The sequence below is a fragment of the Pinus tabuliformis genome, chromosome 5_1, assembly GCF_031772625.1.
Source record: "Pinus tabuliformis cultivar Carrire ecotype Pingquan chromosome 5_1, CPIR1, whole genome shotgun sequence".
NCBI classification, from domain to species: Eukaryota; Viridiplantae; Streptophyta; class Pinopsida; order Pinales; family Pinaceae; genus Pinus; species Pinus tabuliformis.
The window spans coordinates 29,021,970-29,094,058 of record NC_142305.1 but is presented as its reverse complement, the minus strand read 5'-3'; the positions used below and the strand labels follow the sequence as shown (position 1 = coordinate 29,094,058).

Here is a 72,089-nt window from a genome sequence, read left to right as displayed (position 1 = left end):
GGGTGTGAGAAGATCAATTTGACAAAGAAGGAAACTAGAAAGGTATATTCCATCTGCTTTCTGTCCAAATTTTGCTTTATCTATTACTAATGATGATCCCAAAACTGTGAAGGAAGTAGTAGATTCAGAGGATGGCAAACACTGGAAAGAGGCCATGGTTGATGAAATGGAATCTTTGCACAAAAATGAGGCTTGGGATCTCGTGGAGTTACTGGCTGGAAGGAAACCCATTGTCAGCAAATGGGTGTTCAAGAAGAAGACAAATGCTGAAGGAAAGGTGGAGAAATACAATGCTCAATTGGTAGCAAAAGGTTATTCCTAGGTGCTGGGAATTTTGGTGATATTTTTTCTCCTGTTGCCAAGGTAACTTCTATTAGATTACTTTTATCTATTGTTACTTTTGATTTTGAGGTAGAACAGATGGATGTGAAGTCAGCATTTCTTCACGGAGATCTGGAAGAGGAAATATAGATGAAGAAACCTTAAGGCTTTGCGGTGAAGGGTAAGAAAGAACTGGTATGCAAGTTAAAGAAGTCTATGTATGGGTTAAAATAGTCACCAAGGATGTGGTATCAGAAATTTGATACATTTATACGGGGACTTGGCTTCACCAGAAGAAAAGCAGATCACTGTGTATTTTAAATTAATTGGTGACCGTGTTATTTATCTGGTCTTGTATGTGGATGATATGTTGCTGGTTGGAAATGACAAAAAAATTATCCAAGATTTGAAGACCCAATTGTCCTCCAAATTCGACATGAAAGATCTTGGTGCTGCAAACTACATTTTGGGCATGGAAATTAAGAGAGATCAGGCAAAGAGGAAGATCTGGTTAAACTAGAGGAAGTATGTGGAGACAATATTGTAGAGGTTTAATATACAGGATAGTAAACCGGTGAAGGTTCCTATTCCTGTAGGTGTGAGGTTATCTTCTGAACAATGTCCCAAGACACAAGAAGAGGAAGAGGACATGTCCTGTGTTCCATATGCAAGTGTAGTCAGTATCCTAATGTATGCAATGGTCTGTACTAGACCAGACATTGCACATGTAGTGGGATTATTGAGCAGGTTTATGTCAAAACCAAGGAAGGAGCACTGGACAAAAGTGAAGCGGGTTTTCAGGTATTTGCATGGCACTAGTGATTATGGTTTGTGTTACCAAGGAAGATCAGGATTGGACAAAATGTCTGATATTCAAGGCTTGGTTGATGCAGACCGGGCTAGAGATCTGGATCAGAGAAGACCTACAAGTGGGTATGTGTTTAACCTATTTGGAAGTGAAATCAGTTCGATGAGTAAGAAAGAATATGTAGTGGCACTATCAACTATGGAGGCAGAATACTTGGCAGCCACTCATGTAAGCAAGGAAGCAGTTTGGTTGCAAAGGTCGTGCTCAAGTATGGGGTTATGTTGTGGCCAGAAACAACCCCCCTTCTTATTTAGTTTTATCACTAATACTAAATAAGTGGGGACCCTTATTCAAAAATTTAAAAAATCGATTAATGCTTGTATTTCCTTTTTTCAATAAAACTTACGATCATAAACTTAGGAGAATACCCTGAAAAAATCTAAAAAGACATAAGTTTTATTATAATTTAATCACTCCTTAAAACGCGTCACATCGCAAAAAGGGTAATGGATGCCTTCCTACAAGAAGAATTCTAAAAGTGAGAAATCGCGCATCAAGAGACCCTCATCGCATCGCATGCCTCAAACATCACTTACGCTGAAATGCCTTAAACCACCGATATGCGATGGCGCATCTCGTAAATTGCATTTCGCAGAAAACACATTGACGGATGATTACCACATGCAATAGATTTGCGATGTTGTGATCTGCAATACTGCGATCTGCGATATTGCGAACCAAATCACAAAATCACCTTATCTCAGATCTGCAGGGCTCGTTGTTCAAGAAAGTTTTTTTTCATAAACCTAGGCCCAGTTATGCGTGTTAATTTTAATTAATGAGTTAGTTGGCAATCATTAATAAAATATGGTTTTGATCTTATCAAGGAGCCATTTCACGTAAGGTGGTATATTTTATATGTTTTCAGCATTTAAAGCTTTCCTGTCACCTTTTTCTTACCATTATTCTCACCTCATTTGTAAATAGCAGGAACGAAGAGCATAGAAGTATACATAGCAGTGTTCAGGATATTATGGGAAATAAGGGTAAATCTCTGAGTTCTGAAGATAAATACATGACGCCCTTATACACAGACACCACCTGTAACAAAGATGTCGGTATTACTACTTGGGAAGGCATGTATAGTTTACTTGAGGAAGAAGATCCCAAGGCAATGGAGGTTACGGCTACTGTAGGCTCAGACAGGTCTTCTAGGGCATCTATTACAGACCTAGCATGTTCGTTCTTGCACAGGATAGCGGCGAGGCCCAAAATTCTTCCATACACAGACATGGTTAAATGGGTACTAGATAATGTTGATATCACGTATAGAGAATTTAAAGCTCAGAACCAAGAACGTATAAGTCGTTCTTTCCACAAAACTTAAGCTTTATATCCTCTAAAAAAAAGCACGCAAGAGGCGAAAATTGTACCAGGGAAGCCCAGATTGTGAAACAGAGGCAGTTTCTGATGCACGCGCTAATCGCGCATCGCCAGGAAAAACCCCTCGAGATGGAAAGCCTCTAATTGCTCAGTTGCCTGTAAGCTCAGAAATTTGTAGGAAAAAAGTGCTAAAAATGGAAGGTAAAACTGGAACTCAAAACTAGTGGTATTTATCTTCAAATACTATGTAGATATCTACCAAATGTACAACATCTACAAATAAACTGGAGACAGAAGGCTCAAGAAAGGGTAGAGTCAATCAAAATGCTAACCAAGTTGAATTGGGATTCTTACTGGACGTACTTGGTAAAACCACACAGCTAGTGCATGACTCTCAAATGTATCATCAATTCTACCGAGAAGATGGCGCCAGCTCTTATCGATTTTGTTTTCGCAGAACAGCTAGAGTTGGAAGTCAGCCAGCCAACTCTCCTCAAGCAAATTCTAAACGCTTGCGACTACAAGGATCAGATACATAGATAGTTAGTTATTAGTTTTAGTTTTAGATTCAGTTTTAGTTTTAATTTTTCTTTATTTTTGCTTGAAATGAGGACGGTCATTTAAACCGCATCCTACGTTTTTGTAAGAAATTATTTTTAGAATTAGTTAGTAGTATTTAAACCCTTCTCATGCATTTAGAGAAGGGTCCAGAAATTTATCAAAAACTTGTCCTCATAACATGCACTTTTGCACCCTCTGAGGGGGTTTTGATGATTGAATGGAATAGGATTTATTGATATCTGCATTTAATATCTACTACTGATGTTGCACTTTTGTACTCTTAGTGGATGTTGAATTAAGAAGAGATAGATCATTATTGTTGGAGCTCATGAGTAGAACTAGTTATAAATTGTACTTTTATCTCTTAATTGTTTTTGCTTATGTGTTATGGTGATATTCATGTTCATTTATTTATATATGAATGCTTAAATGCTTGAGTTATCATTTGGCACTTTTGTACGGTGATAACTATTTATGTTTAATATATGAGTAGCTTATTATGCGATATGTTTTTCACAACTGATTCGTCTAACTTTTTATACGAAATGGTTCATCTTTATTGAATTCTTTTCTCATATCAGTTGAATTATCTTTATTACCAACTATTATTTGAAATCATTTTAGATCGCATAACAGAAAGATTACATCCCGGGTTAGTTTAGAATTAGATGTTTCTATTTATAGAATGCAATTGCATGTTGTTAAATTAGATTTAGAATAAAAAGTATTTTACTTAGGAATCATTAGGAAAGAAATATCAATTCTCAACACACACACACATATATTGAGAAACTGGTCCCATATCCCCAGTTGGACCCACTATACCAAACGGAAAGGAGTTGCTAACCAAGGTTCGGACCGGGTGGTTATCCCCCTTGTTGTAGACCTGATTTTCGGGGCTTTAACATATTTGGTGCTAGAATGAGGGCCCCAAACCATGAATGGAAAGTAAGTATAAATCTAAATGTCATTCTGAGAGTAAATCGCCCTCACCATCTCCCCCGACTTCTCCATCACATTTAGAATCTTTAAATCTTGAACAAGAAGTCGAAAGAACAGCAACCACTGCCACAAACCCTGACATTTCAGAGAAATCTACTATTGAACCTCCTGAAGTTGAATCTTTGATTCATAAAATTTACCAATTTTCTATATCACCTCAAAAATCTGATAAATCTCAAGGCAGTGTGACTTCGCAATATAACCCTACTCATCCTCTCACCAGATTAAAGATCGAAAAGTTTGGTATTGAGCCAACTGAGTTACCTCTACCCACAAGGAGAGAGCAAGGAAATCACCTAAAGGGTATGATAGTGAGACTCTTTCATCATCATCATCCATCTCAACCTCTCCACCGCGAAGTCAACCATCCACTCCTCCACTTCAAATCATCTCCGACCAGACGGGGTCCGCGGCGCATTTGAATAATTTATTAAATGGCGGGGGGGTTTAAACATTAGAAAAGTGGGTTTACCGGGTTATAAGCGAACAGGGTAGATATTTACATGTAAAACTTTAGGATAAGGGAAGAATATGGGTGTTTTAGGGTTGGGGTTAAGTGGAAATGGTTGTTAGCATGACCAGGTGTCAGACTAACTCCAGTTAAGACACGGATGGGTTAGCAGGAGCCCCAGATGGACTACTGCCTCCCGGACTTAGAAGAATATGGCTATAGTGGCAAGGGGAGGATTATTTAATATTTTTTGGGATTTTATATATTTTTGCATAGTAGGGGATAGGGAAATGATTTAAGGAACTAAATAATAGAGTTAGTAGTTAATATGGAAATGACAAGAAAGCGCTAAGTGTGTGAATCTTAGGCTATTTTGGGGGGATAGAACTTGTAGAAGAGATATCAACACTCCTAAGTAAAGCAGATCTCTACTTAGGCAAATGTTTTATGAAATACGATGAAACTAAGAGGCTCAAACAGATCTTGACCTCTTCAGGGAAGTTAGTGAGTGATTTGGGAAATTAGAAGAAGGGGGAGTTTAGACATGCCTCACTTGAGTTTCTCCAAATGAAAACTGCCTTGTACTTGTGATCTGAAGTACAATATCACTTTGAAATGAAAAATTGACCACAAATCAACATTCTGCAACCTCAAAACTACCTACCCAGCCTACTTACCTAACATTTTTTCTTCTTTTTGGTTTGGGTGCACTTAGACTTGCAGACCCTGCTTTACAATTTTTCTTTTGAGTGCCCTCCTATCTAAATCTACATTTATTTCTGCCAAGGGCCCAGATTAAGCAGTTGGGCTCCTTTGATTCTCTACCTATCTACAAATCTGCCAAGATTGAGCTGTTTGTACAGATATTCATTCTCTATATTCTAAAACAGGAAATTGAAACCTAGGGAAGCCAAGATTAAACTGTTTGGACTTCCCTTAACAGAACATTAATAAAAAATGGTTAAGTCATCAAAATTGGAATACAACAATGGCATTTAGACTGGCACACTTTCATGGCCTCTTTTTTGACCTCTTTATGGAAATATGGAACATTGCAGCATGCAAAGTATGACATATTTGGCATGTAAAAATGTCAATCATGAAAGATGAACACCTGTTGCAACAGGAGGCTTACAAATTCATTACAAACATAGCATGTACAAGCAGGTGACTTTGACACTTATAATCCAAGAAAGGAGCTCAAAGACTTGATAGAACATTAACTAACTAAGAACTGACTAGAGAATTAACTGAATAAGAAGTGACTATGGAATGAATGATCACAAGATCCACAATAAGCTCCAATATTCAATTATAAGTGAATTTTTGAAAGTGTTCGTCGCAGCGACAACACATCCCACACTTTCTTTTTATTTCATATTACAAATAATTTCCTTTCTATTGCATTTTTAAGCGTGTCTTAATATTCTATTTTATTATAAAATTACCTAATATTTTTTACCAAATTAAATATGATAAAAAAAATTAAAATAAAAGATAAAAAATAAAAAATAAATAAATATATATATATATATATATATTAATTTCTTATTAATAATCTATTTATAATCCTAATAAATTAACTTATTTTAAATTTTTTATTTTTACACTACATCTCAATTTAGAAATTTTAATGATATAAATATATTTGAAAATTACTTTTTCCTCGATCCTTAAAACACCCTATGAAAAAAATTCATATATTAATCTACTCTCAACCTCTCACATAATCCTACTCTTTCACCTCACTTTTTATACTATTTGAAAAGCTAGTTTAGAAGTTTGCATTTTAAGTTACTATGGTTGAATATTTTATAAACTTGTAGAGGCCTTGCCATAATGGATTCTTAGTCATCAACTTTATATTCTTCCAACAATCACACGAAACATTGAATTGATATAGTGGAAACATCTCTCATATTCCTACTCTTTCACTTCACTTTCTATGCTATTTGAAAAACTAGTTGAAAAGTCTGCATTTTAAGTTACTAGTGTTGAATCGTTTTCGAATCTTTTTTAAACTTGTAAAGGCCTTGGCATAGTGGATTCATAGTCATAGGCTTATCCATCACGAGACATTTTGAGATTTCCTTGCAAGTTTACAGTTATCTTTTAAATTAGAATATTAATTAAATTAATATGTTACATATTTTATAAAATTATATAAAACCAAAATTTCTAATCTGAAAACTAGTTTAAAAGTCTGCATTTTAAGTTACTATTGGTGAATCCTTTTTTCAACTTGTAAACACATTGCCATAGTGGATTCTTAGTCATAGGCTTTATATTCTTCCAACAATTACACGAGACATTTTGAGATTTCTTTGCAAGTTTTTAGTTATCTTTTAAATTGGAATATTAATTAAATTTTTATTATATATTTTATAAAATTATATAAAACCAAACTTTCTAATCTAACTTTTATATAATAAGGGTCGCAAGCAACTACTAAATAATTTTAAATATAAAAATGTTTAACTATATGTTAATGATTTGAATTCATCAATAAACTTTTATATATATATATATATATATATATATATATATATTATAGTATAACATATTTAATTATTATTTAATAAAAAGATTAGTATATATTAAATAATAACAATGGTTTTAAGAAATTAGTAAACTTACTTTTATATATATAGCACTATTTATAAATATTAACTTAACAATATTTTATTATTATTTAATAGAAAAATTAGTATATATTAAATAATAATAATTAATAATATTAATGAATAGAAAAACAGTATATCACAATACATTTCAATTTGCAATATTAATGATTAATATTAGTTAATATTAATCATTAATATTGATTATTAATTAACAACAAAATATATAAAAATTATCAATAAAATTTAAAACAAATTGTACCCAAAATCATAATAATATATTGAAATAGAAAATTTATAAATACTATTTAATTCACATTATTAATAAAGATTAATAACAACTAACCAATTCCATTGATAATATTTTAAATCTAAAATTATTTATATAACAACCATAATATTAATGGTCAACAATAGGATTGGTTCGTCCTAGAGCATCATGGCATAGATTAGAAGGTAGATTAGAGAGACTGTAGGAACCCTCATAAAAAACCCTTCTGAGAACCCACCTCAAGATCAGGAGGTGCATATACTTCTTTAGCTGGGGCTAACGGGGCTTTTCCTCAGGGTATAAACAAGTCTATAAGTTGTATAATAGTTAATAATGATTTCTGGCAACCTCCCCCTAATGGTTTTATGAAATGCAACATAGATGGAGCCTCAAAACGAAACCCTGGTATGGCTAGTTATGGAGGAGTCATAAGGGATGAAAAGGGCTTCATAAAATCCATCTTTTAATATCATTTGGGAAAGGCCACTAATAACATGGTAGAGCTCATGGCCCTTGAGCAATGCCTAGAAATCTTGAGGGACTCAAATTTAAAGAATACCATTATTGAAGTTGATTCCGAGTTGATAATTAATTCGGTAAAGAAAATTTGCAATGGCTTAGCACCAGACAAAGTGTCCAGACATTGGCGGTTACTACCAGTTTATCAACGCATACAATCCCACCTGTAAACCATGAGAACATTGAGCTTCTTTCATGTGCGTCGAACAACCAATAGAGTAGCAGACATATTGGCAAATGAAGGAGTACTCTGCTCTAAGAGCTACATGAAATATGAATGGAAAAGGACTCCCCATGGATGGTTGAGGGAAGAGTGTGACAGACAAGCGCACTTAGACACAGAGTTTTATCAAAGTAGAGGAAATCAACTGGATGAAGAATGATGGAAACAGAGGAATTTTGGTCTACAGGAGGAAGCAACTCTTGTTTAAATGCAAGCGAGATATACCTGGAACTCCTAGTGTCTACACTACTAATGTAAGCCTTTGGTTTTTTTGGGCAAGAAAATGCACACAAAACTACATAAACCTAGCGTTCTCAGGCTAAAAACCTTATGCAGGACAAGTCTTCACACTGGCCCAAATCACATACAGGACAAGTTTTCACAGGTTAAAGTGTGGGCGGGTCGGAAAATTCAAAGTAATCTTATGCATTTCGCAGAGCAAATAGCGGGCCGGTTAACATCCCATACGGACCCGAAAGTTTAGGCTCTGTCTTGATAAGGCTTCGGGTCTGCAACAAGAGTTAATTTCCGTGCTAGTGGCTTGTTCCTTTTGGAACTGCTTGCATCTTGTGGATTTTGAGCAGTTAAAATGCCCATGATTTATCTCCCGAGGCGGACTCGAAATGGCTTTAGAGTCAGTTCTGGAATCTTTTCGGGTCTGATTAGAATGTTAAAGGGTGAGCTAGAAGAGTTCCTGAAATAGCCCCTCGACCATTAGATCTTCAGAGACAAATCGCATAGTTGAAAATGGTTTGGAAAGTTTTGTGGGCCCTTGGCCCGGTTTGCGAGACTTTGGCTTGCTAACTAAGGTATTGTGGGACCTAACTATTGATCTGATAATCACCCTATGAGTGACCTCAATTAAACATTTATTACATGAAGGTATTACAAACTCATGTGTTGGTGTGTGTCTATGTTATTTAGGCAACGAATCGATCAAATTGCAAATACACAGACACTTGAAATGGAAAAACAATAGAGAAATATAGTAAGCAATATAATAACACAAGAATTTAATAAGGAGTCACTCTATCCTCCAAGGCTACATCTTTGGTCTAGCTCTCAGTGGTGTCCTTATTTTATTGTGTCTTAAAGCGGAGAATTACAATGAAGGAGCTCAATGTGAGTCTCCTGAAATGGAATTTTCTTGGCAGGTGTTACCGGGAAAAGTGTCTATTTAGAACTGCTCTATCCCACTAAGGTGTGACAGTTGCCTTCGAAACAAACATAGAAAAACTACTTTTGTATTTCCTTTATGAATTAAAGATAGAGGGGGATAGAAAGAACCGACCTGTGTCTTGCGCTAATCCTTTGATCCAATCCCTCTCTTCTTTGACAGCTTCCAGCTACTTACTCCCTTACTTGCCCGGCTTCACCAAGTACCTGTAAGATCACAGAAGAAGAAACTATACAAAGACATGGATCTATATTCATAAACAGCTTAGGATCAGATTTAAGCTAACCATACAACTGTAACAAGCATCAATGATACAAAAGCATGGAGGAAAAACTCAAATAATTTTTATTGATATACAAGAAGATCCAGGAGGAGTTACAACCGATGATTCCTGACCCAACATCAACCTCCCAGCAAAGACGCCCCTCTTCACCTCCAAAAAAGCATAAATCACCCAATACTCTGATATCTATCTCAAAACCAACAACAATTCCTTACAATGTGAAAAATTCTAGCCTCTGGATCTCTGGGATGAGGGATCCATATATAGATGTATGCAAGGAGGATGAGTCAGCTTGTGATTTGATTAGTGTCTTCTCTCTGTTAGTTCTTGCTTCCACTTGGAGACTGAAAGCCTCTTACTCATCCTTGGTCGAATTCAGTGAGGCAAGTGTCACAGGAGAAGATTCTGGAAGCTTCCATTGTCTTTCCACCTCGCGGAATGACACTGCCATTTGTCATTTCCCGCTCAACACACCCTCATAGTGCATTTAGGTGCGTTGCAACGCACCTAGCTAGTGTGTTTAGGTGCTATGCAACGCAGCTAGCCAGTGGAGCAGCTGAAATGATCCTGTTTTGACTTATTCTGAGCAGTTTCTAGTGGAGAACTTCTGGGAGAAGCTGTAATTTGTTGACCTTGTTCCTTTAGGGGTTGGAACAACACTTTTAGGGACTTAGGAGCCCTTGGTTTATGGACATTTCATGCTTGGAGTTGCAAGGCACAAAAATGTCTATAACAGTTGCCCCCTAAAGTATGAGGCCGTTAATCAGGTGAAATGCTTTATTATGAGGATCTGAAGTTCTTTCAATGCTGGGAGGAGACCTGTAATAAGATACAATACAATACATTATCTTCATACTGTTTTTCATGATCTAGCTGAGGCGGGCATTCCGATGCTCAGCTTTATAAATTCATTTTCATGTACATAAGACACACAATTGTCTGATGTACACTGATGATTCTGATAGAGCCACCATCCTTTTGGTAGGATGATTATCTGTGCTGCAATGTTGTATATTTTAATGTCTTTATTTTCCTAAATATATATCGCAGCCCGGATGGATGAAACTAGATCCGGGGTCTTCAATCTCGTCCGATCTTCACTCGAAGTACAAGTCGATCCATGTGAGAAATATCCTGAAGTCGAACATGGAAAGACATCGCTTGATTACCAGTCAATGATGTAAACTGTTAACAAGCGTGAGAGGAATCACCGATAATGATAATGACCCTCAAGGTACTACAGTACAATTCACGTGGTGTGAATAAGGGACTCGGCGTCGAACACCACGCAAAATCTTTCGGTCGAAGGCCATTGATGTAAACCTGTCGTCGGAAGTGAAAAACTTGCCATTAAGGCATGCAAGCTTCAAAGTACTGAATGGGGTGTTCCTAGACCAACTTCTTGGATAATGAGTTGATGTCGACAAGAAGTGATCCGTCACAGGAGGGCCTTAATGAATCCCACATCAATGACACGGAATGGAGCAAATGATTTCGATGGAGGTGAAAACAATCTGATGATATACGGTTCAGGGAGGCGGTCATGAAAGAATGGAGTATAATGTATGGTAGTGGGTGGGACACAGGTGACTTCTCTGGATGACTTCTCTTGAACATGTCGGCGCCACTGATGTGATGGATTGGTAGCATTAACCCCAAATGTGGATGGTATGGTGTGACCATGGTGATGTGACCGGTGAATGAAACAACCCAACCCGACTCGGACATGGAGTGGAAGTGTCATGTTCAAGAGTGACTTACTACCAATAAAGATTCTTTGACCAATTTTTCCCCAGTCATTGCTGACCAGTACCTCTTTATTTTTGTCAAGCTTGAGGAGGATAACATATGCTTGTTCTATAATTTTCCCTTCGGGCAAACCCATCGCTTTGTTTTAACGAGCCTAGCGATAGTGAAACTCGTTCTCGTCTAAAGACAAGTTTGTCGCTATTAATCTTTTTAACGAGTTTAACGACAAAGATAACTCGGTCCTTTTCACTTTTAGAGAGTCTGAAAAGGTACGTAAAGGTAACTCCAAAATTCCCTTTTTCGTCATCTAATCCCTTAAGTCCGAAAAAGTATAAAACAATACAGAAGGGATGAATTTTCGATAGTTTTAACGAGCCGAACAAAACAAGCGCTCGATCTTTTTGTGTAATAATCCCTCAGGTCCAAAAAGATTAAAATCTAGAGGAGGGATAGCACTTCCTGTCCCTTTAACGAGCTGGAGAGGCCAATGGCTCGGCAATCTTTTCATATTTTACGAGTCAGTTGAAAAGAGCTTAAAGGAGACTCGTCTTTTGAGGAATGAGTGATAAAATGGGTAGCAGCTGATTCCAGGTAAGGTTTGGAATTTTCCAATCACGATAGTGTCACAAGGATGGCTAGTGAGATCACTCTTCGCAGTTGTTCCTCAAAATGGGTAGACAATCAAATGGAGGTGAATGATCGGCCAATGTAAAAGTGGAGGTGACGGTGCAAACATGACCAAGGCTTTAATGGCTGAAGTACTACATTCACGGTGGTTATTTACCGGGGGAATAGTTCATTTTTTAACGATCTTAAACGCGGGTGGAAACATTTGCTCGGTGCGGGTTTATTTTTTAACGAGCTTGAACCTTGCGGTAACACTGCTCGATTAATCCAGTCGTGTGATAAGAATGTCTCATATAAAACGACAATTTTTAGAGTTTTGCCCCACATCCTTTCTTTATGCAAGTTAGGAAATGACCAATCCAAAAAACAGATAAATGATCGCTCTTTGCTTGCATTCCAAAAGGTTTGCATGCCCCCAGGTATAAAACAGAGTTTCAAGGTTACCTCTTCTTTAGTCCGTTAAAACATTTGTTTTACCGAGGGAGGCCTACCTCTTATAGGTTACCCAAAGATTGTTCTATTCGCGACGCAAACAAAACACTTCTTCGGCGATGTCTACCGAGATAAACAAAGGTGAGTGGTGGCGCTCACCAACTCACATAATTTTGACAAGAGAATCCTATACTAGAATAACCCCCTCTTCCACTCACGGACGGGGGTACAGACTAGGCATATTCTCCCGCGGAAACCTACTCTATACCCGAAGTTTTCCTGCCGAAGCAGACCAGGATGCATGCCCCCTGGGTTTCAGTCATGTCCTCCCGAATTACTCGCGCTCATCGGGTGCACGGACTGGAGATTGAGACATTTCTTGCATGAAAAGACCATTTAGGGATGGTACATGATTATTTTCTCTGTATGCTCCAGGAAATGAAAGCTGGTCGACGGGCTTGACCACTCTTCCTTCGTGCGGAAAACACATTACTCTAAAGAGTGAGGAGACAATTGCTCCCATGCAATAAATATAGTCTCGTCCAAGGAGTAGATTGTAATCTAGGGGTCCTTGAACTACCACTACGTTCAGGTGAACGATTTTCCCTCTCAATGTTATGGGCACATCGTGAAGGATCCCTAAAGGTCGACTGGTTCCCTTAGCAAAGCCTGTCAGATTTCTCATCTCAAGCAAAAGCGATGGTGAACCAAGCGCTTTCCAAGCAGTTGAGGAAAGGATACTCACAGAAGCCCCCTCATCTATGATGGTACCAGCCATAACCATTCTATATATTTGGACGATAATTCAGAATGGTATGCTTGCTGGTAAACGGGGTCTGCCTAGTTGATTCCAGTCGAAGGAGACAACTAGGTTGCTTGGAGGTGGGACCGAATAGACGGCCGGGTATGACTCTGACGAACTTCCTTCCTGCGGCAAAGGAACAGGTAAATTGCCCCCATGTTCGTTGGAGTTTGTGCTTATGAAGAGAATTTGGACGGTGTCATCCTTGTTCTCCTCGGTGAGTGTATCATCTGAAGATAAAACCTCTGAAGGCAAGACCGGGTCAACTGCCGCCTCGACCTTTTGACTTTCGTCTGGTATGGATCCAGATGGTTTATCTTCAATGATAGGTGCTTCAGCCGACCACCTGAGCGGGCCAGCCGGATTTTCAACTAGTGACGGACTTGGCAAGAGTTTTTTATATCCAGGAGGAAGTCGTAACGGTGAAATCGGACGATCATCCAAAACTCTTTTAGCTTCGTCTAAGAAGGGACAATGGTGGACAACATGATCACCTTCACACAGTTTACAAGGAAATATATATTTTCCTTTTTGTCCTGGGACTTCACTTTCACTAGTCGACGGTGTGCTTTCAACATGATCATCAGAGGTTGACGACACCAGGTTGTGCAATCTAGGAGACCAGTCCCTTAATATCCGAGGGATGCAAGGACAATTTCTGTGAAAGTGGTCTCCTTTGCAAATGACACATGGCGATTTAGGCCTGGTCGGTGCAGTGTGTGGATTTTCGTTAGACGACACTCGTTTTCCCCCATTCGCCTTTGGCTCCTTCTTCTTCTTCTCTTTCTTCTTCTTTTCCTTCTTCTCCTTAGGAACTTGACTTTTGGCTTTACCAGCCCCATCAAGCGAAGAGGAAGGAGGAGAGGAAGAATTAGAGGAAGTAGAAGGCTGGTGGGCAACTCTGGACTCGTCTAATTGCTGATTCGATTGTTCAGGAATAGTGGTGTTCTGAACGACAAAGGTTGAGAAGAGCCATATAGGCAAACCAATTGTCAGCCCTGGAAGCGACAATGTGGCCATATGGGGTGCACCAACATCTCCCCAAGAGGAGAAGGGACTAGGATTTCCTCCAAGGGGAATTCCTTGGTTGGTAGACTCCATTTTCTCAACCCAAGATCAACGTAGGAAAGGGGTAATGAATATTCCATTTAAAATAAATTTTAACACGCTTTGACACAACTTGTCTTTTCAATTTTTAAGAGTCGAGAAAAAACAAAAGATGACTCTAGTCTCCTTCGATTTTTAATGAGCCTGAAGTGACAAGTGCTCAGATGGACCTTTTCCGTTAAGGAGTCTGAAAAGGAACAAAAGGGACTACTCTGGAGATCTAGGTAGAGGGAGTACCAAACCAATCGCAAAACTGCAGAATAATTTTTACGGTACGGTAGTCAATCTTCCCGAATGTTGTGTTCAGTGCATTGCGATCGATAGGGCGGCAAACACGGCTTCCTATGGATAAAGGATTTAAGCCTATAGGGGTCTCCCAAAATATACTTGACGGTACGTGGGAGCATAAGTCCGTACTGGCACTTATCGTCTCAAAGTGGAGGAATCACCCAACCATCAATGAGGAAAACAGTTACCAGGCTTTACGATGCCGGAATACGTCTCTAGCCTAGACCTCTAAATGTTGTGCGTTAAGTTCCAATGCGTTGTTAGATTCATTGAATTTATTTTAAGTTGATCTTTCTTATGAAGTTTGCCTTTTGGGTTCACCACGAGATGTAGATGTAATTCCTAAAATGCAATCTAAAGATGATAAACAAACTTTTATCTCTTTTCTGCAATGAAAATCCTAGCTACTAGGGGAAAAGAAAGACACAATCTTTTCACAAAGAGCAAAGAGCACACTATAAATGCACTTTCCTAAATCAAGCCAAAGAGGCTGTCAATATGCAAATGCACATGCATGTATTTGTTTTCGACTTTCTTAGTATTGATGCTAAAAAGAAAGTTGATGTACAAATCTGAATTTGCTTTCAAGCGACAAACACAAACAAGCTTCTTTTCGAAATCAAAAGATAAAGACGATTACGACACTTTAAGATTTTGAAATGAACACTCGTTTTTGACACTAGAAAAATACAAATTCAGACCAAAGGCAAAAGTAAAAGTATAATCGGATATCAACAGTAATCAAACTTTCTCCTATGATCGAAATCGACACTTGCGACAGATCTAAATCAAAGGACGACAGTACGACTATTCTACTTTTGCAATGGAAAACTGTAAACGACTCCACAAACACACAAAAACATCTACAGTTCTTTTGTACAAAGGAGGTAGAATTACAGCAAGGAAAAGGGGTTTTAAAACAGTCATATACTGATCACAGGCTGCAAAATTCAGAGACAAAACTGGAAAGAATGAAGCACAAGAACCTCGGCTGCACAGGGCTAGTCTGATCAGCGCACCTGTAACACAAAGAAACTGTATTGCAGCGCAGGTTGCCCTTTCGGGAAGTGCGCTGAAATGCAGGAACTCTTAACAGTACCTGCGCTGGGCCAGAAACGAGAATCTGTCCGGGTTCTGGGTCACGATTTGCAGTTCAGTCTTTGGTTTTTGGCCGAATAAAAGAAATCAGTAATGCACAATCAGGGGGTAGATCTAAGGAGGGTCTAAGAGCTATCACAACAGCAATTAGATCATTTGCGAATCAGCTGTTCAAATCATAAACAGATCCAGTGAATGGATTGAAGCAGCAGATGTCTACTTTGCATTTGTTATGGCAAATGCAGTTTGAATGCTACTTATAAGTTTATGAAACAAACAACAAAAGATACACAAACAAACTAATTAGACAATCGTCCCCAGCGGAGTCGCCATTTTGTTACCGGGAAAAGTGTCTATTTAGAACTGCTCTATCCCACTAAGGTGTGACAGCTGCCTTCGAAACAAACAGAGAAAAACTACTTTTGTATTTCCTTTATGAATTAAAGATAGAGGGGGATAGAAAGAACTGACCTGTGTCTTGCGCTAATCCTTTGATCCAATCCCTCTCTTCTTTGACAGCTTCCAGCTACTTGCTCCCTTACTTGCCCAGCTTCACCAAGTACCTGTAAGATCACAGAAGAAGAAACTATACAAAGACATGGATCTATATTCATAAACAGCTTAGGATCAGATTTAAGCTAACCATACAAATGTAACAAGCATCAATGATACAAAAGCATGGAGGAAAAACTCAAATAGTTTTTATTGATATACAAGAAGATCCAGGAGGAGTTACAACCGATGATTCCCGACCCAGCATCAACCTCCCAGCAAAGAAGCCCCTCTCCACCTCCAACAAAGCATAAATCACCCAATACTCTGATATCTATCTCAAAACCAACAGCAATTCCTTACAATGTGCAAAATTCCAGCCTCTGGATCTCTGGGATGAGGGATCCATATATAGATGTATGCAAGGAGGATGAGTCAGCTTGTGATTTGATTAGTGTCTTCTCTCTATCAGTTCTTACTTCCACTTGGATACTGAAAGCCTCTTACTCATCCTTGGTCGAATTCAGTGAGGCAAGTGTCACAGGAGAAGATTCTGGAAGCTTCCATTGTCTTCCCACCTCGCGGAATGACACTGCCATTTGTCATTTCCCGCTCAACGCACCCTCATAGTGCATTTAGGTGAGTTGCAACGCACCTAGCTAGTGTGTTTAGGTGCTATGCAACGCAGCTAGCCAGTGGAGCAGCTGAAATGATCATGTTTTGACTTATTCTGAGCAGTTTCTGGTGGAGAACTTCTGGGAGAAGCTGTAATTTGTTGACCTTGTTCCTTTAGGGGTTGGAACAACACTTTTATGGACTTAGGAGCCCTTGGTTTATGGACATTTCATGCTTGGAGTTGCAAGGCACAAAAATGTCTATAACAGCAGGGTGGTTCTTGGATGCCCCAAGCCACTAGAGTACATAAACTCTTTTCCTTACCAGCTCTGCGACCTTCTGGTCTATAATGGAGAGAGCCCAATGTGGTGCTCAGTCTAGACAGATCCTCTCTGGGATGGCTTGAATCCCTCAAGCTCTCTGGTGCTCGATGCTACCTTCGGTCAGCTCGGCCCTCTGTCTTCCGTTGTGCTTTTGCTTCACTGTCTTTCTTTCGTTTTTCTCTGTCTTCTTCCTTTTTCTATTTGTATCCACCTCTCGGGTTCTCCTATCCTTCTGCTTTACTTGTGCATGGCTTTAAGGCCATTCGTTCTCATGGTTGTTCAATTCCTCTTCCACTTCCCGTCGGATCGCCTGCTACAGCTTCACTTGGAGTTCCCTGTTCGACATCACCATCAGGCTCATAGGGAGTGGCCACTTGTCCTCCTGCAATTGCGCCAACTCACTTCATCGGTTCGGTTCTTCTGTTATGTCATGGAATGAGTCCTCTGCCACCTTGGCAGTCAATTTGGACGTCAAATCTTTACAAACTGTGGCTTAACCCCCTCTCGATTTCGCTTTTCCATCGGGCACGATCTCAGCCGTTAGATCCAGGGCCTCCAGATCTGACGCCATTCACATGTTTCGTGCAGTTGACCTGCTCAACTGTTAGCGCGTGATCAGCGACGGTTTTCTCTCTCCTCAGCCTGCCACGTGTCGGCTGTTGAGTGGAATCACTCCGTTTTTGCTAATTCCGCTTACCGCTCGAGGGTGCCCCCGATCAATACCGCTGGTTTTCGGAGTGCGGGTCCTACCTTGACCTTTAGCCTTTTCCCCATGGTTTTCTCAGCTCTTCATGCGACCGAGCGCTCGGGGCTTTCCCATTTCGTGGGGTTTTTCCTAGTGAATCGCGCATCAAAAACTGCCTCTATTTGTCAATCTGGGCCTCCTAGGGGCTAGTTTCGCCTCCTGCACAGTATCCATGGGCCTTGATCAGTGCACTTTGACCGAGGTCCTCATCGCTCCACACTGGATGTTAACTGCCACTATTCAGAGTTGTTTTTGACCGTTGTTTCTTAATTCTTTGATGTCTGTCCCGATCTGATATAGTCATGGTCCTTCTGACTATTCTTCATGGATCTAATTCGGATCACGACCTTCCTACTGAAAATCTTTTGGACCACAAAAAGTTGGTTTTTAAGCATCGACTAAGTGAGGGAATCGGTTTCTCTGCTCGGCTTTGAACCTTTGAGCCCAATCCTGAGGTACTCCGCATTTCCCCTGCTCGTTGTCCTCACCTTCCTGTCCAGTACCGTGTCTTCCTGTAACTCAGTAAGATATTCAGGTAGCAGGTCATCAATAGAAGGCAATTGACTCTGCTCTTCAGGGTCCTCAATCATTGAAGGTTGAAACAATCTCAAGCAATTTGCATTTACGACTAAGTAGATGTGCATGTAAGCTGGTAGATCAAGGCGAAAATCATTTTCACCAATCTTCACAAGTATCTTGAAGGGTCCATACCTAATGGGATTTAGGTTCTTACCTTCACCTTGCATCCTGTCCTTAGTGATATACAGCCAGACTTGGTCACCAACTTGAAAACTATGCTCCATCCGATGCTTGTCATGCCTAGCCTTATACTTAGCTTGGCTCTTTTCCAGTTGTTCCTGTACTACCTGGTGGATCTCCTGGATCTGTTCAATGAACCTAGTTGCCCTATCCACATCACTGTGTCCATCAACCATGGTATCTTTACCAAAGACAAAATCCAAAGGAGACCTTGGTGTGAAACCAAAACAGGTCTCAAAAGGAGATCTCTTTGTAAAAGAATGTGTTGCTCTATTGTAAGAATGATGCACATAACACAAATGTTCATCCCAAAGCTTAGGATGTTTGTTGCAACACCCTATCACTAATTGGATCACTATCCTATTAACTACTTCTGTCTGGCCATCAGTTTGTGGATGAAAAGCTATGCTTTTCTTTAGTTTGGTGTCCATCAGTTCCCACATACTTGACCAAAACTTCCCCACAAATCGGGTGTCTCGATCATATACAATGGAAGTGGGTAATCCAAAATGAACCCATACATGTTCAAAGAACAATTTTGCAGTCTATTCAACTATAATCTGTTTATTACAAGGTATCAAAATACACATTGTGCTGAACCTATCCACAACAACATATAGATAATCATGACCTTTCCTAGATTTAGGTAGTCCTCTAACAAAATCCATGGAAACACCTTCCCAAGGGTGAGAAGTAACTGGCAATGGAGTGTACAAGCTTAGTTTTCTATTACTGGGCTTTCTTTAAGCACACAAAGCATAGTTTTCTATTACTGGGCTTTCTTTAAGCAAATTGTCTCATTCATTTTCTGCCAATAAAAAAACCTTTGCAGCTATGCAACTGTTTTACTTACCCCAAAGTGAGTTGATATTAGAGAAGTGTGTGCTTCTCTAATTATCTTTACTCTCTCAGTTTGTGGAATGCAAAGTTTCCCACAATGGTATAAGAGTTGGTCCTTTACATGATAATCCATTCTTCTACTCTTTTGCCTTGACTCAAAGTTGCATATACATCTTTGAAGTCTATATCTTGAGCATATTGTTCAATGTAGCTTTCATGTAGCATAGAATTATGCTTAAGTATAGTAGATGCATTTATAATGGGTCTAGATAACATGTACGCAACTTTGTTAGAAATTGTCTCATTCATTTTCTACCAATAAAAAAACCTTTGCAGCTATGCAACTGTTTTACTTACCCCAAAGTGAGTTGATATTAGAGAAGTGTGTGCTTCTCTAATTATCTTTACTCTCTCAGTTTGTGGAATGCAAAGTTTCCCACAATGGTATAAGAGTTGGTCCTTTACATGATAATCCATTCTTCTACTCTTTTGCCTTGACTCAAAGTTGCATATACATCTTTGAAGTCTATATCTTGAGCATATTGTTCAATGTAGCTTTCATGTAGCATAGAATTATGCTTAAGTATAGTAGATGCATTTATAATGGGTCTAGGTAACATGTACGCAACTTTGTTATGTATGCCCTTTTTATATTTGATGACTATATGAAATTGTTGTAGAAACCAAATCCATCTGTAGTGTCTTGATTGCTGCAACTTAGTTTGGGAGTGTAGATATTGAAGTGGTTGATGATCAGTATGTATTACTGTCTGTTTTCCCATTAAGTAATGTTTCCACTTTTTCACACTTTGAACTAATGCATACAATTATTTATCATATGTAGGATAGTTAACTACTGCAGGATTAAAAGTCTCAGAATGATAACATATGGGTTTACCGTGTTGTGTTAGCACTGCTCCCATGGCATAGTCATTGGCATCAGTTTGGATCTCAAATGGTCTTTGTATATTAGGCAGTGCTAGTACAGGTGTTGTACTAATCTTTTATTTCAAGGTGTCAAAGGCTTTTTGATGTTTGCCTCCCCACTGAAACACCTTGTTCAATCCTGTTAAAGCATGTAAGGGAGTTGCAATTAAGGAAAAGTTAGAAATGAACTTCCTCCAATATTGTGCTGCTCCTAAGAAGCTTCTCACTTCTATAGCAGTCTTGGGTTTAGGCCAATTTACAATGACTGCCACTTTAGAGGGATCTATCTTCAATTCACCACCCCCTACTATATGACCCAAGTAGTTTAGAGATGTTTTGCCAAATTCACATTTTGAGAGTTTAACATAAATTTTTACTCTTTTCAAAACATCTAGTGTTTGCTTAACATGCTTTAAGTGTTCTTCCCACATTTTGCTAAAAATCAGACTGTCATCCAGATACACAATAACAAAATCATCAAGAAAAGGTATGAGTACATCATTCATTAATCTCATGAAAGTAGCAGGAGCATTAGTTAAGCCAAAAGGCATAACCAGCCACTCATACAATCCCTGCTTTGTTTTGAAAGAAGTCTTCCATGCATCTTGTTCTGCAACTCTGACCTTATGGTATCCACTGTGCAAGTCTAGCTTGGTGAAATAAACAGCTTCCTTCAATTGATCTAAAAGATCATCTATGCGAGGAAGGGGATAACGATTTTTTATTATTGTCTTATTTAGTGCTTGGTAATCAATGCACATTCTCCACGAGCCATCTTTCTTTCTCACCAAAATGATTGGTGACCCACATGGTGATGTGCTAGGCCTAATGAACCCCTTCTCGAGCAACTCCTGTACCTGCTTCTTGATTTCAGCATTCTCTAAAGCTGACAACTAGTACATCCCAATGTTAGGCAATGGAACATCTTGCTGCAAAATAATATCATGTACTATTTCCTTTTTGAGTGGCAGACCTTTAGGTTCCTGAAACAAGATATCATATTCTGAAACAACCTTTTCTATATCAGCTTGCTGTTCAACATTACAACCCTCAAATACATTCATTTTATCAGGTTTCTTTTCCTTTACAACCATGAGTAAGAATGGTTTGCATGAATTGATCATTCTTTTCATCTGCCTTGAGTTTATGAGAGTATAATTATTCTTTAGCTTATGAGCTCTTACAAAGTATTCGATTCCATCTTTAACAAGTAGATACTTGTTCTCAACTCTATAGAAAATAGTCTTTCTATCATACAAGTAAGGACTCCCTAAAACAATTCCACATATATCCAAAGGAATTATGTCTAACTCCACCTCATCTACAAATGTTGACCCAAAAGAAAATTTGAGTTTGCACTGTCTAGTCACTTGTAGTTGTGCTTTATCATTCAACCATCCTAATGGATATGGTTGCTTGTGGGGTGTGGTTGCTAATCCCAATTTCTTTACAATTGCTTCAGAAATTAATTTTACTTGTGAGCCACTATCAAACAAAATATCAATCTTTTGATGTTTGAAAATGACTCAAATATGGAAAAGCTCATGCCTTTTTCTCTCATTTTCTTCATCAATAACAGATTGAGCAGAATTACTAGAAGATGCTTTAGAATTCTTACCTTTTATACCTATGGCTGCAATAGTTGTTTCATCTCCCGAATCTGACCCCAAATCTTTCTGAATAGTTGTAGCAGTCTTCTTTTTCTTGCCCTCAAACTTCTTAGGTCTCAGCTCTGGATGTAGAATCCAACAATGCTCATCATCATGCCCATCCCTTTTACAATGAGTGCATGAAGCTTTGCTCTTTTGTGCAGTGTTATCCTTCCTTGCTTTCCACTTCTACTTTCTTTTCTCCTTGCTCTTGCTTGTAGTAGGTTGGGATGGTCCCCCAACTTCTAGATTTCCATTCTTTCCTCTAGCTTCTAGATGACTAGCTTGTACAAATACCTCATCTATACTAGTGGGATTAAACATGAGTATGGTATGCCTCATGTAGCTATGTAGACCACCAATGTACTTCAAAAGAGTCTTTGGTGAGTCTAGTGAGATTCCTAGAATCAATTCTCTCTTTCTAAATTCTTGAGTGTACCCTTGCACACTTTGCCCTTTCAACTGCCGAAGAGTTTGCCAACTCATCATGGCTTGTTGCATGTAGGCCAATGGATAGAACTACTTTTTGATTGTAGAAACAAATTCACTCCAGACAGAGATAGTCTTACCATATCTTTTCATATCAGCTTGAGCTCTTCCTTCCCACCAAACTAGGGCAGTGCCTCCTAGGCGTAGGCTTGCCAAGTGAATCTTGCTCTTGTCTAAGTCTATGTTCTGTACCTTGCAATAAACATCAATTTGTCTAATCGAATTGTCCAACTTTTCAGCATTTAGCTCTCCATCATATATAGGCAAATCAAATTTAACATCTAGCTTGATCAAAGATGCCTTCTTGTTGTGCAGATGGCTATTAGGAGGTCTAAGAAAGCTTTCCTCCTTCCCTTTTCCCTTAGAGTGGTCATGTAAGTGAGACTCATCTTCTTCTTTGTCTTGTTTAGAACCTGATGAATCTTCAGCCTTATGTTTTCTAAAGTCCCTATACATTTCTTCCACCATGGAATTTATAGCTAGGAATATTTTTATGAATTGAGGGTCTGGCCCTATAGAACCTTCTTCTGACATTGTCTTCCGAGGATAGGCTCTCCCAATTTCAGGATTAGTTTCCACCAATTCTCTTTCTTCTAATTTGAGCTTTGATCTAGTGAGCATTCAACAACTATACCAACACAAGCTTGTCTAACCTTTACAGCCTAGAGCTCTGATACCGCTTGATCTGATAATCACCCTATGAGTGACCTCAATTAAAGATTTATTACATGAAGGTATTACAGACTCATGTGCTGGTGCATGTCTATGTTATTTAGGCAATGGATCGATCAAATTGCAAATACACACACACTTGAAATGGAAAAACAACAAAGAAATATAGTAAGCAAAATAAGAACACAAGAATTTAATAAGGAGTTCACCCTATCCTCCATGGCTACGTCTTTGATCCAACTCTCTGTGGTGGCCTTCCTTTATTGTGTCTTAAAGTAGAGAATTACAATGAATGAGCTCAATGTGAGTCTCCTGAAATGGAATTTGCTTGGCAGGGTGGTTCTTGGATGCCCCAAGCAACTAGAGTACACAGACTCTTTTCCTTACCAGCTCTGTGACCTTCTGGTCTATAATGGAGAGAGCTCAATGTGGTGCTCAGTCTGGACAGATCCTCTCTGAGATGGCTTGAATCCCTCAATCTCTCTGGTGCTCAATGCTGCCTTCGATCAGTTCGGTCGTTTGTCTTCCGTTTTGCTTTTGCTTCACTGTCTTTCTTTGGTTTTTCTCTATCTTCTGCCTTTTCCTCTTTTTGTCCACCTCTCGGGGTTCTCCTGTCCTTCTGATTTACCTGTGCATGGATTTAAGGCCATTCGTTCTCATGGTTGTTCGATTCCTCTTCCACTTCCTGTCGGATCGCCTGCTATAGCTTCGCTTGGAGTTCCCTGTTCGGCATCATCATCAGGCTCATAGGGAGTGGCCACTTGTCCTCCTGCAGCTGCGCCAACTCGTTTCATTGGTTCGGTTCTTCAGTTACGTCATGGAATGAGTCTTTAGCCACCTTGGCAGTCAAATCAGAAGTAAAATCTTTACAAACTACGACGTACCCCCCTATCAATTCCGCTTTCCCATCGGGCGCGATCTCACCCATTAGATATGGGGCCTCCAGATCCGATGCCATTTGCACGTTTCATGCAGTCGACTTGCTCGACCGTTAGCGCGCGATCAACGGTGGTTTTCTCTCTCCTCCTCCTGCCACGCGTCGGCCGTTGAGTGGAATCGCTCCGTTTTTGCCAATTCCACTTACCGCTCGAGGGTGCCCCCGATCAATACCATCGTTTTTCGAAGCGCGGGTCCCACCTTGTCCTTTAGCCTTTTCCCCAAGGTTTTCCCGGCTCTTCATGCGACTGAGCACTCGGGGCTTTCCCATTTCAAGGGGTTTTTCCCAGTGAATCGCGCATCAAAAACTGCCTCTGTTTCGCGATCCGAGCCTCCCAGGGGCTAGTTTCACCTCCTGTACAGTCTCCATTGGCCTCGGTCAGCGCGCTTTGACCGAGGTCCTCGTCGCTCCATGCTGGCTACTAACTGCCACTGTTCAGAGGTGTTTTTGACTGTTGTTTCTTAATTCTTTGATGTCTATCCCGATCTGATACAGTCATGGTCCTTCTGACAATTCTTCATGGATCCAATTCGGATCAACTATCATGTGGGCCAGAGAGCCTTGGGTTGTAAAATATTTTTGTAACTTTTTTATATAGTGGAATAGAAGGACCTACTCTTGCTTAAGCAAAAAAAAAAAACTATAATATTAATGAGAGGAAAAGAAATATAATATTAATTAATTAAAATAAATAAATAAATGAAATTAGTTCGTAAAATTTTAATGGTAAATGAAATTAAGTAAGTTACTAAATCTCAAATTATGAATGACAGTGAGTTGCACTAATAACATTAATGGCATCAACACGAAAATCATTAATAATCTCTGGAATGTCTTCAATTTTAAGATCTCAAGGAGTAGGATAATTTGCAAAATCCATGTCGTTGCTCAACAAAATCTTTCCCAATATTTTTTGTTATGATGATGAATTGGAAGAATTCCTATTGGGTTGATAATTTGCATTCGATAAACCCATTTACCATCTCTATTCAAAGAAACTGAATGCAAAAGTTTCCTACTCGGAAAAAAATAAAATGATTTCTATACTAACAAAGAAAATATGTGTATCAAGAATGTGAATGTAAACTATATATTTGTAGTTCTTCATATATTCTTGGAAAAATAAATCTAATGTTCTGCTCTCTATATGTGATCTACTCTTGCACAATATTTGATATTTGAGCAACTTCTGCAATGAGAAAAAAATTTATTCAACAATCACAAAACTTCAAAGCAATACTCAACATGTATGTTCTTAGCCTAATAGATAAGAGGAACCATACTCTAAGCTCTAGTTATTCCCATGTAGTTAGGTCAATTATGGGATAGCCAAATTAGTTTCCCTTTTCACCGAGGGAAATGCATCAAATGGTTAGGGAAGCTTAAGCTTTCCCACTTAAGTGGAAATTATGCTTTGATAAAAATTGGAAATTGACATATGAAATAGAAAAATTAATTTCCAACTAAGGGGACAAGGAGTTGCATAACTCTTGGTAAGTATAGTTATTTACATCTTGTTCCAATCCATTTCTTATGTAAATACTTGCTTAAATTTTCAAATATTTTAATTTTGGTTGTGGAATTGATAGCATAACTATCACAACCGTATCCAAAAATTATTGCAGAAATATCTGAGACAATTATCCACATGGCACAAAGTCTAGAATAAGACCTTCAAGTTTATGGTCCAATCAAATGTTTGAAAAATAAACTTTGCAATAATAATGAAAAATAAAATTTTCTTTTTCAAAGTTAAACATTATTAGTTGTATTGGTGAATGCTAAAGTAATACTTGCCAAACTAATATTCATTGCTAGAGTCTTGCCTGGGGAAAGACTAATAAGAATAATAAAAATAATGAAAGTCTTCAGCTCAATTAGTGATCAAAATATATGACTTATGAAAAAACTGAAAAATCCAAATAATTACTAGTAATCATGTATTACAAAAACTAATAAACATCATTAAAATATCAAAAAACATAAAATAAAAATAAATACATTTCATAACAAGATCCTTCCCTCTATATTTCCCATAAATAAATTTCATAACAAAATCTTTCACTCTATTTTTCCCATGCCCATGCTTCATTGATAGGAAGAACATTATTACTTTTTTCCCATGCTTCAATAATAGGAAGAACATTATATCTTTCAACAGTGTGCCGGTACATATTCCCTAACATCCTTATCTCATTGCTATATTCCATCCCATGCTTTATTGCATTTTCTTCCAAATTGTGATTGGCTATACCGGTACATAGTCCCTAACATCCTTATCTCATTGCTATATTCCATCCGAGGCTTTATTATATTTTCTTCCAAACTGCAGTTGGTTATAGCTCCACACAAAATTCTAATTAATCATGTTATTTATGATTATCTCATGCTTGTACAATAGATATCCCATCAAAACCTTACCTCATGATAACCTTACTTCGGGCTTACTTTGAACAAGTGCAAATCAACTTTTAGTAACAAAAATTATTCTATATTTTATATTCAAAGCTATTTGTCTCCATTGATAAGAAAGCTTTTTATAGTAAATACTAAAACATTGGTCTGTACTCAAATAATATTTAACACACATAATTATCATGCCTTCAAAGCAATTTGTCTCTTTATATGGGAGTATATTATTATCATGTATTAAAAGAAATTTGTCTCTTTATATGGGAGTGCAATTATAATACAATTAAGGTCATTTTCTTATTCTTAGATTGTGACAAGGGTGGATCTCTTATCCCTGGAACTATATTGGACCACCAAATTTTATATTTTTCGCTAGCTATGTCATATGGACTCTTCTAACAAGATGGCCCGTGCTGTTTAGGACCACAATATTATTGTGGTGATGGGCCGACTATCTCTTTAAAAACAACCATATCAGAAACATTAAATGTGTTTTAAAGTATATATCAGTCTTTATTCTTTATGGCCTCTGGTTATCGTTTGATGTTTATCATTTTTAAACACGAATATGCGAATATGTATAAAGGATATACCATGGTAGAGTTACTTTCATTGAGCCTACAGGCTCACTGGTTTACTAAACAAAAAGAAAGCTTGTCGTTTACGAGTAGAAGCCATGTTACATAAAAACTAATTTTTGTAAAAGAAATACAGAGCTACACGACGTTTATCACAACTCACAATTCATAATGGCTGGATACCGTTGACTCCATGTGCACGCACCAAAACAACTTTCCACCCTGATCGTAACTGTACGCACTGAACTCGTTGAGGACTGGGCAACTCTCCTAGCAAGATAAACCATTCAACAATTCTTTTAATCATTCTTCGATACCCACCAGATATATGGTGAATCTGCTGCAGGGTCCTTCGACTGATCTATTTAATCACTCGAAGCTGCCCGGCGCATGGCAGGCAACCCTGTAATAAATATTAGATAAATCTGATCCTCTGCAGCGGAGTAGTCCCACAGTTTCAAAACTGAATGCAATACATACGTGTTTGGAAACCGAAAGATGTACATACGTGTTGCAAAACTGAATGACTTACATACGTGTACTATTGGTACTTGGATTCCTTCCAAGAATAAGAAAATTTTGTTAGGATCACAGAGTATCTAGAGAAACCCTGGTGTTTAAAGACAGTTTAAAGACATTGTTGCTTGTGAGAAATTGTTGTTTGATCTTACTTACATGTAAGACAAAACAATTATGAAGACTATTATCATTTTAAGTAGGCTATATTAAATATGAATACCATGGATACCCATAAAACCCAAAACTATCAAAACCAAGAATTCAAGTTTACTAAAAATAACAAATTTATGAAAAGGAAATATATTCTCTGCATTTCTGGTTTACAGCTACGAGAATATCTAGGGCTATGAGAAGCAGAGTAATTGAGTCATTGCCCGTCTTGATTTTTCCGTTAACAGTTAGACTATAGGAAATCTGCTTTTTTTGGGCGTACTTGGCAAGGAAAGCATCGGAAAATGAGCTGTATTCAACAATAAATACGACAATAGACAGGCAGGCAACACAGTCATTTGATCTGACATTGTAAGGTATCAACATTGCCTTCATAACAAAAGTTGCTCTGTTGTAATTATAGCCTGTACCAAGACAAACACCCGTTCATAATGCCCCTTTTCCCCTTCTTTTCGAGCACTCAAATAGCTGCTCCTCCACCTGCTCCTGCTGCTGAAGCCTACAACTTGGAATATCCCACCGCCTCTATGATTCATGCAGCAGCAAGGAACGCTCAAGATCAACCTTCAACCAGAAGTATATTTTCGCCTTTATGTTGGCTGCAGTATGATCAGCGGCAATCTGAATCTGTTAATACCGTCCAGGGATACAATAGTCAGTTTGGAATGCAGGATGATAATTATCAATATCCAAATCAGGTTCTACCAATGGACACAGATCAAGTCCACCAGCTTAATGATGAAGATTCAGTGCCTAACTCAGTTGCTCACACCAGAAGGAATGTTCATAATGCCATGGAACGCCGTAGGCGAAATAAAATGAAATTCCTCTACTCCGAGCTACGTTCGTTACTGCCAAATCAAGACACACAGGTAATTTATTGTAAGTTCATTAGCTAGAGAGAGATTATTTCTTGTTAGGTTGGTCGGTATTCTTCTGATTATGGCATTAATTATGTGAGGATTATGAAACATTGAGAAAGTAGTGAAGTGGTGGTGGTGTATTAATGTGAGGATGAAGAACATAGAGAGAAGTAATGGTGCGTAAATATATAGTTGTTCTACTCATCCTAACTAAATAATAGGGAGTCTTTAGGGTTGTAGATAAATTACATTAGAGATTAGATTATGAGAGTCTGATTTAATTTGAGTTCAGTCTATATTTAGAAAAATCAAGTAGTGTGACTGTTAATCCCCGTGAACGTTTAAATCGTTAGTTAAGAAGGATAAAGACATCTTTAAATCGCTAGTTAAGAAGGATAAATACATCACATTGTGTTCAATTGTAATCAACAATAAGTGGCTAGTTAGAAAAGCAGAGACACTTATTTTTTGGTGTAAATTTGTGGTTTATGCCTTTCCAACCCCATACCATAACTTGACGAGTCAAGTTTACCCAAATCACCCTGAAAAATCAGAATCAGCTTTTACATCCATTCCTTGTTTTCTATCTTCTCTAATCTGAATTGAATTAATCAGCTTTTACATCCGTTCCTTGTTTTTCATCTTCTCTGCTTTGAATTGAATTATTTGCAGAGGAGACTGAGCATTCCGGGTTTAGTTGGTCAAGTTCTAAGATATATTCCTGAGCTACGTAAAGAAATTGAAGAACTACGCAGGCAACGCGATGAACTATTAGCTGCCAGCAGGCGAATTTCTGGGAGCTCGGCGGTGATCTCAAAATCATGTACTGGAGTTGCTGATCTTCATGAATTAGTGAATGATTTTACGCACTGTTCTCGTGCGGACTTAGGCTCTCCTAATCCTATTAATGTTTCAGTAAATTCATCATTGGGGAGTTCGGAACTGATTATTACAATTTACGCACGCAGAGCCGGGTTTATGTTCTCTACGCTTTTGCGGGTACTGGAAAAGGAGGGATTGGACGTGCTCAGTGCTTCGGCTTTCCACTCCCAACATCAAGTCTGCCACAACCTTCACCTCAAGGTGAGACCTGCTGAATTGAAATTCTATAGAATGTCATTTATATCTGCAATGAGTGTGTGTAACGGAGGCATAACTAAGTATTATGATACTTTGGTTCAGATTATTGGAATGAATGAGGTGGATACAGATCTGCTGCGTAAGAAGCTTGTCATCATATTACGTAAACAGAGCCCTGGGATGTAACGAAGTCAAATACCAGAGCAACCAGTTGTCCTGGAACAAGACAATGTGCAGAAGCCCTTGAGGCTACAACATAAAATTAAGCTACACTTAACAATCTTCCTTTTCAAAGGAAAGACTCCCACGAAAATTTGCAATCATGATCGCTCCACCCTACCTATGGCATTGACATAACCATAGAGCAGAGTATCTTCACCAACTGAACTACAAGGATGTAGGCTGAGTAGTGGGACAGATTGTTATTATCCTATCTTCTCATAACATGACATGTCCGTTCCTTCTCATAACATGACATGTCTGTTTCTTAGAAGCCTCTTATAATATTGGTTTTTTGTAATGTTATCTATGAAACAAGATTACCTCCTGAATTTTTCAGGAGCAAGAATAAGAAAGTGTTTTTATTTTAAATAAAAAATCTAGGTACTTATCTTATGCCTTCTTATGCCTTTTGACATTTCGTAGATGTATTAACAAAGTATTTGTGCACTTTTGTATGTTTGCTTGGACAAAGGTTGTCATTTGTAGAAAGCTTAATCTTGTTTTGTCATCTGTAGAAAGCTTAATCTTGTTTAGGCTGTACTACTAAGGTATTTGTGCATTTTTGTATGTTTGTTTGGCCAAAAGTTGTGCTAGGCAGAAGGCTTAATCTTGTTTAACTCTTTAAAGTTGTGTTTTGAGAAAGGTTATCATATGTAAAAAGCTTAAACTTGTTTAGATCTGTAAAGTTGCTATATGAAGTTATCTAAATATTCTAACTTGCATCAAGTTATATGCCGTTATCTAAATATTCTAACTTGCATCAATAAGTCATGAACTTTAAAATAATCATAAACTTACATTAGTTGGAATTTTATTTTCAGATTATCTTATTTTTCATTTATTAATAAGTAATTTGAAAATAATTTTAGATTTTTGAAATATTTAAAAAAATGCGTTAATAAAATTTGTAAACTATTTAAAACGTTCAGAAAAACAAAATTTTCATAATTATTTTTAAGAAATTTTATATTTAAAACATAAATTATGAAAATATTATAAATGAGTTTGTGTATCAATATCCCTATCTTATTCCCATTTAAGAAAAACATAACTATTCTGTTTATTCAGAACAGGTGAATAGTATGAAAACCCAACTAGTAAATCAACTTTCATATTGCCACATTTCCTTTCGATATTCCAACCTGCACTGATATCAACCTAAGTTAAAAAAAATAAAAAAAATTATTGATATTCAAGTAGTAACGAGAGATTTAAAACATAAATTATGAAAATATTATAGATGAGTTTGTGAATCAATCTCCCTATCTTATTCACTTACAATAAATATAAAAGAACGTAACTATTCTGTTTATTCAGAACAGTTAATAATAGGACAACCTTACTAGTAAATAAACTTTCATATTGCTCCATTCGATATACCAACCTGCACTCGATATTAACATAAGTTAAAAAAAAAAAATATTGATATTCAAGTAGTGACGAGAGATTCAAAATTGGTATTTGAAAAATAAATTGAAAATATCATAATCTTATTTTGAATTTTGTTTTCGATCAATTCAAATCACTGAAATTCTCTCTCAGTGATCAGATATATTCATATCTATGAAGATGACCTTGGCTATTTTAACCCGTTTCTTTGAAATATTTGTATAAACATGAAAGTAGATTTGCTATTAAAAAAAATATTAAAATTACTTACCAAAAAAATATTAAAATTACTTACCACAAAATATATAAGAAATTAAATTATCACAAAATATATCGAAAATTAATGAAAAAAAACTTGAGTTATTTGACCAGTTTTCTTGAAATCCTTGTGTATTGTTCTTCTATTGTTTTGCTCTATTTTCAGTTTGACTCAGACAGCTGCCGTTTGATTTTGTTTAGCCCTGCAAATCACTTACCAAAACCATTTTGGTTTTGATAAAAGTCGCTCGAGGCCCATTGTTTTTGGTATGGTTGTTAGATTAAAGAAGAGTGTATATAAAGGTTGTGTGATGCCCACGAGCTTTTCTAAAGTTAATAATCTACAATTCAGTATCACTTATGTTTATGTTAATTGCAGCACCAATTAAAATAGCAAATCGAGACTAGATTTTTCATGGCAAAGCAAAGTAGATTTTGTTTTTCTGGATAAGTACATCAAACATTTAAGAATAGAGTTGGTAAAAATAGTTGGGACATGGAGAATGTACCGCAACATCCAGAAATTTCACGAATTAAACTTATGTTTCTGCTCCTCCATATCTTGTTTTAATTTTAGTCTTGTTATACAAATTTTAAGAAGCATAAACAGATTGTTGATTTTTAGCAGAAGTTTTTTTTTGTAATACACAGTAGTGCAAAGACAGTATGTTAATTTTTTAGCAGAAACAGAGTATTTTGTAATGCACAACAGTGTAGACACAACAATATTAATTTTCAACATAGACAGAGTGAAATGTTTAGAACAGCATATGTAGCGTTCCTACTGTGATCCCTCTTTGAGAGGAAGAATTTTGTAACAGCAGTCTTGTTAATTAATACAAGTTTTTTTTTTGTTGACGAAACTGTGTTGTTGAAACAGTGCATTCACCAAACGTTTTTTAGTTTCCTGTGTTAAAAACAATGTGTTAAAACAGAGCATTGTTATGTTCTGTTCGTTTGTTTGGAATTATCAGAAATTCCCAACATGGTACCAGAGCTTGTCGAGGCTCTTTGAAGGTGTCAAAGATGCAGCAGCTTCTCCAGCAGAGTGAAGACTCAGTAAAAAAATCCAAGGTATTTCTCAAGTTATTTTTTTGTGTTACTGTTGAGTACAGTAAGTTATTTTAAATACACAATCAAGTATTTGAAGCATAGTTAAGAGTATAAGAATGGCCGGAGCGAGCACTAGCATGGGTATTTTTAATACTCAGCGCCCACAATTTAATGGAAAAAACTATGACTATTGGGCAATAACTATGAAAGCTTTGATTGCTTCACAAAACTTATGGAAATTTGTTGAGGATGGATTTGAAAAACCAGCACATGAAGATGAGTTTAATAGGTTAACTCAGGCAGAGAAAGATCTGTTAAAGAGCTATAAGAAGAAGGATTCTAAAGCCCTCTGCTTTTTGTATCAAGGAGTGCATGAGAGTGTGTTTCCAAGGATAGCAGCAGCCAAGACATCCAAAGAAGCATGGAAAACTCTCAAGATAACCTATTAGGGAATGGAGAAAGTGAAGACAGCAAAACTACAGTTGTTGAGGAGACATTTTGAGAATCTTTGCATGAAGGAGTAAGATAATATTGATTTATTCTTCACACATGTGATTGGTTTGGTCACAGAGATAAGGTCTCATGGAGAGATTCTTGAAGAAAGGAAGATTGTGGAGAAACTGTTGAGGATCCTACCCTCAAAGTTCGATGTGATTGTCACCACCATAGAAGAGACAAAGGATCTCACAAACTTCTCAGTTGATGAACTACATGCATCACTGATAACACATGAGCAGAGATTGAGTAGAAATGAAAACTCATCTCTAGAACATGCCTTTAAGACTCAGATGTTCTTTGGAAGAGGAAAGGGTCAAGGCAGAGGAAATAAGAGAGGAAGAGGAAGAAGCCAAAACAGAGGTGGAAGAAACAGTCCAGCAAATGCTCAATGAAGAGGCAGTAATCCAAATTAGAACTAAGGCCAAGGCAGCAGCCAACAAAGTGGACAACATCATGCTCAAGGACAAAGGTATGATAAATCCAATGTCTAATGTTACTATTGTAAAAAATATGGGCATTATGCAAATGAATGTAGGAAGACGCAGCGTGATATGAATAATAGAACTAGTGCAAATTTTACTAGAGAAAATATCAGCCAATATAATTTGTTTTTAGCGTGTAATATAGCTGAAGAAAAGAGTGAAGATGTATGGTTTCTAGACTCCAGTTGCAGTAACCATATGACAGGAAACATAGCCCTTTTTTCTATCTTAGATCAGAATGTGAAGTCACAAGTCACACTAGGGACTGATAGTAAAGTTTTTGTTATGGGAAAAGGAGAAGTAAATGTCTTAACAAAGAAAGGTGAAAAGAAAACCATAGCAGATGTTTATTATGTTCCTGGAATGAAATGTAATCTCTTAAGTATTGGACAGCTTGTTCAAAAGGGTTACAATGTTTTCTTTGTGGATGATGTATGCACCATCATGGATAAAAAACCCAGAAAACAATGTATTGTTGAAGTGAAGATGACAAGGAACAAGATGTTCCCTCTCAGAATGACAGCAGATTTAAAAAATGGAGAAGAAATAGCCGTTGTGACACAAGAGCCTTTCCAAAGTGAACCAAAAGATGAAAATTGGTTGTGGCACTTGAGATTTGGACATCTCAACTTTGGAGGTCTTAACTTGTTGAGTAGAAAAGGAATGGTAAGAGGATTACCATTGATAGAGAAACCAGACAGCCTTTGTGAAGGTTGTATCTTGGGGAAACAACACAGAGAAAGTTTTCCATATGGGAAAAGCATAAGGGCAAAAGCACCCTTAAAGATTGTCCACTCAGATTTATGTGGACTGATACAAACTCCATCACTTGAGGGCAGCCACTATATTCAAACATTTATTGATGACTTTACAAGAAAAAATTTGGTTTATTTTCTGAAGAAAAAAAGTGAAGTGTTTGAAAGATTTTTCAATTTCAAAGCACTTGTAGAAAACCAAAGTGGGCAGCATATTAAAGTTCTAAGAACTGATAGAGGAGGTGAGTATATCTCCAAGGAATTTCTACGTTTTTGTAGAGAAAATGGAATTCATAAGCAGTTTACCACTAAGTACACTCCGCAGCAAAATGGAGTTGCCAAAAGGAAGAATAGGACAATCATGGATATGGCAAGGAGCATGTTAAAGGCAAAGCATTTGCCAAATGATTATTGGGCTGAAGCTATACATTGTGCAGCATACATTTTGAATAGATGCCCTACAAAAGCAGTCATGAACAAAGTGCTGGAAGAAGCATGGAGTGGGAGAAAACAAGGAGTCACCCACATGAAAGTTTTTGGATGTGTGGCTTATGCACACATTCCAAATCAGCTAAGGAAGAAGTTGGACAGCAAAGGGGAGAAATGTATTTTCATTGGATACAGTGAGGAATCCAAAGCTTACATGTTGTATAACCCATCCACCAAGAAGCTTATTGTGAGTAGAGATGTTCAGTTCATTGAGGAGGAAGCTTGGGATGGAAGCATAGAAAAGACAGTGAATGTTAAAAGCTCTGTGTCACATGATGAAGATAATGAGGAGATGGTTGAAACAAATCCCCAAACAACAGCACCAACACAAGGACAACAAGGGACACCCTTGAGGAGAAATGAAAGTGCTTCTCCAAGCTCACCACAAGGAGGAAATTCAAGTGCTTCTTCAAGCACTTTCACACCAAATGAAAGAGGTAAGAAGTTTAGAAATTTAAGTGACATTTATGAACAAGAGACATCAAATGAAGGTATGAACTCTTTGTTTTCTTTATATTGTCATGTTGATGACCCTGTTTATTTCGAAGAAGCAATTAAAGATAGGAAATGGATAGAAGTTATGAATGAGGAGATCAATGCCCTAGAAAGAAACAAGACATGGGATTTAGTTGAACTACTAAAAAGAAAGGAAGTCATTGGAGTTAAATGGGTCTACAAGACTAAGAGTAATGCTAAAGGAAAAATAGAAAGACACAAGGCAAGGCTCGTTGTCAAAGGATATAAGAAGCAGTATGGGAGAGACTATGAGGAAACTTTTGCACTGGTTGCTAGAATGGAAACCGTGAGAGCAGTGTTGTCCATAGCAGCACAAAACAAGTGGAAAGTTTACCAAATGGACTTGAAGTCAGCATTCCTAAATGGAGTATTAATGGAAGAGGTTTACATTGAACAACCTTTAGGCTATTGAAAGAAAGGCCAAGAGCACAAAGTGTGCATATTGAAGAAAGCTCTTTATAGGCTGAAGCAAGCACCAAGAGCGTGGTACAGTAGGATAGATTCCTATCTACTAGAAAATGGATTTGAAAAGTGTGAAGGAGAACCCACCCTCTACATCAAAGAAAAGGATGGTAAAATACTAATTGTTGTGTTATATGTTGATGATGTTATTTTCACAGGTAATGATGATTACCTTATTAAAAATTTCAAAACAGTCATGAAAGAAGAATTTGAAATGACCAACATGGGTTTGCTGAGATACTTCTTAGGAATAGAAGTAGAACAAAATGGAAATGGGATTTTTATTTCACAAGAAAAATATGTTAATGAAGTGTTGGAAAGATTTAATATGCAGGAGAGCAAAGCAACAATCACTCCCACAGTGATGGGATTAAAACTCAGCAAAGAGGACAGCAGCAAGGATTTTGATCCTAGTTTGTACAAGAGCATAGTTGGCAGCCTCATGTATTTGACTGCAACTAGGCCAGACATAATGTATGTTGTTAGTTTAATTTCCAGATTCATGGAAAGGCCAAAAGAAGCACATTGGCAGGCAGCAAAAAGGATTCAGAGGTATGTCAAAGGTACTAAAAGGTTTGGCATTTTATATACTACTTCAGAATGTTCAGATTTGATTGGATACACTGATAGTGATTGGGCTGGAAGTGTAGATGATCAGAAAATCACATCCGGTTATGTTTTTCACATGGGTTCATGAGCCATTTCATGGGTTTCTAAAAAACAACCTATTGTAGCATTTCTACCGCAGAGGCAGAATATGTGGCAGCTACAGCAGCAGCATGTCAAGCAGTTTGGATGACAAGGATGTTAAGGAGTTTATACCAAGAGCAAACAAAAGGAACAATGATTTTTTGTGATAATAGCTCAGCTATTGCATTATCCAAGAATTCTGTGTTTCATAAGAGAACGAAACACATTGACACAAAGTTTCATTAGATCAGAGAATTGATAAACAATGGAGAAATTATTTTACAACACTACAGGACTCAGGAGCAAGTTGTTGATATTCTGACCAAACCATTGGGACATAAAAGTTTTGAGTTTTTGAGGAAATGTCTAGGTATGACTGATAACCCAGCATTTGAAATTAAAGGGGAGTGTTGAAATACTACTTTCAACTGCAACACCAATTAAAACAACAAATCGAGACTAGATTTTTCCTTACACAGTGCAGATTTTGTTTTTCGGGATCAAGGACATCAAACATTTAAGAACACAAAAATCATGGCAGAGTTGTTAAAAATAGTAAACACCAGGTTTTATTGCGGACATGGAGAATGTACCGCAACATCCAGGAATTTTAAGAATTAAACTTATTTGTCTACTCCTCCATACCTTGTTTTAATTTCTAGTCTTGTCATACAAATTTTAAGTAGTTTTTTTTTTTTTATAGTACACGCAATGTTTTTTTTTGTTGACTATGTAATGTAAGATGCAACACGTAGCACTGTATGCAAGAAGTTTTTTTTTACACAACAGTGTAAATTTTCTCATGCTGAAAAACAGAGATGCTAAAAAACAGAGAAGCAGAAACAGAGTGTTGATTTTCAGCAGAAGTTTTTTTTTGTAATGCACAGCAGTGCAGAGAGAGTGTGTTAATTTTTTTAGCAGAAACAGAGTATTTTGTAATGCACAGCAGTGCAAGCACAACAATATTGATTTTCAGCATAGATAGAGTGAAATCTTTGGAACAACATATGTAGCGTTCCTATTGTGATCCCTCTGTGAGAGGAAGAATTTTGTAACAGCAGTCTTGTTAATTAATACAAGTTTTTTTTTTTGTGCGTTGCTGAAACACCGTATTCAGAGAATAGTTTCTCGGCGTCAAAACAGAGTGTTGCTGAAACTCCAGTTTCAGCATTGCTGAAAGACCATTGCTAAAACTCAGTTGACAAAACTGCGTTGCTGAAACACTGCATTCAGCAAACGATTTTTAGTTTCCTGTGTTAAAAACAGTGTGTTAAAATAGAGCATTGTTCTGTTCTATTCGTTTGTTTGGAATTATTAGAAATTCCCAACAACTTAGTGTTTTGGCCGTAGATGAATATCCTAGAGCTAATCATTGTTTTAGATTTAACGTTTTCCAAACTTAAATACACATCTAGAATTATTTTAAAATTATAAGGAAACATAAACTTACAGGAGTAAAAATAAATTAAAAACTGATGTAAATATCATACAAATGGTATAAATGTTACCCAACTCATTTCGTAGCTCCTAGCATAGAACATGAGAAACGTATACGATGTACAATGTTTGATTTTATTAGAACCATAAATGGTTTTTTTAAGAAAAATACCTTGAAATTTTATTAACAAAAAAATTACCGTTGCATATGGGTTGATGGTTTAAAATATGGATATAAGTCATTGATATATATTGTACTCAAATATAAGCAATATTGATTATATTGTACTCAAATATAAGCAATATTGATCAATCATCGGCAATAAGATTAATCACAAGTATCAAAAATAAGAAAGCAAAAAAAGGAAAAAATCAAAATCATGATGAGCTGAGATGTACAAAAAGTGATAGCATAGGATAAAAAGACATTTTATGCAAAATAGGAAATCAACAGAGTGCAAGCTCTCCCTCCTCGCTCCTCCCACCGTCACATATTAGCTGAAGGAATGTCTATTGGAATATCTAATTCCTACTTGTCTTAGTTGTGATTATTACTAAGTAAAGAAGTGTGTTCCTAATAATTAGGATCTATTCCCTACATTGGTGTGTGGTTGAGATATTCCCTCAACCAACAGCTTGTGTGCGCATGTATATATGTAATTACATTTGATTAATGGAGAAATTAGAGCCCCTCAAGGCACGACACCTCGTGGGCTTGGCCCCTCCTAAGCGTAGGGAAACAAAATAGTATATATTTTTTTAGTTGGTTGTTTGTCCATCGATACGCTTGATGGAAAAGGCCTATGGGGGAAATCCAATTATGTCTCCAATGTGGTGATCGGTGTCTTGGACTTCGGCATCTGGCCGGTGGCAGAGCTTCAACATTCAGGGCATAGGCCTCATTCCCAAGCATTGGAGAGGCGAATGCGACAGTGGGGAGAGGTTCCCCAGGACCCTCTGTAATCAGAAGCTAGTGGGAGCGAGTTTCTTCTACGAAGGATACAAAGTGGTGAACAATCCCTTGAACGAGACCTTGGAGATCCGTTCAACATAGGGTTTTACCATCACCAAAGACAAATCCAAAATATGATACTAGTATATTTGGTCGGACTGGCTCCAGCTCCTGGTTCACCAGGAGAGGTTTCTCTGCGGCCACCCTAACCATCGATCATCCAGACAGTGTGGTGGATCCCGCTAAAATTCGAAACATTGTTGTCATAGCTCATGTCGACCATGGTAAAACTACTCTCATGGACATATTACTGTGGCAATGCGGTAGATGTCCCACCTGAGCGTGTGCTCGACTCCATCAATTTGGAACGCAAGAGGGGTATAACCATTGCCTCCAAGGTTACTTCAATTCCATGGAATGGAAATGAGCTAAACATGGTTGATGCACCTGGTCATGCAGATTTTGGAGGTGAGGTAGAGAGGATTACTGGCATGGTGGAAGGAGCAGTTTTAGTGGTAGATGTTGGTGAAGGCCCCCTTGCACAAACAAAATTTGTTGTCGCAAAAGCTCTAAAATATGGGATTCGTCCAGTTCTCATGTTAAACAAAGTAGACCGACCTTTAGTCTCTGAAGATCGATGTGGAGAGGTGGAGAGTACAATTTTTGATTTGTTTGCAAATCTTGGTGTATCAGAGGAACAATTGGAATTTCCAATTTTGTATGCATCCACCAAAGAAGGATGGGCATCAACAACTTTCACTAAGGATCCAACTATAGAGCATAGAAACATGTTTGCCTTGCTCGATTCAATTGTATTGTTCGAACTTATCCAGGACTTATTTGATTGATCCAGAGCCTGTTCAGGGGAAGGCATATCAAGTGTTGTTGAAGGCCTAGGAAGCGGCGATTAATGCACTCAAGCTAGGAAATTCTACTGCATATATGCCTTGGAAGGCCGCGGTGGAATTTGTTCAGAGAGATGGACTAGATTTTCTTCCACATTTGACAAAATTTGCAGGAACAGGGATCAGAATCAAGTTCCGGGAATCCGGATTGAGCTTGAATGCGAGGAATGACAAAGTCCTTAGAGCTGGAATGGTGTTCAATGTTGCACTTAGGCATCAGAATTTATCAGATTGCGGAGATAGAGAAATTTGATGTTTGGTTAATATGAAAGTTATTTTTTTATTTTTTGGAATTATGGATAAAATTATTGTGCCTTATTGAGTCTAGCTAACTCAATTTAGGTAAAGTTATTTTGTTAGAATTCGCAACTCTAACAAATGATGACAGGTTAAGCATAGAGTTCCAAGATTTAATTGACAAAGACAAAGATGCCCAAGATTTGATCAAAAGATGAGGTGCAAGAGAAGGAAGCGATTAAAGGATGATGGACATTGAAATTTGCTTGAGTAGTTTGTTTGAGTTTGTAGAATAGACTCATGATTGTGATAATGTGCGAGTCACACATTATGATCATAGCAAATCTACATTTCATAATTTGTTTTTTGGTGAGTTGTGGTCCCTAAAATGCTTTATGTACCTAGTATATTCTTAAGTTTGGAGTATATTAAAATGGCATATGACTGTAAGACTTAGAAAGGCATGCATACCCCTTTGTTCCCTAGTGACATCAAGTTGTGGAATCAACCACTGGGTAGGTACGAGGGTGGAAAGTGTACTCATATCTAAACTTGATATGTAATCGGAGAATTGAGTCTTTGATTAATGGGGGAATTGAGAGATGGAACAAATCTCATAGTGTAATGGACCAAGTCAAAGAAAGTTCATTAAGAGGTTGGATGAACCATGTATCTGAAGGACTTCCTAGTAGACTGGCAGTTGTAGCGGTTGGAACCCATGCATTCCGGTAGATGGTTGTTCCTTTATATGGACACATACAATTGCATGAACAAGGTACAAGGTGTGATTACTAGATTGGACCAGATGTAGACTTTGCAAATTGATATCGAGACAAGTACTCATTAAGGGGGAGTGTCAGGCGGAAAGAGTCGATTGTGCGGACACAACCAACCTCCCTAGGAGCCTAAGACTCTCTAGTGACAAACAAGACAAACAAGAGCAATCCTTCTCTAAACATGCATTTACTATATGGGAAATCAAGTGTTTAGATCCTACCTGTAATCCAACGCTGTTGTAGCAGTCCAGCTCCGCTGATCCGGATGAGCTCCTCCTTCACTTTGAAACCTGCATACACTAACAATCAAACGATTAAATAGCACTTGATAATCTCATAAAATAAAACATATTTAACACATAGACCAAGCAGTACATGAAACAACTCATAAATAACAAGTTATTGAGAAGAATGGACTCATTTGCATTAATAGGTAACAAAAGGAACAAATACAACCTGAGCCTTGGTGTTGTGCAAGTCCCTCCCAGGGTCCATCAAGAGTTCTCCTTTACTTTGACAAAGCTCACCCACTTCCAAATAGAACAAGCAAAGATGGCAATCTCTCCTCACAAGCTTCTAAATGGGAATCCTAATTCCTGCAGCATTTACCCTTAGAAATGTATAGCTTTCAACCTCCTCTCCTTCTGGCCCAATGCCTGTATTTATAGTGCTCAAGAGGAGGTTAATTAGGTCCACCATCAATGGGATAATCCCCTCTTTGGATGGGATAGCTCCCCTATTGATGGGATAAGTTCCTCTTTGGTAAGAGTGCATGAACCATCTGGAGGCGCTCAATACACGTCGAACAACCTTCTAGAATGCTCTAGAAATGACCACAAGTGACTTTTTAAAGATGAAACTTGCGCATTTTAACCTTTTCAGGGGGACGCACCTACACCTTTACATACAGAGCGTCCAAAGACGTAGCTTTTGTGAACATTGGGTGCGTCCCCGCAGGTAAGGTTGAGAGAACCTGCGTCCCCAGAGATAAATACATTTAGAAAGACTTTCTCTCTTTTTTGGAGTTTGACATGGGAAGCAGAGGCATAAGACTTGCCTAAGAGGGTAGCATGACTGTTGATAGAGTCATCCTAACTGTAAATGGTCATGGTGACATTTTTTAGTGTAACAGGGAGTGTTGGAATATCTAATTCCTACTTGTCTCAGTTGTGATTCTTACTAAGTAAACGAGTCTGTTCCTAGTAGTTAGGATCTATTTCCTACATTGGTGTGTGGTTGAGATATTTCCTCAACCAACAGATTGTGTGTGCATGTATATATGTAATTACATTTGATTAATGGAGATATGGACATTATCAAAGTTTATGAATTTCAAGTTAATGTTTTGCAGGTATGAAGACTTAGAGTTGGTGACTAATAATTCAAGTTCTTACTTTTAAATATATGAAGAGCATACATATGAAGACATAAAAAACTAATGAACAAAAACAAAATAAGTTTGATTCTCAATCCATGTGTTGAATTATAATTGGAATCTCATATCCCCATAGGAGCAATGAATACATTATTTTTTTTTTCTAAGTAATACTAAACTATTATATTACAGCAAGAGCAGAGTTACATTGTGAAAATTACAACAGGGCTGCGGCCCTGTAAAATTTGTCCGCGGACAGACAGTAGACACTTGACACATAGGACACATTGACACATGGACACATGGATAAAGACTTAGAGCCACATTCATGCAGCTGACACATGGACATATACACTTGCAGAACAGCGACATGGAACAGAGATAACATAAAACCGACACCATTACATAGAGACAGAGTGACAGACTCATATATAACCGCATAGGAAGCTGACTGAGAAAAATTCTTGCTGTAGAACCTGGAGTGCGAGCTGGGCATGTCAATCTTCGTCAGTGGTCTGCGGCTCATCTTCTGCCTTGCAGCGTGGAGGCTGAAGGATAGCTTTCCCAAGGTTGCGCGCTCCACGGTCGCTTGGGCCAGCGCCTGAGTCACCAACAGGCTCTCTCAGGCTTGCTCCCGGGTCATGTAAGGGCCTCATCATCTCAACAGCAGGGAATTCCATATCCACCATGGGAACAATCCCAGGAACACGCGGAGGGTTGGCCCGAGGGATGTCATCCTCATCTTCCCAGGGATTGCTACAATGCTCAACAGAGACAGTCACAAAGAAAGTGGAATTAGCTAAGGTGCAGGGGAGGCGGTAACGCACCATTGGGTGTTCCGTGTGCCCACAATCCATGCGCACAAGCTATTCCCCCATTCTGCCTCTGCCCGGGGGCCTTCCCCTCGGCCTTCTGCGTTCAGAGGATTCCTCAATTGAGGAAGAAGTCGAGGGGGCTCTGCCACTATACCCACCCCTGCCGCCGCTGCCTCTTCCCCTATTACGCTGCATGCTGGTCTTATGAGCAGAGCGCTTAATTCCACTGTGAAACAGCGGAATCGGCCTAGAAATGCTGCCAGACCAAGTTTGAGTTTCCCAATTGCCGAGAGCAGTGGCAGCAGAGCCTTGACCCTCTTTCTTAATGTTTGATTGAGGGCTGAGACTCTGAGCCTCCACACTTTCTAACAAAGCCAGAACAGGACTGAACAATGGACGCGGATACGAGCTAAAGCTCCGAGTGCCCTCACCTGCTAACGAAACCAGAGCAGGAGCTAACGAAAGGCGCATACAGAGAGGCGTTACCAAATTCTCAGAGGCGCAATTGGCTTGCTTGTGAGCTTGCCAATTGCCCCACTCCTCCGCAGCATCACACTCACATTCACAATCAACTTTCAGAACCTCCGTCACCTCCGGCGAGAACGAACCAGTTGCAGCAAGAAATGGCGTAAGAATGGCCTGGAGAAGGTTGTTATGAAGCGCCATGATGCGCTTCTCAAGAATCGCCTTGATGGTCGACAGGACTTCTCTGTCAACCATCTTAATTCCCCTCCTTAAATGCTGAAGGGTAGTAGAGTGTATGCGTGTCCTTCTGTCATGCTTGGCTCGTCCGGGCGGACACATGCCCTTTGGACGAGCCTTGTGTGTCACGTGGCTAGCGATCACCCGCATCCGGGGGGCAATGAATACATTATTATATAGCCAACATATTTATAATTTGATTATCCATTATATGACTAATCTACTGCCCCTAATAATTTGTTAAATAATAACTAACTACATCTATTAATTTTCTGCCCTAATTCTATAGCTTAGGATACAAAATTTTCTTGCTAATTTGTCAGCAATTACATAACATAGTTAAGCATTATCCTCAACACTACCCCTTAATGCTTAATGAGGTGATTCCAAGCATATCCTTCATGTATTGAAACTTCCCTTTTGGTAGTGCTTTGGTAAATATATCTACAAGCTGATCATTTGTTGTACAAAACTTTATTTCAATTTCTCCTTTTTCCACATGGTCTCTTATGAAATGATATTTGATATCAATGTATTTGGTGTGATTATGAAACACTTGATATTTAGTTATGACAATGGTAGACAAGTTATCTCAGTAAATAGTTGTGGCATATTTTTGTTCTAGTTTTAGATCTAACAATATTTTCTTCAACCAAATTGCTTCACATGTTGTTGTTCTTGTTGCAATATACGCCTTTCTAGATGAGAATGAAATAGTTGGTTGATTCTTTGAACACCATAATTCTGCATCTAATCCAACGCTAAAGACATAACCTGAAGTGCTTTTTCTATCACCAAAATATCCAGCCCGATCACTATCTGTATAACCAACTAACCCAAAATTATTTGATGAAGTATACCAAATTCCATAATTGCTTGTTCCACGGAGATACCTCAAAATTATTTTTTCTCCTCCAAAATGAATCTTACTTGGCCTTTGCATGAATCTGGAAATCAAACCTACTGCATTGATAATATCAGAGCTAGTGGTAGTAAGATACATAAGGCTTCCTACCAAGCTCGTATATAATTGAGCATCTACCTTTTCATCTCCATCTTCTACAGAAAATTTTTCATCTGTATTCATGGGTGTGCTCATGGATTTACAGTTTCTCATTTTGCATTTGTCAAGAAGATTTAAATCATATCTTTCTGATGAAATAAAAATTCCATCATTCATTTGTGTCACTTCTATGCCAAGAAAATAAGGGAGCAAACCCAAATCAATCATTTCAAATTCAATCATCATAGCCCGCCTTAACCCTTCCACTAATAAATCACTTGAATATGTGTATATCAAGTCATCTACCTATAAGCGCACAATTATTATATCATTACCATTTGACTTGATATATAATGTGTGTTCATTTTCACTTTTATTAAACCCCTTTTTCAAAAAATAAGTTTCAATTCTATTGTGCCATGCTCTTGGAGCTTGTTTATGTCCATAAAGAGCCTTTTCCAGTTTGTAGACTTTGTGTTCATTTCCTACTTCTTCATATCCTTAGGCCTACTAAACATATACATCTTCTTTCAACTAACCATTTATAAAGGCTAACTTAAAATAAAATTGATAAACTAACCATTTATATTGTGCTGCCCATGCCAAAACAATTCTGATTGTATCAAATCTTGCAATGGGAGCATATGTTTCATTGTAGTCTATACCTGTTTGTTGAGCATATCCCTTTGCTACTAACATTGCTTTGTGCCTATTTATTGATCCATGAGATCCATACTTGGTTTTATACACCCATTTCGTCCCAATGACTTCCTTTTCAGTAGGAGGATCCACAAGATCCCATGTTTAATTCTTTTTAACCGTTGCCATCTCTTCATCCATTGGTTTGCATCAAAATAACTCTTTTACAACATCTTCAAAACATCTTGGCTCTGCTTTAATCTGAGACATCAAAGCAAAATTAGTATAACCATAAATTTCATTTAAAGATTTTTTTCTTTTTTGGAGGAGGACTTGTACTTGATACAGGACTTGAAGTTGCAAAATATGATGAAATGGATGTGGCCTATGAAGTATTTTGATTACTCGATGGATTTGAAAAAATAAAAAATTCGTCTTTTTGTACAATAATACTTGGAGTTTTTTTGTAGCAGCTACAACCACCCTCCAAAATTTTTCCTTAGCTTCGTTTTGGAGCCTCCCTACCAACCATTCTTAGCAGCATGTCTTGCATTGTCAAGTACATGAGCTTCAGTGATTTTCTAGTAGATTACCACCATATGCATGATAGCTTGTTGCATCCCTCTCACAGACTATTTCCCTGGACTTGGTCCAGTTGCAGGATAAGCAACTCCCTAGAGAAATTGTGTAATTATAGAGGGGAACCAGCCTTCCCTCCAGAAATTGTGAAATCCTGACTGGAAGCCTGCTGGGCTCCAGAATTGCATAATTCTGCTTGTCGAACTTCACTGGAAAAACTACACAATTTGTCGTAGCAGGACTATTCAACCCAGAATTTCTGCAATTCTAGGCAGTAGTCAGCTGCAAAGCCCAGAAATTGCTCAATCCCTTTGGGCAGCTAGCCCAACTACCCCCAAGAAATGCACGAATTTTCCCATCAGTCAAGTAGGCTGTTGCATGTGCCATTGGGTTGACGGCTTCCCTCCGGGACTGAGAAAACCTGATTCGTGTGCATGGATTGCTTCTCCCAAGGTAGCATGCAAAGGAAACCCTTGATTTGGGGATCTATTTTTAGTAGCTCAAGGTCACATGCAAGAATTATTTCAAAAACCTCCCACCAATGTTGTTTTTCCTAGATTTGTGGCATGTGTGTCACAACCTTGATTTTATCGAAACTCATCAACCAGATGCCACAGAGCTCATTCCTCACAACGAAATTGTAGCTCTGACATCCCACATTACATCTAGGAGTCATCGGCACATTCAGCTCAACTGTTTTGGGGTAAGCCCGCTTTTCATGTCTTGTATTGCGTTTCTGTTGCTTTTTGTGTTTCGCTTCGTGTGAGTGTTGTCTGCTTGATTTCAGTGAACGCTTGCTGTCATTTTGATGTATGTTAGCTTGTAGAAGAACCATTTCAGTTTTCATTCGCATCTCACTGTTGTTGCATGCATGACACTGTTTATCACAGATAGTCGTCGTTGCAGCAACACGCTTCACACACATGCATGATTTCTTGTTTTCTAAATCATGCACTTCCTGTTTGCATGAATGATCACTCACTCTTGTTTTAACTCATCTCACCATGCCTCCAAACTTCTCATGTTTTCAATCACTCGTCACCCGGTCTGGGTTGCCTTAGCCCACGCCATGCCCTGCCTGGCTAACACTATGCATTTCCCAAAGAGAAGGCTCTACCTTCCCTCCAGAAATTGTGCAAGTCTGGCCCAACACTGACCTCTAGACTTGCATTGCATAATTCTTGGAGGCAGTTTCCTACTGGCCCCAAAACCTGCACAATGCAGTTTGCTGGTTGCATGCCATTGCTGACTGAAATTCTGCATTGTGTAGTTTCAGTCCTCATTGGGCCAGGCTGACTATGCATTATCAAGTTCCAGTAGTCAGTCAGCCTCCTAATAGCCCAAAGTGTGCCTTGCGTAGTTTTGGCAGTCAGTCTCGAACTCCCAGTGGAAATTGTGCAACCGTCACAATCAATCACACAGGTATGTTGCAAGTCAGTCCTCAAGTTTGTTTTGTTTTTCAACTAACAAATTGCTTATCATGAGTGTTTCTATGTCTCTAGTCATCACAAGTGTCCATCTGTCTCTCAGCCTCACAAGTACAATGGCCTTCAGGAGAGCAGAGTCAAACGACCGTTGAGAGCCCAACAAGGTTTGCAATCGAGAAAGTGTCTATGAGCTTGCCTACCTATGAAGACATCAAGTTGTTAGTAGACAAGGATATTAAGATAATATGGCAGCAGCAATACAACAAGTAGAACCATCAGCAATAGCAGAAGGCAACACACCTACATGCAATGAATGCAAGAGGAAGGTTGTTGACAACACAGAGGCAGAGCAAAGTTGCAAGCTCAAGCAAATCCACTTGTGATGAAAGCAATTTTGGAGACTGAGGCTATGAGGTGACGGCATGACATGAAGATCACGTGAAGGCAGAGAACAGAGTAGAGAAGGAGTTGCATGTGTTGAAGATGAAACTCCAGGAAGAATAAGAGCCACATAGATGAGAGAATGAGTTGTAGCAGGAACAGGTACAACAGGGGGCGCAACACGCATAAATGGATGAAACTGCATCTGTACAAGTTATAGATCCATCTCAGTAGCTAGCACATAGCAAGCAAGGTGAGCAGTGATGTTGATCTCACGTAATGGAATTTAGCAGCATGCAAGTCATTGTGTGTATGTATGTGATCCCACCCATTTGGCACACTCACCGAGGTAAAGACAAGAAGCAAGTCCAACTAGAGCTAAACATGTATTTTGACAAGTTGATGTGCACACCACCAACACATGCTTGGAGAGAAGAGTAGACACTATGCATCAACATGTTTCCATTCCGGTCACACCCAGAATGACCATGCACATGTTATCAGATGAGTTGGATAGAAGAGAAATATCAGTGCACCCGGATGCAATGTAGGCAACAGTTAGCTTTAGAAATATGTCACCGTTGAGTGCACGAACACCATCACAGACGACCAAGCTTCACATCAACCCACCACCTTCACCATCACAAGGATTTCAAAGAGTTTGTCACCACAACAGTTTAAGTGTTAGTGATGTCTTGCATAGCTTTCTCAAGCCATTTTGTCTCACATGGGCACATGTGCATTATAATGTAACGTCTTTCCAAGTGGAACTTCAAGTGTCGATAGTTGAATGTAACAGTGATAGAGTAGTTGAAGAATCATGAAGGTAGATGAACAGTCACAAAGGGGAATGTGAGGGGTCACCCCACCCTTTGCTATAAATAGAACCTCATAACTCATTGTAAAGGCTTTTGGTCAGCTAAGCTTCCAATAGGAATATCTTAGAGAAATCCTGGACAATATTGTAACGAGCCTTGGCTTCTCCACTATGTAGAGCTAGTATATCTCTTTGGAGGAGTAGGCAGTTGTGGCTCTATCTTTCCGTTGTTGGAACTAGTGGTTAGACATGGATGGATTGTATGACTCGAACTTACACTTCTTAATATAATAGAGTCAACACGTTTCATGCATATGTTGTATTGTATTTAAGTTATCTTGAGTACTCTAAATGATATATGTATATGTTTTCTTACACATGCATGTGTAGCTATTTCTGTATATGTATGTAAGAATCTTTCTGGAATGTGCTATTGGTTTAACCATCATTTTGGATTTCTAGCTAACTTTCCTTCCATGTTGTGATGCATCTTTTCCCGTGTGTTCCCTTCTTAACTCCGTGCTATCACAATTTTTCAAGGGGCGCAATCACCTCACCCTACGTATGTTAGAATCTCTCATGCACCTTCCTAGACCTACTGCATATGTCACACCCTTGCTACCAACAAGGACATATTACTGTCCTCTGTGCGAAACTACAGTTAAGACATTACCGTACAGCCCACTGCTGGGACTCCTACACCAAATGATCTGAGGTCTAATTGGGACTTCTTACTGGGGAGATCCCCTGACATGTTGGCGGGTCCTGCACCGTCAACATTTTGGTGCTAGAAGGAAGGCCAGATGACAAGCTGAGTCCTCACATCTATTTTGAATCTGTACATGTCTATCATGACCAACTACAGAGTTTCTATTTCAGAGTGTATGTCTTATGGAAATGACTTCATTATCTCAGAAAATCTCTAGGATAACTTGTCAGGTGTGATTCTTCCTTTCAGCTACAACATTTTGTTGTGGAGTATATGGAACAGTATGTTGCATTTGAATTCCATTCTCAGCACAAAATTTGATGAATTTATTGTTAACATATTCTCCGCCATTATCAAGTCTTAGCTTAAGAATTTGATTTCCATATTTTTTTTCTCAACAAAGGCCTTAAAGGCCAAGAACATGTTAAATACTTCACTCTTGAGTTTTAAGAAGTATACCCAAGCGTGTCTGGAGAAATCATCAATGAAGGTTAAGAAATAATTGTAGCCAGAGAATGAAACACCTGGAAGTGGATCACATAAATCACTATGCAGAAGCTGTAAAGGGGATGAGGCATGCCAAGAGGCATGTTTTTCAAAACTATCCTGATGATGTTTTCTGAGTGCACATCTGGAATAAACACCATCTCTGGAAGATACCATTAGAAAACCTGTCACCATATTTTATTTACATAGATTGTGAAGGGAGCGATAGTTTAAGTGACCAAATCACTCATGCCAAAGTTTGCTCACTTCACCATTATGAGCGACAAATATCGAGGGAAGATTTGATGACCCAAAGTTGTTAAACTTATACAACCTTGTAGAATCATCAACAATGCTAGTAGCTAAAATCTGTCTAGGATCTCTTAGGTCCTTAATTACAACATCGTGAGGTGAAAATTCAACGATTTTAGCTTCAATTATATGAGTTATTTGATATAAGATAGAAGGTTGCAGGATAAGGTTGGAACACATAATACATCATTAAATTAACCATTGTCTAGATGAACAGTTCTAGCCCCTACAACACTAACAGATCTATCATCACCAACATATATATTTGTGGTGTTACAATCATTTAAAGAAGAAAACATGACTTTGTTTTTTGCCATGTGATAAGAAGATCCAAAATCAATGAGCTACTCATGAGAATGAGAAGAAGAAGACACATTTAGTTTATGATGCAGGAGCATCTAGACCCAGCCAACAATGTGATGGAATGGTCACATGTTGTGGCTAATACAAGTTTGAAGGAAGATTTGGTTGTTAATCTTGTATTAATTTCAATTAAATGTAATTAGTTAAGGGTGGCTTGATTCTAAATTGAAATTGGATAAATGGCAAGTGGTCTTCCCTGCGTGGAGATCAAGCCACGTAATCCAGTTTTATTTAGAATAGGATAAGGTAGGAATTCTAAATATATATTTTATATCTCCAAATATGGAGGAGATGGTTAAGTGAGTATACACGCAATCTCTTTTGTGTTAAAAAGAGGAGAGCACGAAGCATTATAGAGAGGAATTAGTTAGAGTCGAGGGTGAAGTGTTAGTGTGTGAGGAGGTGGAGCGAAAGCTCATATTAGAGGACTGTGTAGATTAAACAAAAAAATACAGATTTCATTATTTGTAGGATTGGCATGGTGATACCCTGTCTTTTACTCTGTTTTGAATAAAATTCAGGTATTCATTTTGTGTGATGCACATGGGTTTTGAACTGTGATTTATTTGAATTGGGTTGAATTCGTAATAGTTTGACATGATTTCGATTTAAATCATAAAAAAAATCAGTGATCGATTGAAGTTGGACGTGTTAAATTAGCGCTGAAGGTTGGCAATTTCCGATCCCAATTTGGATCGGATCGAAACTTTGGAGCGGAGGAAAGAACGAGACTCCGTTCTGGACAAATGGAATGTTGATTGATGCATTCTGAATTGAGTTTCATTTGTGTTTTTAAATTGAGAATTATGTGTTGCAATCTGGCATTAACAATTTGGGAAACGCTTTTACACAGGAAAACAATTTGAAAAGACCTTGTGGATCTTTTGAAGTGAAGATGAACTAACATATGAGACAGTTTGAAGTGCATCGGATCACTCTGATACTCTGGAAGATCGGTAACATCGTATTGCAACGCGATTTCCGGGATCTGATTGAATGGATCGGGTTGCTGGGTTCTTGACAACTTGGCATTTAATTCATGGCGAATTCTGATATCGGTCTTATCGGATCGGTGTAACGAAGTTTGTATGGAATATGAATGTGATGGAGTAGGGGAGAAATATAGCATCGGCGCGGAATAATGGTTGACAGTTTGGGTGTCAGTAGATTTCGGCAATGTGTGACTTCCGATGGTGTCATAGAAGTGTCAAAACACTGTAATGTTTGTAGTAATGATTCAAAAGACCACCGATTGTTATTAGATCGGTCAGATTGAACTCAGAGTAGTTAAACTTCAGTTTAATTGCGCAAAGGCAATGATATCGAGTCCCGAGATCTTGACAGTTAGACTCTGATCTACGCATCGGTGTACCTCAAATCTGGAGCGCTAGCAGGTACATTGAAATGCTTGAGGTATAATTATAACAGGTAAATGCATGTTTGAGTTTGTTCGTAGGACGCAAAGACACGATAAATATTGCAGACAGATGTTATTGGTGATAGATAGTTTTGCGTTTCTATGAAGGCGCTGTGCTTGATCGATGGTTTATGGTTTTATAGCATTACGGTAATCAATAGTTTTAAGGGTTTGCATTAAGCGATTGGAACTGTATTCATTTCTCTGTTTTAGGATGCTGCACACTGCAACACTTGGCTGGTCCGATATACAAATGAAGGGTTTCCCTGTGCATGCGTTAAATCGAACTCCTCTGTTATTCAGTTTAGCAAACTCAATTATTTTCCAAATCTGATTGCAATTCTTGGCTGGCCGATAAGAATGGAGGATTTGTTGAAACAATGTCAAGTTGAAATCATGGGCGCATTGGTTTATTAACTTTTATATAAAAGTGAGTTGTGAGATTGCCGGTGTATGGGTAAGCTGAAGAGTTTCCGCATGAATTGTTGAAATTAACAAATATCGAAGTTAAATCGTTCAAAAATTGGAAGTGGATGTTTTAGGTGCATGACTGTTGGGAATCCTGGGTATGTGCAGGCTCTGCCCTGCGTCAAAATTTTGGTATCAGAGCTTGGCTCTGTTGAAATTGTATAAGTTTGTTTTCTGAATGAAGCAGTGAGGAAATCCATTCAAAACACGGTGACAACATCAGAAGGAGTGAAGACTGTAGCACAATAAATCAAGAGAAGTTGTGAAAGAAGAACTAGATGCGTTCTTAAAAGCAGAAGTGGCAGTGAAATTGAAGAATCCAACAAGAGGTTGGACAAAAAAGACAATTGAAGTGTTCTGGAAAGAGAGTGAGAGATTGCAGAAGCCTAGAGGGAGCAAAGGTGTGCTCAGGAGAAGATTCCAGATAGGGGATCGTGCTTACCAAAAGACTGAGTGAGGAGAGCTTAGTGAGGTAAGATTGCAGTAAGAAGGACTTACTATTGCAGAGGCTTGTTGCAGAGGTGCGAGGAGCTCATGGAAAGAGAGGAGCAGAAAATGACTACAGATAGTCATAGCAAAAGTTCATAAAGAAGCCACAGTAGAAAGGAAGATGCCAAAGCAAGTGGCATGAAGATGAGTCAAAAAGAGTTTGACCGAGAGAAAGCTGAGATAGATTTCCAGATTGGAATATTGATGGAGATGCTGCAGAAAAGTGGTTGGACCATGAGGAAAAGAGTAAAGTGGCCAAGGCTACGAGAAATGAGAAATCAACAAGTGAAGTTAGAAATAGCAGAAGAATTGAGAAAGATTGAGCAGATAATGAGTGCTCAAGAGGAATCAGAGAAACTCAGAGAAGCAGAGGTAGAATTGGAAGTTTCCATTTGCAGACCAGAACAGGGTGAGATGTTAGGGAAAGAGGAAAATGAGAGGTTGGCTAAAGATCTCATGGACTACTGGCAGAGTTCAAAACAATTCAAAGATATGCTGACAAAGGAAGCAGATGAGGCAATAAAGCCTTGTGATTTTGATTCTTACAGTTTGTGTATGTTTGCAGGATATGCAGAGGATGATGGACAGTTGATGGAAATTGTCACAACCAAGAATGAAGCTCTTGAGGTAAAGTATGATGAAGAATCCTTTTTAGAGGAAGAAGGTGTTGATCATTTGCAACAGAAGAAGTTCATAGATGAAATCCTGTTTGGTGTGAAACAGTCAGATGAGGTTGATATAAACCAGCAGTCTGAAGACAATTCCATAGTGGGACTACAAAAAGGTAAACCAATGAATTTATTTAATGAAATTGATGAAATATGCTTGCAATATGATAATGTGGAAAACAGGTCAACTCAGGAGGATCGCCAAGAAAAGAATGAAGCTGAGAACGAAAATTGTGATGATCTGCTGGAGAGATTTCACAAGGAGATAGAATTCTTGGAAAGATTACTCGAGGAACCCAAAGGAGAAACAAAGCTTATAGAACCTGATGGAGGAAAAGGTGCGGAAGACAACATTACTAAATATGATGTTGAAATCAGAGAAATTGAGCAGCGAGTATATGAAGGTGAGATGAAAGATCAGAAGCAGCAAGGAGGTTATGTCCTCAAAGGCATAAAAGAGACAAAAATATTAACTCAGCAAGATGAATGTGGAAGTAACCAAAAATTTGGAAGGAATGATCAGCTACATGAAAATGAATTTGAGGAAAGCATTAAATTGCAAAAGTGTAGAAGTTGGTAGCAGAATGAAGAACCAGAAATCGGTCTGATAGTACAAAGAAAGATAACTGAAGATCGAAGGTACAGATGGAGACTGAAGAAAAGGGTGAAGTGGAAGCTATTGCAACGGAGGTGGAATGGCAAGCTGATGAATAAGTTCAGGAAACCTGGGCAAATTCATATTGATTTGTTGAAGAAAGAAAGACTCGGAGAATTGGAGTCATCGCAAGAAGGATCCGCTAAAATCCAAAAGATCTATGGTGGAGGATTGGTGCTTGAAGCATCAAAAGAAAATCGAAGGTATTGTATTTTGAAAACTAAAGGTTGTTGTGTGTTTGCAAGTCACATTGACTTAAGGAAAGATAAACAGTTATTGAAGACTGTTGAAGGAATGACTACTCATAGTCATATGCAGACTAAGGAGGATGGCAAAAGAATTTTTGAATTCAAGGGATACATTGAGTCATTGAAGATCATTGATATTGAAGAAAGTCAGAGTGCAGGAGGATTAAAGACAAATATTGCAGACAAACCAGTTAGTAAAGATGATACAGAACTTTTGAGAGAACTTCCAGATAAGATAGCAGATTTGTATAAGTCGAATCTTTTGATGAGGAAGCCAGCAAGGAATGAAGAATTGCAAATTAAAGTAAGTAAAACAGCAGCAAGGTATGTGAAAAGGACAGCAGCAGATAGTGAGGCATTGCAGCACAAAGGCGAAAGACTTGAGGAACAAACAACAACAGCAGTAATCAAGAACAGACTATCAAATCAAGTATGGGATCCAGGAGGACACAAACCAGAAATGCATGATCAGGAGATCATGGTTAATTTAAACTTTGGGAATCTGATGCAGGAGCATCTAGACCCAGCCAACAATGTGATGGAATGGTCACATGTTGTGGCTAATACAAGTTTGAAGGAAGATTTGGTTGTTAATCTTGTATTAATTTCAATTAAATGTAATTAGTTAAGGGTGGCTTGATTCTGAATTGAAATTGGATAAATGGCAAGTGGTCTTCCCTGCCTGGAGATCAAGCCACGTAATCCAGTTTTATTTAGAATAGGATAAGGTAGGAATTCTAAATATATATTTTATATCCCCAAATATGGAGGAGATGGTTAAGTGAGTATACACGCAATCTCTTTTGTGTTAAAAAGAGGAGAGCAAGAAGCATTATAGAGAGGAATTAGTTAGAGTCGAGGGTGAAGTGTTAGTGTGTGAGGAGGTGGAGCGAAAGCTCATATTAGAGGACTGTGTAGATTAAACAAAGAAATACAGATTTCATTATTTGTAGGATTGGCATGGTGATACCCTGTCTTTTACTCTGTTTTGAATAAAATTCGGGTATTCATTTTGTGTGATGCACATGGGTTTTGAACTGTGATTTATTTGAATTGGGTTGAATTCGTAATAGTTTGACATGATTTTGATTTAAATCATAAAAAAAATCAGTGATCGATTGAAGTTGGACGTGTTAAATTAGCGCTGAAGGTTGGCAATTTCCGATCCCAATTTGGATCAGATCGAAACTTTGGAGCGGAGGAAAGAAAGAGACTCCGTTCTGGACAAATGGAATGTTGATTGATGCGTTCTGAATTGAGTTTCATTTGTGTTTTTAAATTGAGAATTATGTGTTGCAATCCGGCGTTAACAATTTGGGAAACGCTTTTACACAGGAAAACAATTTGAAAAGACCTTGTGGATCTTTTGAAGTGAAGATGAACTAACATATGAGACAGTTTGAAGTGCATCGGATCGCTCTGATACTCTGGAAGATCGGTAACATCGTATTGCAATGCGATTTCCGGGATCCGATTGAACGGATCGGGTTGCTGGGTTCTTGACAACTTGGCATTTAATTCATGGCGAATTCTGATATCGGTCTTATCGGATCGGTGTAATGAAGTTTGTATGGAATTTGAATGTGACAGAGTAGGGGAGAAATATAGCATCCCCGCGGAATAATGGTTGACAGTTTGGGTGTTAGTAGATTTCGGCAATGTGTGACTTCCGATGGTGTCATAGAAGTGTCAAAACACTGTAATGTTTGTAGTAATGATTCAAAAGACCACCGATTGTTATTAGATCGGTCAGATTGAACTCAGAGCAGTTAAACTTCAGTTTAATTGCGCAAAGGCAATGATATCGAGTCCCGAGATCTTGACAGTTAGACTCTGATCTACGCATCGGTGTACCTCAGATCTGGAGCGCTAGCAGGTACATTGAAATGCTTGAGGTATAATTATAACAGGTAAATGCATGTTTGAGTTTGTTCGTAGGACACAAAGACACGATAAATATTGCAGACAGATGTTATTGGTGATAGATAGTTTTGCGTTTCTATGAAGGCCCTGTGCTTGATCGATGGTTTATGGTTTTATAGCATTATCGGTAATTGATAATTTTAAGGGTTTGCATTAAGCGATTGGAGCTGTATTCGTTTCTCTGTTTTAGGATGCTGCATGCTGCAACACTTGGCTGGTCCGATATACAAATGAAGGGTTTGCCTGTGCATGCATTAAATCGAACTCCTCTGTTATTCAGTGTAGCAAACTCAATTATTTTCCAAATTTGATTGCAATTCTTGGCTGGCCGGATAAGAATGGAGGATTTGTTGAAACAATGTCAAGTTGAAATCATGGGCGCATTGGTTTATTAACTTTTATATAAAAGTGAGTTGTGAGATTGCCGATGTATGGGTAAGTTGAAGAGTTTCCGCATGAATTGTTGAAATTAACAAATATCGAAGTTAAATCGTTCAAAAATTGGAAGTGGATGTTTTAGGTGCATGACTGTTGGGAATCCTAGGTATGTGCAGGCTCTGCCCTGCGTCAGTTTATAACTAGACCAAGATGTTTGACAACCACATGCAGAAAGTGTTATTCCTAAAGATGAATTTGAAGTTGAAGAGTGCTCCAAATGGATGTTATGCTTCTTCATTGTTGCTTCCAAGGCTTTCATCTTCTTAAAGCATTTGGATTCTAAGTGGCCGTCTCGATTACAAAAGTGACAATGTCTATCAGTCTTCTTCCCTTTATTTTTATTTTCCTTATCATTTTGCTGAAATGATTTTTCATTTTGAGACTGAAATTTCTTAGGACACTTGTTTGGTTTAGGACCATTCTTTTTAGGATACTACTTCTTAGGATTCCTTGAATTTGGCTGCTGCTGGGCGGCTAAGGAATTCTTACAAGAGTTTCCAAGATTTAGAAGACCAAGATATAAGAGATTTTCTTGTTCTCTTATTAAAGAATCACAAAAGGCATCAAAAGAGGGGGACTTGTAGTCTTGTCCTTGAGAAATAAAGGCTTCTCTAGTAGAATGGAAGGTGGAAACAAACACAGATTAGGTTGGTCCCAACTTAGTAATAATGGAATAGATAAGGCTACCATCTTCTTTCTTAACCTTAACATCTTCCAAGAGATGTCTAAGGGTCTTAAAATGGGACAAAAAATATTCAATGGAAGAAAAATTATTGGGGTCTAATGTAAGCAATTCATTTTCAGGTTGATAGGCTCCAATTTCATTTTTAATTCCAAAAACTTTAGTGAGTTGTTTCATTACTTCATTACGAGTATCAAGTTCTGCGATATGGAATCTAAGGTTTGGAGAAATAGACATCCCTATCAACCCATGTGCTTGATCTTGCCTACTTTCCCATTTGGCTGCCTTATCTTCATCTTGAGATTTGGTTTCTTGGTCTGAAACTATTCTGTAAAGACCTTTACTTCTAAGTAAATCCACAATGTAGGACCACCATTGGAAATAGTTGGTGTTTTCAAGAATAACTTGGCATGGAATTTCCATTCTAACATAAATTGAAGCTATATATGTTGAAACTAAGTGTTCCAATGGAAATATCTCGAAAAATTAGGCTGATTAAAAAAAAATGGCTCTGAAAATGACTTCTGGATGAAGAAGTTATGGCTTTTTGAAGAAAAGTTGTTGAAGATGCCGAAGAAGTGTGTGAATGTGAGGAAATGAATGATAATGTTATATTTAAAAAAATCCCCCTTCCACCTCCCACCCCCGCTCCCCTTCCAAACTTAATCTAATTAACTCAAAAAAAAAATTATGTGACTCACTTTTATAAATAAGTGAAAGTCACTCTTACAATCGTACTTTATGAGCTACCCACTAAATTGTAACTTAAATAAAAGATAAAGAGACATTATAATTATAAGTGGCTCACTTTTTATAATGGGTGAGAAAACTTTTACATAAAGTAATTTTAAAACATAAGTTACATGTGCTTTTTGAAAAAGTAACTCAACAAAAAGGACTTGAACTCAAGGCTTCTATTCTCATAAAATAACTTTGGAGCAAGTGAGTTAGTTTAAAAGGTTAGTAACTTTTGGAAAAGAGGAAGGGTTTTTTTTTCACTGAAGCTGTTAACACCCAGGTTGTTCCCTATGACTCCCAAGGGAATACGGCCGGGGTAACCACTAACCAATCTTTGGATTACAGTTTCTAGCCAAACTGTAGTCAGAGAGGGCTCTCTCTTTATAATTTGTCTCTGTTCTGATAGTATTTTAGGCTAGTTTTTATGCTCAGGTTTTGGTTTCTCTTTTGGTTGAAGGACTTCTTTCAGTGCTTAAGATGTAGTGTTCAGACAGTAGTATATCATTGGGCTATCATTGGGCAATGGAGTCTAGAGCTGTGAAATGTTTTGGAAGGCTAGAATGATGATGTTCAGACTGCAGCGCCTATTGGGTATCTCAAACAAACAAAATTTAAACTTAAGTGGTGATGTATGGTCAGCTAACAGAAAGCAATTAAGAATTCTCCATTAAGCCGGTGATGTGAAAGTGAAACATGTTGCTCAGGAGCAAACTTGAATTCCTGAAACAAAGGTCACTGTGAAAGATATGTTCTGAAAGTGCAGCAATTAAGAATTACACTTATCAAAATTATAGCTGAAGAAAAACATTCATTAACAACATAGATTGAACTCAGGGTATTGCATGAATAAATCCTGAAGGTTATTCTTTTTCTTTGTTGCTAAATACTTAGAAATAAGAAACATATATGGATTGTAACAGATTGAAACACATAACAAAGAGAGTTACAGAAAAACTTATTGTATTGTGAGGTACACAGGAATCCTGCAGTTTTCAACAGACACCAGAACGCATTCAACACTTCAGAACTTCGAGAAATTCCATCACTTTCTTTATTAAACTCTGAAAGGATTACAGCATAAGAACTTCTTCAAGAGAAATCAACAACAACCCCTGCAAGTTTGTGCGAGGGGCAAATATATACAATCGGTATTACAAAATATCTCAGGCGTTGAGTCATCTGAGAAATAAATATTTCAACAACTTTGTTCAGAACAGCAGATAAGAAGTTATTGCTGCCTTTAATACAACATAAATGCATCTTTCTATCTGTCAGAAGATATTTTGGCTTTTGGAAGCCAGCGAGTCGGTTGTAGTGATCTGCATTAATGCTGAGAAATGCGCTTTTGGAGCTGCTCTGTTGTAGCTTCTCGGCTTGGACACCTGTAGCTTCTCACCTTGCTTTGTTGGCCGTGAATTCTGCTGAGTTGGCTCAGCTTTAATCTTTAATGCATGCTGATTCTTTTAAATTGTCCTGTGTATGACAATTTGCATTTTCCATGGACAAAATTTATTGAACGGCTTCATGTTTATAAAATCATCTGTATTTCCTTAGTCCACCATTCTAGTGTAGGTAGTTGATGCCTGAGAATTGCATCCATAGTCTCCTCTACCTCTGTATATTTGTAAAAATTGGGAGGCACCTCAAACAGGTGTTTTATTTCGTTCATTATAAAAAATAAACTTTCTACTCCGTTGTAGAGAGTCTGTCCTGTGGCTGGCCCTATTTCCTCTGAGGTGCTGGGCTTCTCATTGATCTGACTTGTGGAAAATGTATTAACCCTTTTGGCATACTGCTCATGAGTGAATAGTCTCCCTGCGCTGTTCAGTAAGCTAGGGAGCCCTCTGTTTTCTAATACCTGAAACTTCTCCATAAACTTGTTTACCTCAGTCTGCATGTCCTGGGTTCTTCTCTCTAATGTCTACACCAAGTTTCTCAGTGTAAGAACCATCTTGATTAACTGAATGTTCTCAGTTCTGTTTGAAATTCCCATGGCAGCTAACTGAGTACTTGTTCTATTGTTAAGCACATTAATCATCCTGGTGGCAATTTCAGGCATATTGCTTAGAGCAGCTCTAGATCTTTGAATTTCAGTTTGTGCTTTTGGAATGAGCTCTAACTGCTCATGGATTGTTTCAATATACTGCCATTGGTCATTAATAGATTGGCCAATATTAGCCCACAGCACTATTTTAAGCTCAGCCACAACCTTATCTAATTTGAGCTCATTCTCTAGCTCTTTGATCCTGTCTTTGAGGGCTTTTATCTCCCTGCCCTTTTCTGCCACAGGCTGCTTAGACTTGTCATATCTATCATTTACTTTGGCCAATTTCTCCCTAGTCTCATTCAGTTCTGTCATTTGAGCTTCCAGGGCCTGAATCTCATTCCTTAGCTTTTGCATATCCAAGCTAGGGGCCTGCTCTGTTGTTGGTGGTGCAGCAGTAGATGGTGCTGCTTTTTCAGTCTGTTGAGGAGGAGGAATAGTAGTTGGAGCTGCTTCCTCAAGGTTAATGATTGGAGGAGGAGGCTGGGAGGTTTTACCTTCTTCTCTTTGTTTCAGAGTTGCTTGTAACGCTGCCTGTGCAGCCTCTGATTCTCCCAGCTTTTCTTGTGTCTGGATAAGCTGCTTGTAGAGAGACACCAGCAAAGCTGTGGCATCTTGATCATGCCTTTGTTGAGCTACTTCATCTTTTTGAGGGTGAATTGTGGTTGGGAGTTTGATCTTTCTCCTCAAAGCTGCCATATCTGCATCCCTCAATTTTAACATTTCTTGTATGCCCTTGATATCTTTGGGGTCATGCCCAATCTCAATAATTATATCTTCTAAGGACCTTATTCTGTTGTCCTTTGCTTGTGAGGATGCCATTTCCAACTCAAGTTGGGTAGTTGTATTATTAAGGCTATTTTCTAGCCTGTAGTTATCCAATGTCTTGTCTACCAAGGAAGCATAGACCATCTCATCTGTTTGTTTATGCAACTCAATTTTATCCATCGGGTGGATGTCCTTGGCCAGGACCTCAAGATTGGTCCTTAAGTAATCTGAAGGGGACTGTGGCTACAATGTAGTTGGAATGAGGTGACTCATGATCATCTTGCCCTCCTGGACATCATATGCAGACATTAGTCGCTGCTGGTTGGTGGGAGCCATTTTCAACAAATGGTTATACAGCTGTATCTTTATGGGCTCATTCCTTTTCTTTATTTCGATGAACTGTTGTTTAATGCTCAGTTCACCCTCTCTCTGCTGGCTAGAGGAGCTGACTTCTCCTCCCACTGTCCTCTCTTGTTCCTGTTGGAAGGAACTTGCAGATGCCTCCAAACTGGGCGGGCCCATACCCAAAGATTGCCCTATAGGCATCTCTTCCTCTGAAAGGGGATTCATCCTGTGCCTCTTCTCACCATGACTTGTTGATGTAGTCAAGGGAGTCTCTCTATCCCTTTTCCTACTTACATCCTCCTTTTTAGGAGTTTGGAGGACTGAGGTTTCATTAACAGCCTCTTGCCTAGGAGGTACTATGTTTTGAGCTTGCTACTCAGTGAAAATTGGGGCCTCAACTGCCCCTTCTTGCTGTGTGGGTTGCTCTCTGTCATGCTGCCCTTCTATTTGCTGTGATTCCTGTTGTTGCTGTTGCTCTTCCTGCTGCACTTCTTCTTGTTGTTCCATCTCTTTTTCTGCTTGCCCTTCAGTCATGCGAGGTGGTTGCTCTTGTTCCACCTGCTTTCCTTTGCCTTTGCTGCCTGTTTGTTGAGTGTCCATGGCAGCTTGCTGATGTGTTGTTGAAGAAGAGGCAACTGCTCCAAGTTGCCTTTGATATGATAAGGAAACCTGTCCACAAGTTTCCAGGTCAGCCTCTTTTTGGATATTCCTAGCCTCTCTCTCTAGTATCTGCTCTCTAGAGATTGGCTCTTCTAGAGTGCCCTCTTTCCAGCCTAAAGAATTTGCATACTTTTCAATATGAGGCAACTTAATATGTGAATAGGTACCCAATTTGTGTTTTATCCTCCTGAGGGAAATAAAATGATTACGGTCATAAGGTGACCATTTGAAACTGGTTTGCAATTTGAGGCTTGCTAGGATCATATCAGCCTCCTTCCATCCCTCCTCTCTTTTGTTGTACAAAAAGGGGCCTAGCTAGCTCCTTACCTTCAGTTGTACCTTCTTGTTTTTGCTTTGGAAATGGAAGTAGTCAGCATATCCAAACTGCCTGAAATATTCTAAGGAAAAAAGTCTCATAGGGACATATCTTGGCAGCCTAAAAGGGTCCAACTCACAGCCATATACTCTGATTACTGTGTGATGTTGGTAAAAATACCAATCACCAATGCTGTATGATTTGGAGAGATGGAGAATTCTCTGCATGTCATCGGTTAACCTTGGAGGAGGGACACCATACAGCAATGTCATAGCTGGGTGAATGAACAGGTCTATAAATTCACAGTATGTGTATGGCGATTGAGAAACATGATTTAAAACTGGAGTCCAGAACACAACTGACCTTGGATTCCCCTGGGCAATAAGTTTCTTGAGGGGAATGGAGAAACTGTCTGGCTGATAAAACAAGAACAGGTGGTAGATGTATGAGGTGTATCTGAACACCCTTTCCCTTGGTAGATTCATTAGATGTTCATGGATCTTCTCTGCAATATAAGTGGCATAGTCATAGTGTACAGCTGGAGGCTTTCCAGGAGAAAATATGGACAGCATTGCCATTATAGTCTCATCAACATCCTCAATTCCTTTAAAGCCCAGGACATAGCTGATCAAATCCACTAGCATTCTGCCCAAGTCATTCAGGTAGTGATATCCAATAGGAGGAGTCCTTATAGTTTCAGAGCTTGGCTGTACAAATAACTGGTTAATTTTGGTAATCTGGGCACTTGACAGATTCCTCCCCTTCTTTATTAAGTCCAGCATGGAAAGAGGGGTCAATGGCCTTGCAGAGTGGAAATGTAGCATCTCATTGATGGTTTCTGGGGTGATAAAGAACAAAACTGAGCCTGTAGGACTGAGAACAGCTCTCTGGCAAGGATCATAGCATTCCTGGCATTTATGGATCAAATCTGGGAGGGCATTTACTTGAGGGAGGTTGTAAATGGGCAAATTTGAGTCCCAAATCCCTAAAATATCAGCTCCACCAAGGTGTTGGGCTTTTAGTTCATTGAGCATGTGAATATTGAACTTGGAACCCATTGGAAACCAATCTAACATCTGATAATCCACATCTCCCAGGGCTTTCCATGCTATTTCCCTATGAGGGGCATTCAGAGGCTGGACATTCAGGGCTATTGGTGTCTCCATGGCTACTGAAGCTTTTGAACTGTAGGTGAACCGGTTTCAATCGAGCAGAACAACAGAGAGGAATGTTTTCTTGCAATGGAAGTGAATTGTAAGAAACAGAAGGCAAATTGAATAAACAACAGTTGAAATACTGTCTAAAGGATTGATAAAACAGTAGCAGGACTGACCAGGAGTATTTTCTGTGGTGAATCTGGTCAATTGAAATTTCTAGTTCACGACTGTGCGAACTAGCTGTGAATTCAGCTTAATTTGTCAAATGCGGCTCTGCAAGAGGTTTATGGCTTCACTGGTTGAAAATGGGTGCACGTCACTGTGTATTTGATGGTGAAAACAGTGTTTTACAGTCTCTTAACAGTTTGCTTGAGGAAATACTGATAAAACCAGGCTCATGGAATGATTTTGAGGAATACCTGGTAATTTCGCCGGTAAGAGTTGCAAATGCAGGTGCAATGGAGGCGTCGGCGGTCTTGGAATCAGCTTTAGCAGGTTGGCGCTGGTTTGAACGTGAGCAGCATGCAGAAATAGCTAGAGTTTATTTTGCCAAAAGTGGAAAAAACATGACATTTTGGCCTAAATATGGATTTTTGGCAATATTGGCGCGTTTTTGGGATGACGTCAGCATGACGTCATCGGGTGGGGTTGGAGTCGGATGACATCAGCATGACGTCACCGGGTGATGTGGCAGGCTGCGATTGGTCCACGGGGATAGTGAGGTGGCGGCCATATCAGCGCGGGGGCGGACGAAGGAGTTGATGCGACGGCGAGGTGGCAGTGACGTGGCTCTGACGTGGGGATGACGCAAGCCCGGAAAAACAGGTGGTGAGCGGAACATTGGTAATGGTTTTCTCGGACCGCTTACAATACGGTGACGGTTTTGTCAGAGGTCGACCCGAGAAGCTGTGAGGGCGACGCGTGGCAGAGGCCTGACGTCACCCTCTGATAGTTTCTCGGGTGCTAAACGTTGGACCTCGGGCCCAACCCGATATTCATAATAGCCGTCTGATCAAAAGTGCCCGATCGGACGGTTGACGGGTTGATGATTTGATCAGATGATACGGACGCGGGGGAAGGATTAAAATAACATATTTTTTGGAGTTTGCGCCCGGCGGAAAAACTTAGGGATATGGTGTTTTGTAATGTTTTTCAATGTATTTTTTCGGAATGAAATAATGCGGGCAGAGACTTTGGATAAATGGCAAAAAGTGGGTTTTTGTGTTATTTCATAATACAAAGCGGGTTATGGGTAAAGGGTTTTTTCCAAGGTTTTCTTAGCAAATGAAGGTTTTAATGGGCCAAATGGATTCAGAAGAGAGGAGGGGGTTAGACTTAGGTTTATCAAAGTGACCAGATGTCATTTTGATCCCTGACAGAGAACATATGGCTATAATGCCAAGGGGAGGGATATTTATACAATGTTTGGGGTTTATACACCATGGTGTTATAATACTAGGGAAAGGGTAATATAGGGGAATTATATAATAGAGTTAGGGTTAATATGGATGAAAGGAGTGGATGAGGGGAGATATCACTAAGTTTGTTTGAAAATAACCTAGCTTAGGGAGTAGAGAAAAATGAAAAGAGTTTTAGACAAGAAATGTGGCTTTCAAGGGACTAAGAACCACCATAAAACCATGAATTCTTCCATGAATCTCAACCGATGATGGGATGTTAATTATGAATGGGAAGAGGGGAAGAAGGGAGGTTAGACATGCTTCTTTGCTTTGCTGCCACCTGATAGAGAAGAAGGACTTCTCAATCTATTGACTTTGCTCTGTGAAATAGGCTAGCACAGCTTCAATTTGTAAGGAATGACACTTCTGCAACCCCTTCTGCCTACCCATCTACTTGCCTAGCATTTTTTATTTCTTCTTGGAGGGTGCACTTAGGCTTGTACACCCTTACTTGCCTTTTCTTTTCTTTGGCTTTTTTCTTTTGATGGTCTAGCTACTTCTACCCTTATTTCTTCCAAGGTCCCAGATTAAGCTGTTGGGAGCCTTTCTTCTCTACCTAAACTACTTGTCTGCCAAGATTAAATAGTTTGGACATACTTCTTTCTCTATTCTACAACTGGAAATTTAAAACATGGCATGATCCAGATTAGGCTGTTGGACCATCCATCAAAATTGAGTCCACATCAAGCTATAAGCCCAGATTGTATTCTCTTGGAAATATGTGATCTTTGCATCATCAAAGCAGAGCATATTTGGACCTTTTCATTGCCAATCATGAAATATGAAACCTATTGGTATAGGTAGCTAACAGTGGCTCCACATGGGGATGGTTTTTCATTTGAAAGACCAAGAACAGCAGGTCAGATTACCTTGGCCCTTGCCTGCTTTTATCAAAATTTTGAAGTTTGCTGCTTTGAAATGCCAAAATTGTGTACTTCCCTTCTTGGTAGACTTCTTGATCCTATTTACCTTTTGCTGGTAGTTAAGAAAACTTTGAGAAATTGCATTTTTACATCCTGACAGAAAATAATATATACATCTGGATATGTACAAGGGAACCTCAGGCTGTACTTATGGGTAGCAGTCAAAATAGTGCTTCAGCATCCTGCCATTCACAGGACCTTCATCCAAATCAGTTTCATTGAGACTTTTAAGGAAATAAGTGTTGTTTCCTTGTACTGCTTGGACAACAAATGGTCCTCTCCAAAGGGAATCAAATTTTCCATGTTTCCCCTTATCTTCTCTCCTTGAGTCCCATTTGAGGACTTTGTCTCCAACATTAAAGTCTTCTGCCTTAGTTCTTCTATCAAAGGCCTTCTTTAATTTCTCTTGTAGAACTTGAACTCTGCTGAAAACTTGGTCTCTGGTTTGCTGTAAACATATGATTTGATTGATCCTTCTTTGCATATCATTTGGTTCAGCTTGGCTTTCTTGAAGAAGTTTCATAACAGGAACCCCTAGTGATGAAGGAAATTTGGCTTCTAATCCATAAACCAACTCATATGGGCTGGTCCCAATTGATCTTTTGGTTGTTAGTCTATCTGCCCATAAGGCGTTGACCAGCTTCTTATGCCAATTCTTCTTGTTTTCTTCTAGCACCTTCTTTATGATGTTTACTAGGCTTTTGTTTGATGATTCAGCCAGGCCATTACCTTGGGGATAGTATGCAGTGGAATGGCCCAAAGTAATATGAAATTTGTGGCAGAAATTCACCATCTTTTTATATCTGAAAGCAGCAGCATTGTCTGTTATTATTTTGTCAGGGCAGCCAAATCTAGCCAATATGTTATTCTCCAAGAACTGAATGATAGTGGAATCATTTGCTTGTCTGCATGGAATAGCTTCAATCCACTTGGTGAAGTAGTCTGTGGCTGTTAAGATCCATCTATGTTGGCCTAAAGATGAGGGATGAATTTCCCCAATGAAATCCAAGCCCCATTGTTGAAAAGGTCTCTCTGTTGCAATAGGCCTCAAGGGAAGTGGCAGCAACTGTCTCTTTCCCTCAAACACTTGACATTTATGACATGAGGTGGTGAATTTCTTGACATCAGAAAACATGGTGGGCCAGTAGTAACCAACCCTTAGTATTTTATCCACAGTGGACTTCCAGTACAAGTGTCCACCACAGTCACCTGCACGAAATTCTTTTATGATATTGTCAGTTTCATTCTTAATTAGGCAGTTTAGCAATATCCCTTCATGGTTTTTCCAAAATAAATTCCCATCCATAACACAGAATTTAGAAGCTTTCATTTTTAAGAACCTACATTTAGTTCTGGACAATCCTGGGGGAGCACACAGGTTTTGCAATACATAACATATATCAGAGTACCAAGGGGATTGTTCAAAGGTTACATTGATCTTTGGAGTCGCCAGCTCCAGTTCACTGTCCAGCTGGTTGATGTCTAAGGCTTGGAAATTTGCTTCTGTCATTAGTTTGGCCAAACCTTGCCCTTTTATTAGTTTTGTAGGTTTTATCTCAATATAAAATTCCAAAATGTTGGCAATCCACTTTCCTCTTCTGCCCTCTAAATTTTCTTGGGTGAGAATGTCTTTGACAATAGGACTTGGTACGTAAGCTATAACATGTGAATAGAGGATGTAAATCCTAAAGTCTTTAATGGCTTTGACCAAAGCATAAGCTTGCTTTTCCATGATTTGATATTTTAAAGGTGCATCTCTAAGAGCTCTGCTAAAGAAAGCAATTGGCTTCTCATTTCCTTGGTCATCTTTCTGTAACAAAACAACAGCAATAGTATGCTGGGAGGCAAAAGAGAAAATGATAAATTCTCTGTCAAATTGAGGATTGGTCAAGACTGGGGTTTGGGTAAGGGCCAGCTTTATACCTTCAAAGGCTTGATTTGCTTCAACTGTCCATTTCACTTTTGAATCTTTCTTTAGCATGTTATTTAGCAATCTGATCAACTCTGCTAAGTTGGGGATAAACCTTCTCAAGAAATTGATTTTTCCCAAGAATCCTTGCAACTCTTTGATATTTCTTGGGTGGGGAATTTGTAAGATAGCCTGTATCCTATCTGGGTCAATTCTAATGCCATCTTTAGAAATGATGTGGCCCAATAGTTTACCTTCCTCTAAACCAAACAGGTATTTCTTGGGATTCAAGGAAATTCCATATTTCCTACATGTTAAGAAAATCTGCCTTAAGTGTTTTAAATGTTCTTGATCTGATTTTGAGAAAGGTGTAAGGTCATCTAAGTAAATGAAAAGGAAGTCATGAATCTCTTTGGAAAAAGCAATATCCATTGCTCTTTGAAAAGTCGCCCCTGCATTTTTCAATCCAAAAGGCATTTTTACATATTTGAAAGTTCCCCATGGGGTTGTGAATGCAGTTTTGTCTTGATCATCAGGGTGTACTAAGATTTGATTAAATCCTGAGAATCCATCAAGTAATGAGATCCTTGAGGCCCCTACCACTCTTTGGAGAATGTGATCCATCTTGGGTAAGGGATAGCTGTCTTTGAGGGATACTTGATTCAAGTTCCTAAGATCCACACACAACCTTATTTCACCAGTTTTCTTTCTTGTAGGGACTAAGTTTGAAATCCACTCAGAGAATCTGATTGGTGCTATGATGCCTGCCTTGAACATTTTCTGTACCTCTTGTTCCATTGCTGGGAGAAGCATAGGATTGATTCTCCTCAGTTTTTGTTTAAAGGGTTTTTGATCAGGCTTGAGAGGGATAGTGTGCTGGATTACAGAGGTATCGTAGGACTTTAGGTCCTCATAACTCCATGCAAAAACATCCTAGAATTCTTTAAAGAGGTCAATGTATTTAGGCTTTTGGTTAGGAGGTAAGGAAGCAGACAATTTTATTATTTTGGGTTTGTCAGTGGTACCAATGTTGCATTCTTCAATGGCTGCATTTAAGGGCTGCATTTTTGGTTTTCTGGGAATATCATTTGAATCAAAGATGTCCTCTAGTGGAGTTAGGCCTGTTGGTAGAAAATTGTCTTTCAGCTCTATGATTTCAGCTTCAGCATTGGCCACTTCTTCACAACTGATTTGGTGAATTTGCTGAATGTTTTCCTTGTTGAAAATGGTTGGATGTAGCATTTGTTTTGCTGTTCTAGGTGATATTGGGTGAATAACCTGTTTAAACTATATTTGTGATTGACTTGCTCTTTCAAGTATTTGTGATTGACTTTCTCTTTCAAGTATTTGTGATTGACTTGCTCCGTCAGTGTCAATATTTAATCCTGCAAATTCTTGTTGCAGCGTTAAAAAATTGTTTATTTGCATATCATCCTCAAATACTTGCCAATCTTTAACATTGTTTGGAATGGAGGGTCTGTGTTTTATCTCAGCTGTGAAACAATTGTTAGGTTCCAATGGTAATTTGCAAGTACTAGCAAATGTGGCCAAACTATGAGCATGCAGATTGTGGGTTCTAGAAATTTTAGTGATTTGGAATTCAGAGAAAAAGTTTAGTACTTCAGCAACAGCAGACCTATAAGACCTTAGTCTTTTGTCATTTGTGACAAAATTTCCCTTCACTTGTTGGATAACTAAATCTGAATCTCCCATAATTGAGACCTTGGCAGCTTGTAAGAACTTTACTAACTTGAGGCCTAGTAAAAGAGCTTCATACTCTGCCATGTTATTTGTACATCTGAAGTTTAATCTATAGGCCCTGCCTTCTGCATAACTGTTTTCTTTATTGTGTACCCAAACTCCAGCTCCTGCCCCTAATTTGTTGACTGAGCCATCAAATTCAAGGAACCATAGAATATCTTGTTGGGAAGGAGATTTAATGATCTGTTCATGGGCTGGCAATGTAAGTTGAAGTTCTGGTTTTTCATCTGGCTTGTCTTCTAGGACAGTCTCATCATTTGATTGAATATGCTTGACAACTAGAGCAGCAGCAGTGTCTAGTGATTGATTGATTGTTGTTTCATGGGTGGTAATTCCTTCATTAGAGTCTTCCTCTTGTATGAGTATTTTGGTTTCAACATCATTTTTTGAGGGAGTTGTGCTGTCATTGAAAAGAATGTATGAATCTATGTCTGAATGGACAGCATATATAGGAAAGTTTTGAGGCTTTTCTTCACTTCTGACCATGTATTTCATGAGTGTTTCTCTGTATAGTCTTTTTGGTTGCCCAAAAACAGAGATGGTGGCATATGACATGTCTAATTGTAGGGAACCTTGGAGCTTAGCTCCCCATGATCTTGATAACAGCATCCCATACTTGGGTGGGATGTCAGCAACTACCACATCCATTAGAATTGTTTTGTTTGGGTATTGAACCAGAGACACACATAAATCTTTTATGAGACCTAAACACTTGACTTGGCTAGATTCAAAGGAAAACAGGTCCTTGTATGGTCTTGTTATATCTAGATTCAATCTCTCCATGACTGTTTTTGGCATGAGATTGTGAGAGGCACCTGAGTCAAACATTGCATTATGTAATATTTTATCATGAATATGTAAGCTGACATAAAAAGGTAATACCCCTGTGACTATTGTTTTTCCATCCACTTCTGGGCCAAATAGTAATTCTGGGGTATCATCCAACACATTAACATCATCTTTGTTGCCAGTGAGTTGAAGGGACTTCTTGATCTGTTGTTTATAAATGTCATGCTTGGCTAGTTCTGAGAGAGGAATTGCTATCTTTAGTTTGCCAATTTTAGTTTCTAGGTCAAAGGGTTTTTCAGATTGGGTCTTAGGGTTATGGATAATAGTCCTTTCCTTGTTCACTAACTCTTCTTGTTGATTCTTATCTTGATTTTGGGAATTGTCTTTTTTACTCATCTCTTGAGGAGTAACATCTAAATTAGGGTGTGAGGATGAAGTAGCCATAGGCTGCTGTTTTAAAGACAATGGTTCAGTAATCTCTTCAATAATTACTTCTTCTGCAGGTGAATTTGTTTTGTCATTAGGCTCTGTGACTATGGCTCTTTTAGGCTGTTGATTATCCTTTGTCTTTTCAGGCTGGTTTACATTCACAGTTCTGCTCCTTAGCTTGTATTGTTTATGGACCTCATAAACAGCAGTGTCATAGCCTTGTTTAAAGTCAAAGGATTCACCTGATTTAGTTTGGAACAGTTTGATTTCATCATCCTCATGGTCTTCTTGTGTTAAGAAAACTTGACTTTCACCATCTAGACCCATTAAATTAATTTGAGAATCTTCATTGGGTTCAGTTGATGTGGAAGTCTCTGCATAATTTTCTTGGAAAGGGGGTCTTATGTCTTGGTCAGCACTGGGCTTGCCAATGCCTGGGTTTTGAGTTCTCCTAAAATTTGGATTCCTAGGAGGGTTGTTTTGTGGTGCTTCCCATGATGATCTTTTCTCAACCGATTCCACTCTATCACCCAATCTTTTCATTCCATTGAGTATTGCATCCAGCTTTTGATCAAAGGCAGAGGGTTCCTCTTTGAAAACAGTCCTCTTTTCCAACCTTGCTCTGTTTCTTTTGGCAATCAGGTTAGCTTCCACTGTGACAGCAACCCTTTGGGCCTCTGCAAGGGTTTGAGGGTCTCTTTCCTTTAACTGATAGGCCATGTCAGGGTCAAAACCATCAGGGAATTTGTACAAAGCTAAATCAGGAGGGGGTCTTAAATTTTGTGGGATTGCGTTATATACATTGTTGAATCTTGAACAATACTCCAAAACAGTCTCTTGGGGACCTCTTTTGATAGTGTCATATTTCCCAAGTATGTGCAGAGGATCCTTCTTCTTCTCCCATCTGCTAGTAAAGGCTTGATAAAGCTCATCAGGAGTTGTGATGGAGTTTGCATTCAGGGATCTAAACCAAGTTCTTACATCCCCAGTCAGGTTTTGAACAAACATCCTCATTCTCACACTGTCATCATCTATTTCATAGGTCTCAAAATGGTCTTGCATCCTTCTGGCATGCTGAACAGCTGTCAAAGGGCCATTGGAGTCAAAATATGAGATTTTGGTTTGGTAGTCCTGGGGTAGAGCTGCAGCATTAGCTGGTATTTGCAAGGGGGCATACCGGTTAGCCATATTCACAGGGTTTAAGGGGTTGACAGGGATGAATGGGACCGGGGTGACTGGTATAGCAGGGTTAATGGGAGGGGTAGAAACTAGAATGTTG

General features: G+C 38.6%; 1 protein-coding gene across 1 annotated transcript; it reads left to right on the top strand.

Moving 5' to 3' along the window:
• Nucleotides 1–28,010: 28,010 nt before the first annotated feature.
• LOC149163349 (transcription factor bHLH118-like) lies at nt 28,011–30,358 on the top strand. Its single transcript, XM_089430719.1, has 3 exons — nt 28,011–28,723; nt 29,387–29,797; nt 29,897–30,358. Exons 1-3 carry the CDS (start codon nt 28,283–28,285, stop codon nt 29,978–29,980), a joined length of 936 nt encoding a protein of 311 aa, XP_089286845.1. The 5' UTR covers nt 28,011–28,282; the 3' UTR covers nt 29,981–30,358.
• Nucleotides 30,359–72,089: the final 41,731 nt, after the last annotated feature.

Excerpts from the sequence above, each read along its gene's own strand:
- LOC149163349 (XM_089430719.1), top strand. The coding sequence starts at position 28,283 with ATGCCCCTTTTCCCCTTCTTTTCGAGCACTCAAATAGCTGCTCCTCCA. Across the intron at positions 28,724-29,386 it reads TGCCAAATCAAGACACACAG|AGGAGACTGAGCATTCCGGG; the intron begins GTAATTTATTGT and ends AATTATTTGCAG. Across the intron at positions 29,798-29,896 it reads GCCACAACCTTCACCTCAAG|ATTATTGGAATGAATGAGGT; the intron begins GTGAGACCTGCT and ends ACTTTGGTTCAG.